The 72089-nt window shown below is 39.4% G+C and overlaps 3 protein-coding genes and 1 pseudogene across 3 annotated transcripts; 2 read left to right on the top strand and 2 right to left on the bottom strand.

Annotated features, from left to right (window-relative positions):
* The first annotated feature begins 25316 nt into the window (after nt 1–25316).
* On the top strand, nt 25317–26793 carry LOC113305115 (two-component response regulator ARR2-like). Its single transcript, XM_026554218.1, has 3 exons — nt 25317–25809; nt 25908–25984; nt 26404–26793. Exons 1-3 carry the CDS (start codon nt 25317–25319, stop codon nt 26791–26793), a joined length of 960 nt encoding a protein of 319 aa, XP_026410003.1.
* A 3744-nt stretch (nt 26794–30537) lies between these two features.
* Nucleotides 30538–31164, top strand: LOC113305114 (mavicyanin-like). The gene is made up of 2 exons (XM_026554216.1): nt 30538–30709; nt 30818–31164. Exons 1-2 carry the CDS (start codon nt 30538–30540, stop codon nt 31162–31164), a joined length of 519 nt encoding a protein of 172 aa, XP_026410001.1.
* Nucleotides 31165–31830: 666 nt separating this feature from the next.
* On the bottom strand, nt 31831–33323 carry LOC113305113 (annotated as a pseudogene).
* Nucleotides 33324–69136: 35813 nt separating this feature from the next.
* On the bottom strand, nt 69137–70790 carry LOC113305112. The gene is made up of 3 exons (XM_026554215.1): nt 70762–70790; nt 69675–70659; nt 69137–69568 (listed from the first exon to the last, which is right to left on the bottom strand). Exons 1-3 carry the CDS (start codon nt 70788–70790, stop codon nt 69137–69139), a joined length of 1446 nt encoding a protein of 481 aa, XP_026410000.1.
* Nucleotides 70791–72089: the final 1299 nt, after the last annotated feature.

Raw genomic sequence — 72089 nt, 5'->3', positions numbered from 1 at the left:
TTTTCCCCCACATCTCGGCAACACGCGCCTCGGAAGATAGTTCCATCATCCGACGAGTATAAGAATCAGAATCTTTCTCGCCAGCAACCACCGGGGCAGGATGAGGAACAAACATCAGACTCTTTTTCTTGAGCCAATCCATTATGGCATCCTCACCCTCAAACATCAGCGAGTGAGGGAAATCCTCGGAAGGTGAGTCAACCACAGACTTCCTCTTTGCTGTCATTTCCCCATCAGCACAAGTCTCGGCATCACCACGCGCAATGTGATCATCCGCGCCCTCATTCTGAACAGCAGCATTTTCCTTACCAAAATCCCCGAGAACATCCCAATCATCATTGGGGGAAAGCAAAGAAAAGCCTTCGGGAAAACCGAGGGCATCATCAAAGACTTCCCCTGCGGAATATATCCTGTCAAAGGAGAACTCTTGAGAAATGGTGGGGAAAGTTTCCGCAGCCTCACCCCCTCCGATAAATTCCGGACCACCAGGGTTATCACCAGCAGGAGCAGACATTTCCGCGGTCGGCCACCGCGGTATTATTTCCCCCATCAACACCATCACAACCCGCACCAACCTCTTCCTGGACATCAGGAGTGGAAGTATCAGTGCGTTCTTCCCCATCATACATTGCCTCATCCTCGGCAAACTCTTCGTTCACTGGACTGGTAACTTCTTCATGAACCTCAGCCTCACCCGTCACAATGGTAGAAGACTGCTTGGGCCCAATCTTTTTCTTTTTCGACACCTGCAAACCAATACACGTTCCAAAAAAAGAGTTATTTCCTCATACACAAAGTTTTATTTTCATAAAAGGAGGGGCGCGTCCAGAATCTGCAATAACCATACCTTGGTAGTATCGGCACTCTTCGGTGGAAGTATAGCACTAGAACCCTCTTCCTCGTCTCCATCAACAACGTCGAGAGCATAAGGAAAGTTCATGCCCTCGAAATTTAAACGCCAGGGACAGAAATCTCCATAACGAGAAAGAGGAGATTCACGAGGCCTGCTACTCTCAGAAGGACGCCAACCGCGCGGACCGGGAATCCAACCATACTCCCAAGGACCAAAAATTTCAATAACAGTGGCATGCCACTCATAATCATGGTCACGCTTGATCCTTTCACGAGCAGGAAAAAGTTTCCGCTGAGCCGACCCCTCGGTTCCTTGAACGTATTTCAGTTTGGCATCGCTCACCTCACTTAAGAGACGAATTTCGCCCCGAGGAGCAGCGAGGTTACGAAGACTAACACTCCACGGTTTACGGTTCCTACTATTGACATAATCCCCAAAGGAGCTGTTGAAGTTTTCAGGAGTATACCACTCCCTCTCAGCGGGATTTGGAACGTAACATGTGATCGTCGTCTCCCCCTTACTCCGCAGATAACATTGCCTCAGTGCACAGAGATAGTTCCCCGATAATTGCGACACGGAACGACTATGAGTATTGGTGGAAGAGCCTTCGCGACCAGCCAGCACATCATAATAAAAGGAATCACCAGAATTATACAACGGCAACATAAGACCCGCCTCGAAGGCTCCAACCGTAGTCAACAGATGAAACTCATCAAACTGATACTTCGAGATGAGCTCGTAAGTAATATCATCCTCAGGGGCATAGAAACGAACCTCGAAGGCTTGGAGCTCATGATTTTCCTTGAAAACTTCAAGGTCAATTTGCTTAAACGTGACTTTCTTCTTGATAACCGAAACGCTGCGTATCACCGGGACAACCTCCTCTTCTTCCACGGGATCGGACGAACCAACAAAAGCTTCGGAAGCTTTTCTTTTGAAAGGAGGATTTTTAGATGATTCAGCTCTCGGCACAACACCTTTGGAGTTCTTCCCTTTGAAAGAAAGTACTGGAGGCGGCGGCAGAGGGTTCTGCACGGGCACTATAGAACGAAAAGGGGGAATATCGAAGGTGTCACCGCGAGGAGGTGTCTGCGTACACCTGGAGTCATCACGAGGACGAGAAGGAGCACGGCTGGAAGCGTATCGATACCCGGAAGGGACCTTCGATGGATCTCCCTTCCTAGGAGGTGAAGCCTTCGTCCCAGAAGAAGACGAAACTCTATTACCGCAGGGATCCATCTGCGACAATTTAGAGAGATCTCCCCTATGTGGAGATGTATCAGACTCTCTACGCGGAGAGGATCTCGGCAGACTGGAAGCCGGAGTTTGATAAGGAAGCCGCGGACGGTCAGACATGGCTTCGAGGAGGTACAAAAAACAAGTTAGAAGCAAACACGAGGGCATCACCAAAGATCAAAAAACCACAAAATTAACAGTTCACCTCAGCATAGCCCAGAAACCCTAAAAAAAAAATCAATCAATACAATTGAAACAATGGACTCCTCGACTTGAGAAGAAGAACAGGGGCAAACTAGCATACATGCATCGAAAGATGTTCTTCATCACAAACAAGGTACAACAGCAGCAGGAAATTTACAATCAACACAATCAACACAAAATTTAAAACAACAGAAACGAAGAAAAGAAACCTTACCACCACAAACAAAATCCCAAAAGAAGACAAATGAGAGAACAAACCAGAAACAAAGAAGAAACGAGCGTGATTAATGCTAGGGCAGAGAGAATTTAATGGTTGAAGAACAAAGGATGAAGTCTGACAGGGAGAATGAAATTAATTTTTTCTCCTCTCCTTTATATACTAGAAAGAAATAGAAGGAAGTTAATGGAGGAACGGGAAAGGTTCCCATTAAATGAGCAGTTAATGCACGAGTGAGAAACGTACCCAAGTATATAGGAGAAGTTATTAGGAGAGAGGAGGAATATGTAACGTCTGTTTTCTTCAATGCTCCCACTAAACACTCAAGCCCGAAGAAAAGGGGCAAACTGTGTGTACATATTTCATCATCAAACACGTGTATGTGAGAAGACACGTGGAGATCATGCGGACCAAGTCATCAAAACATGATGACACACGCCCACAGCCAAGAAGCCCATCCCGTCGACGTCGGATCTTCGCCCGAACAAATCCAAGGGCAGAAGTTAAAGGATGTACCAAAAGCACGGTGTACTGCGGAGCACCAAATAACTCCCGAAGAGTTGCTTTATCTCATCCCCAAAATAAGCCAAGATCAACGGTGAAGAGAAGGTTGACTGACATAGACGTGACAGGGGCAGAAGACACTTGTCTGAAACGAACATGCGTCTCAACTACCCGCATTAAACACTCTGATCAGTGTACATGTCGATCAACCCGTGGAACGAACGAGGATGACTCTGCGTGATCAAGCAATGAACGAAGACCTCTGCGTGATGGACACAAAGCACAAGAAGATAAGGTTCCAACGGCTCTCAGAAACGGGTCCCACACTCTAACTCTATAAATACCCCCTCTCCTGGATGGAAAAAGAGAGGGAGGTTTAGAGAGAAGTCGAGAGAGAAGAATTGTTAGTGTAAGTTTACCTTTTAAAATTCGCAGACCTATGTAAACTCCAAAGTCATTCGACTACCTCTGTAATCATCAAATGCATAGTGAAAACGACAACCCCGTGGATGTAGGCCTTAGTGCTGAACCACGTAAATCCCAGTCTTATTTACATTTCAGCACTTTACATCCAGTTCATACTCCACGAGTATTACTTTTACACTTCGTTTCCTTTATCTTCCTCTATGTGAACGCCTCTAGTGATGATATTAGACGAGGCAATGATAAACCCGAATATTTTGAGCCAAGAAATCAATACAATCGTCTCATCAGTGCGAGCATGTGTATAGAATGCAAACATTGTTTGTGAACATATAGATGCCTTCGTGATTTACGTGTTCACATCAAGACTTGGACTAATGACTCAAACAGATAAAGTCACGTTAATTACAACACGTTATCAGCACGAATTTCTCTACGACGATTGGCATGGCGGCTGGTGATATGGAAAAGGATAATTCTCTTCAACCCTTGCATATTTCATTCAACTATTGTTGAGTAGTTTTATACTTAAATATTTATAGTGTCTAACTTTGTTTCCTATTTTGATTAGGACTTGTTAAAGAGAAAGTTGAACATCTTACCGTATCTTGTATGTGCAATTTAAGGAACATGAAGTTATACCGTATACGAAGAAATATCCAAAGGAGGTACGTATTAGCAACGACTCATATTTGTGATGTTATTCGATTTCCGAATTCAACCAAATATTTGAGTTTTGTAGCATTTTCCTATTTACCGTTTTAGCCAACCAATAGAAAGTTTCTCCGCATCCTTTTGGATAGAAAATAAAATTGCCTTTGTTGGTACACCAATAATTTTTGTGGTGTTAACAATTTTAATATCGATAGAGAAAGGAATTTTTGCATCCTGTGGGATAGCGAAATTTTAATATTCCTTTGCTATAGTAATCTTCAGAATTCAAAGTCGTTCCACCTAAAGGGTCGGAATGCGATGAAAAATGGACACCGGGTTAACATGGTTAGCCTGTCTCTATCAAGGGTCCTTGAAATGACCTTCAATTGATATCGAGACAATTTCTTTTAAGGTATAAAGAATGTGTCCATATTTCAGCTTTGATAAATTAATATTCGTCTCCGTAATTGACGAAATTGGAGATTTTTCGGTATTATGCTAGAACCTTATATGTTTCATTTTGAATGTTTTCTTATTTGTTTCACCACTGATTTTTGTGGCAAATAGTTCGGCTTGATTTTTGAGAAGATATATATGCCGTATAAAATGTCGCTGCGAGCAATAAGTAGAGCGGCATATTTTACGCCCTTATGTACTGCTGCGAGCTTTACGGCATGCATGACATGCGCCTGTCGCGTCGATGAGCTTTAAAGAGCTAGTGCTTAATTTGCATTTTGTATATGTTGTTATAGCAACAACGAGAGCTGCATGTTTTAGATGCGCCTCGTAGATATACAAACGTCAAGAAATAATGAGTGTCGCATTTCTTTAAATGATATTTAGAGTTAATATCATGTCTTCTCGTCGCCTGAGCTATTACCTAAAATCATGAATTTTATGAATTAATTTTGCAACAGTGCATTTGCAAATAAGCCTATCTTTGGAAAAGAAGGAAAATACAATTGTGGTAGGCATATTTGAATATGAGAACCACAATAGTTATCAGGTTTGAGAATCTGGTAAACCCCGTACCACCAAAAGTGGAGAAATACAGGATGGTAGCATAATGATTGGGTAAATAAGCCATCTCTGAGCCTGGTAAAGCTCTGCTATCGTTGTGAGAGACACAAAAAGTGCATCTGAAATGCCGTTTATTGTTGTTGATCTCTGTCGGTCGTCTTGGCAGGACTGGAACTGATGTTGAGATAGTGTCTATGCTCACGGAATTTATTTTACAGTTTAATATTGATTTTACATGGCAATATAAATTCTTAAAATTATTCCAGCTGGGCAGTAAACGAGAGAGGAAACTTGATCAGTTACCTCTCCTGGGTTGCGTGTTATTTTTTTTTCTGCACCCAGTTGCTCCCTTGATAGGTAGAGTAACGCGGAACTGGATGTTCTGTTGATGAGAATCCCTCCTAAGGATCAGGGGGAGAATCGTCGACGATATTGGTTAACTCCAATTGTGTCTCATCTAAATTCTCACACCGAGAAATGCCTGAGGTGTTGAAGATTACTTTGTTGCTAGATTTAGTAAGAGTACGCTTGCTTGATTCAGAATATATTAAAGTCCTTGCAAGGCCTGCCATGGAATCGCAACGATTGTTTCGTCTGAAATTATGCTTAGAAGCATAGACGAAAAACCTCTTGTATGAGGTATGCCAATCTAATCAGAGAACGTCCATATTCTCTTTGAGTGATGAGTTGATATCTCTCCTGACGAGGATCACATCCATAAAAGTTGAGTTGATATCTTTTGAGAAAGAATATCCGCATATTGAAGTTTGGTACCAATGGATTAGGATATTCTCGTACTCTAGAGAATGCTGTAAAATCGTTATTAACTGGTCGTCGATAATACTCGGAGTAGCTACTGAAATTATTGTGGATAGATATCCACCTTTTCAAAGGAATTATCGACAAAGTTCATATGATTGGCAGATATGGAGCTCAGTCCATATTGAAGTATTCTCTCATTTGTATACGCTTTCAGGACCTTAGTCCCTATGTAATGAGAGTAGTAAGGTCGCTTGTTAAGCTCCACCCCTTGAAAATGAGTTTCCACAGACAACGTCGGGTTGATAGAAGTATGGTCTGGTAGTCATAAATGACTCGACATCTCACCTGGTGGTAACTGTGTATCTATGCTCGTATAGATTTTAAATGGAACTCTTGCCTGTCAGTCGTTGATGTTGTATCATTCTAGTGATCTAGTGATGCTCTATGCATTGATGGTGAGTATTTTATGTTCTTATGTCTCTGAATGGTTTTGTTGATTCACCAAGCATTTTGAACTTATTACTCATGAACCATTGTCATGTTTTCTGTTTAAGACGTGCTACATTCCATTGTTGTTACTACTCTACCACAAAATTTGCAAATTTGATGAGAAAGTCTTCCCACCGTTTGGGGAAGGAAAGGCTATCGCCTGAAAAATGGCGTGAAGTATCCTGGTTTGCACAAAGACACCAGGATGTATCTCATCTTAATTCTTTCATCAGTGAAAGACATATAGGAGATTTGATATCTTCAGAAATTGTAAACCGAATTGCTTCCTTGAGAAGCTGTGAATGTAGTAGCAAGTGTGTCATCTAAAACACACCATAGCATGGATTAATAGTTGATTTAAAATGTTCTGCACCTCCTAAAATGAAGAACCAATCACAATTATAGTGTTCTCAAGGAGACTGTCAAATGATGATCTGATTTCTCTGAGCATAATTCTCATTATATAAGAACATCTTTGCAACGGCAATGGAACCTCAAAATAAGAAGATTTCCACAAGCCATGTGTGCAATAGGGAAATTTTTGATCCTAACACAATGATTGTTGGTGACATACTCGAAGTATCCGATGATACTTCTATACATGATGCTAATGTTGAAACACTCTCTATATTGGATGTCCTCAAATATATGATTGGATAAACTAGAAGGGAGAGATTCAAGCAGAATAACAGTTTCTCACAAAATGCATTGTTTTGGTACTGCAACCAGAACGCTCGATAATGTGAGCTACTCTTGGCCACAGGTGGGTGTTTGTAGTACCAACATCCAATAATGTAACCCTAGTGGCTACATATGGATGTTTATGCATAATGAGAAAAGCAAAAGTCAATTAATGGCACAAAGTCTCTTACAGGAACCTGAGATGGATTTCTTTGAGACATATTCCCTGTTATGGATGAAGCTACCTATTTGGTATTTGTCTGGTAGTATTTAAGGACTCGACATGCATCTAGAAGATATGGTTACTGCAGATCTATATAAAAGACTAGATACAGAAAAACTGCATACAAATTCCTGAAGGTTTGCACAAATAGAATTACCATGTCATATGCATTCACTCAATAAAGACGAAAGTGGTCAATCGCCTAAGTGAATGCTTATATTATCCAGGGATATGTGAACCATCTTATATGCTCATAAACTGTGCAGCTACTAGATTCGATTATGCAACATATATTTAATTGGAACTCCTGAAGAGTTCTCCATAGCACAAAAATACTTAAAGAAGGAGTTCGAGATAAAATTCTCGGTAAAACAAGGTCTCAATCGGTTGGTTGAGCATTGTAAATGGAAGTCCATTAATTTCGTCAACCTTAAAGGTTTAGACATGTTTAAATGGACAAGCTGCCAAATTGCATCTACGCGATCTCTTACTTTTAAGATTGATCGGCTTACATCTCAACAAAGGAGATGTATTACTCTGTGGTTTGTATTACACGAAATATGTGTAAATGGTATATTAACTGAAATATACTATAGATACCTGATATTGGGTTTGTAGTAAACATGTAAGTCTGGTTCTAACCAGCACCAATATCGAGACATTGGTCCGAAGAAAATTCCTTCGTCTTCGTGGTACCATTAAGCTGGATCTTTTGCATAACAGATCACTGGATGTCTCCTACAGAAAAAAGTTAATCGGACTGTTGAAGTTTTGATTTATGTCAGGGTCGTTGAAGCAACTAAATATTTTCCTAGCTAATAGTCTTGTAAAAGAGGAACTTGTCTATCCTCCGGGAAATTATGATTATTCAGACAAACCTAGTGGAGAATATATAAAAGGTTGGAAGAACCAGGGAATCATTAAGAAATTGCACAGAGGAAAATCAGACTGATTTTCTCAACTAAAGGAAGCTGGAGCTGCTGAAGACTTTAAAGAGTGGTTCGGAACTCTAGGCAGTACTACCAGGCATAATGATCAACCGAGAAGGCTTCTCATCAGGGGAGTAAAGCCATGAAAGACTATGGATATGGGCATACTGGACATTACGCCGTGTACTCTTTTTCCTTATTCAAAGTTTCGTCCCACTGGGTTTTTTTTTTTGTCAAGGTTTTAATGAGGCATGCGAGTCCAATGTTATCCGCAGTTCTAAATGTTGTACTCTTTTTCCTCCGTCCTGGTTTTTGTCCCTCTAGGTTTTTCCGCACAAGGTTTTGACGAGGCAACATCTGAGGATCCAACATTGTTATGAGAACTCATGTTTTCCTATGTTCAGGTTTTTGTCCCAATGGGTTTTCCTGACGAGGTTTTTAATGAGATAACAATCTTAGAATGGTGACCATAATGTAAAGAGATGTATACCCATAGACTTCCCTAGCAGAACCAGTGATTGGAGAGTCACATTATATTTTTGGTTTAGGTTTTTACCACTCACATTTTTTCCTGATAAGTTCTACACAAAGCCAAACCAGCTGCATCGACAATATTGTTGTGATCATCCAGTGTTCAGGTTTTGTCCTAAATGGTTTTCCTGACGCAGTTCCAACAATGGAAGAAAGTTCGTGACGATCATCATCACTTTGTGCTAAGTTTTCTAGCAAGATTTGACGAAGACAACATATTATTATTCTGCTCTTTGCTCGGATTTTATCCTTTTGGAGTTTTACCGGCAAACAAGGTGGCAATCTTTTTAAACGATGGATCATCTAAGGGGGGTGTTGTGTAATGTGGCTGATCCACAAGTGGACACGTCTTATGCGGGGACCATACAATCACCCAGCATAGGACAGATGTACCATAACATGGCACCCATACATTGATAGTTATCTCTATGGGGGGTGTTTATCAGATTTTGTAACTAGTATAAATAACCCTCAAGGGTCCGTACTATGTACCTTTTAAGAATAAGAAATAAAAAGGGAATTGGATTCCCGTATTGCCTTCTCATTCTTTTATTCTTTAGTAACAACTTTGTTTAGTAAGGGCACTTACCAGTCATCTTACCCCAAGGTCCCCAACATCTATATTCATTGTTCATGAGTTGTTAGTAACTCAAGACTTGGACAAATGACTCGAACAGATGAAGTCACGTTAATTACAACAGTTTTCGCTATATTTTCAATTTTTGACCAAGGCATTTAACTTTTGTCATTAAGTGGAGAATTTACATTTTTCATTACTGTGTATATAAGAATAATCAGAATCTTTGATTTCTAAGATATATAAAACTGACCACGAGTCTCCATCCAAGATTTGTCCAATCACATTCTTAATATAAACATAACATGTTGTAATTCACGATTTATTTCACAACCTTACTAACTTGGCCTTTAACGAATTTTAATTTAAAGCATGTAGAGAAATAATCACTTGCAACATTTTTTTTTTAATTACCTTAATTTGATGGCTGCAAAATTTATAAGTATAAGAGTCCGAGGAAAAAAAGGGAATCTTAAAGGAATATAAAATAAACAAGTGTGAAGTAATTACAATTGTTCTCCTTACATTTTTAATGCGGTCCGCGGGTTATAACCCCAAAGGGGTTATAACCCATCTACAAAAAACTCATCCAAACAAAAGTGATACAAAAACCTCAAATATCATAAACTGTCTAAACTACCCTCCCCTAATTCAACCCAAAAGAAACTGAAAAAGAAAATGACCCACTAATTTATTACTTTACAACCTGCGTAACGGACAAAATTTCTTAAAACCTCCGCTCCTGTTCGTTCAAAATCAATCTGTTCGTTCAAAAATCAATCTGCTCCTGTATTCGTTCAAAATCAATCTTCTCATCCCTAAGCCAAAATCGTTCAAAATCAATCTGTATTCGTCATCATCTTCTCGATTTTACCTTCTTCTCTTATTCTATGGTTGCGTACTTCAACCATTGCTACGAAATCTGACCTAATTTTTCAACCACAAATGGCGAAGAAACAAAATCAACAGGCGAAAAAGAAAGATGAAAAGCTAAAGAAAATAGCGAAACCATCTCCTAAAGGTAAGAAATCGAATTTGCTTTCAAGTTGATTTCGAGTTTGAATTCAAAAGATTATTAGGTTTCATTTGATTTATGGGTTGGTTTTCTGTTTGCTTTTAGGTTTCATTTCTTAGATTAGGTTCTATTTTCATTTGGTTACATCGTTTCTTTGGTTTAGGTTTAGGTTTCAGTTTGTTTGATGTAACCAAATGAAAACAGATTTCAATTGTTTGTATATTTGATGCAACCAGATATTTTTTTTTCCTATTTGATGAAACCATATTTCATTTGTTGTTTATTTGATGAAACCAAAGTATAATCTGTTTTTTTTTATGAAACCATTCTGGGTTTCATCATTTTACAACCAATTGGTAAATTGGTTCCACCAATTGTTAATCTGTTACATCATAATAATATGGTCTTTTTGATGAAACCATTTTTGGTTTCATCACTTTTCATTTGTTAGGTTTAGGTCTGCAAGAATGATGTAACAGATTTGCGATGAAACCAGATATCATTTTCTGTTTCTTAATGAAACCCAAAATTGGTTTCATCATTTTTAGTTATTGGTTTACTTCTAGAGTTGTTATTGGCTGTTGATTTGAATTCAAACTGTGGAGATTGGCGCTATGTTACGTAATCTTATGGTTTCATACAAGTTTCAATTATGCTTATGGTTTCATCACTTTGTTCGTGCTTATGGTTTCATCATTACAAGTTTATGTCTTATGGTTTCATCATTATTATTTATTATTCTCTTATGGTTTAATTTTGGTTTCACAATAGGTAAAAAAAAAGATAAGGAACCATACAGGTGCTCATTGCATCATTTGTGCGAGCTAGCAGTGAAAATTAAGGCGTTGATAAAAAACAAGCAACTGCATTTGAAAGCTCTTAAATCATGTCTTTTCTGGCGTTTCTTTGAGCCGTTCTATGATGGCGTAATGAACAAAGATGAGCTCATCAAAAAGACAAAAGCAGTAATAATGTTTTTAAGTACAATTGAAAACAGACTTGATGGTAAGCTCCCGTATTGTTTCAAATTAACAAGATCAAGGAAAATGATTTTGCGGACAATTCCAGAACATTTTTCTGTGACTTTTGGTTTCCAAATGGTGAATTATGTAGAAGCAGATGACATTGATGAAGAGCTGGTTAAAAAGGTTAACGTCTTTGTGGCTAATTATTTTGCTGGAAATAAAAAGACGAAAAAAACCGATATTGAAAAGCGTATGCTGAAAGCCGCAAATGATGAAACCAGAGCGGATGACTTTGTCAAGTTTTTCGTAATGTTTCTGTTGGTTTCAGTATTTGTCCCTAACAAATGTGGGCAGACTCTTGCAGCAAAGTACTTGTATATGGTGTTTGATATGAACAAGGTGTGCTGGCCGGAAGTCTTCCATGACTATGTACTTGATTCGATAATGACAAACAGAACAGACGTAGAAAATGTTGTTGGTTGTGTAATATACCCTCTGGTAAGTTAAGATTTGTTCTTTTTTTTCATAAGTTCAGTATTTTTTTTCAATATTGGTTGTTGAATAATAAGCGACTTGTTTTTAATGATTAATTTGAATATTGGTTGTTGTTTTTTTATTGCAGTATTGGTTGGCAGAGATGACAAAGATCACACAAAGAAAGCATGGGCTAGACAAGTATCCGAGGTTTGCTAGATGGAACCTTAGCAACATCTGTCAACAAGTATTGTCTAACTTCGAGAATCTTGAAGAAAAAACAGAACTTTGGTCTAAGGTAAATATTTACTTAGAAGATTTACTTTTCTGATGGAACCAATTTTGGTTTCATCAAAAATTCTAGCTGAATTTTTGTTTCTTAGATAACTTCGAGGGTTTTATTTGATATTTTTGTTAGACAATATTCGAAATCTTCGAGGATTTTATTATATTATTGCTATGAGTTCTTACCATTACTTGTTACCATTAAAAATGCTTTTCTTGGTATGTCGTCTGTTTTATTTTAAACGAATTTTGGTAAATATTTTCTTGTTCAGATTTACTTTTTTGATGAAACCAGTTTTGGATTTATCAAATTTTTTAGCTGAAACCAATTTTTCTTGTGTACTGCAGGAGAATATTGGTCACCGAAAGGGATCATTCTTGCTTCAGTATGACGAATCATAAATGCGCTTGGCTGATCCCGTAGATGAAGTGGAAATTGTTATGCCAGATGAAGAAAATGAAGTGCCGGTTAAAGTGCAAGATGAAGAAAATGTTGATGCTAGCAGTGAAGCTAACTCCTTCAAAGCCAAATACCAATTTGCACGAGCATTGATTGAAAATCTTAGGACCAATACTACATATGTTCTTTCTAAAGAAGAAGAATCACTGCTGGAAAAATATGATGCCGAGGACAGGGAACAACAACTGGTACAAAGATAGATTTGATTTTTCTTAGTAACAATTGAATTACTCGCATATATTACAATTTTCTTATACATTTCATCATTTTTTTGATGAAACCATATTTGGTTCCATCATTCTTTTGATGGAACCATATTTGGTTTCATCATTTCAAGTTAATGTTTGTTTGATGAATTGGCCAGTTCTTTTTATTCTTTCAGAAGTTTTTGATTTTTACAGCATTAGGTTTTGACACAGGAAGATGAAAAATAAAATAACTTAGGTATCTTAATATTGCAGGTTATAACAAGGGATGTTAACATGATAAATGAACAAGAATCTGAACAAGAGCAGGTCATATCTTCTTCGTCGAAGACAGTCACCGATGATGAACAAGAAGGAGATGGTACTGAGTTGACTCCAAATAATATCGAGGATATCAAGGTGGCAGAGCGGGTTGAATCTGAAATGGAGAAAGCTACTTCATCGATGCCAGTCACCAATGATGAACAAGAAGGAGAGGGTACTGAGTTGACTCCAAATACCGTTGAGGATATCAAGGTGGCAGAGCGGGTTGAATCTGAAATGAGCAAAGCTTCTTCGTCGATGCCAGTCACCAATGATGAACAAGAAGGAGAGGGTACTGAGTTGACTCCAAATACCATTGAGGATATCAAGGTGGCAGAGCGGGTGGAATCTGAAATGAGCAAAGCTTCTTCGTCGATGCCAGTCACCAATGATGAACAAGAAGGAGAGGGTACTGAGTTGACTCCAAACCGTTGAGGATATCAAGGTGCAGAGCGGGTGGCTGAAATGAGCAAAGCTTCTTCGTCGAAGCAAATTATTGAACAAGAAGAAAACGAAACTCAATTTGTAATTGATGAAGATGTTATCAGGAAAATGGAATACGAATACAATAAGAAAGGTTGTTCGTCGTCAAAGCCAAATGTTGGAAGCGTATACTACTACCCAGCTGTAAAGATGGCGAATGATTTACTTGAGTTAGAGAATGAACAACCTGGATTTGATTTAGGACTGTCGCAGTGTGACAGTCAAGAGAAAGGACAGGGAGAACTCAGTGCTGCGCAAAGGATGAGTAACATGGTTACAAGAATGAGGGAAGACAGAAGGAATTTGGTTCCACCTATCAGAATGCAGGATTACAACACCAGTGTGAAAAAAAGAAGAAAGGTTACAGCTCGTAAGTGCAAGGAGAACAAGAAGGTGCAGGAAGTACAGGGGGTGAAGTTGAAACCAGTTGATAACTTGAAGATCTTGAAAGTACTCAACAGAAATGAGAAACCCCTCGTGACCACTTTTTTCAGAAAGAACAATGAAAGGTAATTGGGAAATAACTGATGTAACCAAGACTGGTTTCATCAAAATTTTGTTCCAAGTTATGCATTGTTTCTCCTTTTTTTATCCATCATTGACTAGCTTTTAAAAAATAAAATTAACAGGTCAACGGCGTGGGAGCATTTAAATCTTCAATTACATATATCGGGGAAGATGATGGATAATTTGATGAGAGAGGGTGACGTCGCAGGAGACATTATAGAGTTCTACATTTTGAAGCTGCAAAACAACATCAAAAAAAATGAGTTGAAACAAGATGGTTCTCCAAAGTACCAGAGAGCTGTGTTTATAAGCACATTTGCCTATGTAAGTTTACTCCGAAATTCTTTAATGTAAATTTTTTGGCATAAAAAATAGTTGTGGAAAACAAAAAATGATGTTGTTTATATGGTTAATTTTGATGGAACAAAGTTTGGTTTCATCAAACTTGCATGTCTGTAACTAATTAAGGAGCTTTTATCTGGTATTTTGTTTCAGACATGTCACTCATTAGGAAAGAAATGTGGTGCTGTAATAGAAGGCTTCATCGACAAAATGGATTATAGCGTGCGGTTTTTGTTCGTTCCGTTGCTGACATCACTTGGAGATGTAAACCATTGGACATTGCTTTCTTTTGATTTTGAAACCGGGGAATTTTATCACTACAACTCCTTGGCTTCCACGGGAGAGGAATGCAGAAAAAGTGCTGAAAGCATGAAACAACGTATAGTATCAGCATTTGCACAGCACGACGCAAAGCTCCCCTGTGATCAGCAGGCAAGTCAGCCAACAACATACTCTTTGCACAACCCTACATGTTGTGAACAAATAGGGTAAGTTATGTTTGGAAGTTTATAGTTCACATATGCATATGCTTGAAATCATTACATCACTTGTAACCGAATGCTTTACATATAGATACTAATATCAGAACACTCTCAGCTAGTCACTTTGTAACAATTGAGACATTGTTTTGGTTTTTCAGGAACGATTGTGGCCTGCATGTTTGCTATTACATGAAGAGCCTCTTGAAAGGAAACATGTCTACAGATGATATACGAGAAAAGGTGCATAATATGAGACCAAAGTTGGCGTTGAAGATACTCCTTGACAATATAGAATAATACTCGCATGTCGTGCCCGTCCTATTGAACATTCAGTTTTAGTTGAATTTTAAATTACTTTTGAAATGGTTATTGTAATGATGATACTCCTTGACATACAGTTCTCCTTGCAGATTCAAGTTTTAGTTGAAGTTTAAAGTACTTGTGAAATGGTTACAGTTTATATAAAAAACGATTTCGTGCTATTTCAGTTGTATTTCCTTAAAAGCTTATGTCTACAGAAATATGATGTCTCATTTTTATAAAAACTATCCATAAATGATGTGTCATATATTTGCGGCACCAATAAACAGTAGACAAAACATCATCTACTGTGTTGTCAAAAAATATAGAAGAAAAAGTGACAGTAAAACAATGGTTCCACCAAAATAAGATGAAACCCTTTCTGGTTTCATCAAAAAAATGATGAAACCCTTTCTGGTTTCATCAAAAAATGATGAAACCTGATTCGGTTACACCAAACTATAAAGGCCTGTAAAAATTCTGAAAAACTTAAACTTAATCAAACTTATTATTCTTAGACAAAATATAAAATGAAAACACCTGCAGCATATTAACTTCTAAAACAAAAATATGAAATAGTAAATGAAACACATATTGTAGTCTAGCAAACGAAACTAAGAGTAAAATTCGATGACTTGCAGGAACCACATATTGTAGTCTAGTCGAAATGACTACAAGTTCTCATGAAATCTGACGAGAAGGGCATGTCCGTTTATTATGGGTGGTCAAAACCTTGCAGGAACCACAGGTTCTCATCTTCTTATTGGCAACTGAACCTGTATTAGGAATCCTCTTCTTCTTCGATGGACGTCCTGGTTGTGGTCCATTATTCGGACCAAAAACCATCGATTTCGGCGACACTGTCACGGGCTTTTCGACTGTGGGAACAGGATTGATTGCATGTTTATACGATTCTCGGTAGAACTTTACTGTAAAGTAGTGCTCAACATAATTGTAAGGATCTTCTCCATTCACCATGATGCAACGGACAGCATGGGCACACGGGAAACCGTCAATACGCCAACGGTTGCAAGAACATGTTCTTCTTTTCAAATCGACAGTCTGTGTTAATGAAGCATGAACTTCAAACACATATTCCGACGACTTGGTGACTTGGTAGTTACATCCATGCATCTTGTTGTCGTGGAGTAGAGCTTCATATTCTGGACATAGAGTTTGACGCCATTTCATTAAGTTAGCAGAGTCCTCGCGACGTTTACACATTTGGTCCATTAGCTTCACCCTGATCTCATCAACCATGATGGCTATAGGCTTCTCTCTCTCTTCAACGACCGAACCATTGAAACTCTCAGCAATATTTGAACACAACCTACCATATCGTCGACCCTTGAAGAAAAAACTTGCCCATTTATCAAGAGGAGCTCTACTTAGATAGTCTTGTAACTTCTGATTTTGAACCTTCCTCAACTTATCCCAATTCTCTGAAAATTCTTTATGAGTAGAAGCATACGCACATTTCTTAAACAGTCCCAATACATATTTGTTATAAACTTTGCAACTCTTTGGTAAGCATGTATTGATATTGCATTCCATATGCCAGTAGCACCAACCATGAAAAGCCTCAGGAAAAACAATAGGAATTTGTGTTACCAATCCAATACCTCGATCACTCACAAAAGTAAGCTTTGGTCGCAAAGGAGAAAGGACTTTCTTCAAATTATCCAAAAACCATTTCCAGTTCGCTTCATTCTCCGATGAAACCACACCATAAGCAAGAGGGAAGATTTCTGTAACATGAACAGAAAGCATAACACAAGCATAAGATGCGATGAAAACCAAACATAAAAAGATGAAACCAACATAAAAAAATGATGAAACCAACATAAAAAATGATAAAAACCTTACCATCATTTCCGGTTAGACCTGTTGCTGCCATCATATGACCAAGGTACTTGCTTTTCAAGTGAGCCGCATCAACGAATAATACAGGACGACAGAAATTGAATCCACGACTACAAGCTTCAAAACAGATAAACATCCTCTGAAATTATGGTCCCTTCTTCAACTTCCAAAACCACGTGAGAACCAGGATTGGTTTCAATCAACTTGTTTTTATACCAGTTCAAGAACATAAAAGATTTCTCGTTCTCTCCCCATGAAGTATTCAGTGCATGCTTCTTACCTGCGTATGCATAATAAACTAATGTCAAAGCCGAAGTCTCTCGTAAAAGATTCCATAATATGCTTAGTTTTCTTATTAGGATCCTGTTTAATTTCATCAATAATCAAGCTACTAACTAGTTTCTTCGATATCCGTGGCATGTTAACAAATCCACCAACACAAGTATGATGATTATTTAGTTCCTTGATAATAAAAGGACTTCCTACAACACCATCAACACAGCATATAAATGCCAGTCACATTTCTCCTCTTTGTTCTTATTAGCACAACGTGCACCAATCCTCAACTTCTCATTCCTATATACCATGTATTCATAACCAGCTGCTGCGTGATACTTCTGTAAATCACAACGAACTTGTTCAACACCTCCCGGAAACAACTGTTCAACTCCTTGAAAAAGATGTAACCAGTGAGCAGACTTCAACGGTTCCTTAATTTTATCTGGAACATCATAATCAATCCGTGGCTTCTCAAAAGGTATAATTCCAGAACTTTGTGGCTGGTCATCAAAAGCTATAATTCCTGAACTTATTGAACCAGAACTCTCAGCTTTGTGACTTACGAGTAACTCCATAATCCCTTCTTTATTATACATACTAAATAGAGCCAAACATTGAAGATCAAAATCAGAATGAATGACCTTTTGCTGATCATCAACCATGTGAAAAATTTCCATAGAAGGAGGAGAGAATTCACACCAACTTGAGCATATACTAGTCTTCAAATTAGCAAAAGACTCTTGGAGGCCAATACGAAGAGTTAAACAATCTTCTTTGTGACATACAAGTGCGAGAACAGAATCCATAATCTACAGAACAAAATGATGAAACCAAAAACAGTTTCACCAGATGTGAATATCAACAACAATTTTTCTTTTTTGAAAAACAGTTCCAAAGAGATGGAATCCTTCATAAGAACATCAACACAAACATAAAAAATCATATGCTAACATCAATTCAGTTTATTCGACAAGAGTGACTAGCAAATTCACACAAACAAAATCAAAAATTTCCATAGAAGGAGGAGAGAATTCACACCAACTTGAGCATATACTAGTCTTCAAATTAGCAAAAGACTCTTGGAGGCCAATACGAAGAGTTAAACAATCTTCTTTGTGACATACAAGTGCGAGAACAAAATCCATAATCTACAGAACAAAATGATGAAACCAAAAACAGTTTCACCAGATGTGAATATCAACAACAATTTTTTTTTTTGAAAAACAGTTCCAAAGAGATGGAATCCTTCATAAGAACATCAACACAAACATAAAAAATCATATGCTAACATCAATTCAGTTTATTCGACAAGAGTGACTAGCAAATTCACACAAACAAAATCAAAAATCAACACAAAAAAGAGAATTGAATACCTGAAAAGTTGATTGATTCCTTGAATACGAAGATGATCAACACGAAGTTGATTGATTGTTCAGCTGGATTCTTCAATTCGAGATTCAATTTCAACTTGAAAAGCGGAAATATGATTTCATCTAAACTGAATTGCAACCAGATCTCGAATAAAACAACTATGTTTATCTTCTCTTTTCGAATAAACAACCGAATTTGATTCTTCTACGTATCTCGAATAAACATATCTCAAAACTTGTAGTTTCTCTTCCGGTTCTTCAATCAAACCTAAAATTGCTCTCTCAATCTTTGAATTGAAATTGAGAGAAGACGATGACGAATCTTTGAATTTAAACGAGATATGGAACTGAAAAAAACGAAGAAAACTAGGAAAGAAGAATCGTAATTAGACTAGTATCTGATTTGTTTGGATTCAGAGAGAACAAATATTGTTTTTACTGTTTTCTTTCGCCAAACTTTCCTTTGAAAAATGTTTTTATATACGGAAGGTCAGTTTTGGAATTTAGAAATCAAATAAAAACTAAATTTCAAAAATTTTATTTGAATTGGGGTTTTTGTCCCAGTTTTGTTTGAAACGGTTTTTATTTGTTAAAAATAATATGACCGGTTTTTTCTTATCACTAGTTTGTTCACCTAGGGGTTTTGTCACTAGTTTTGTTTTTAATGACCAGCTCTTTTTTCCTTAAAGAATGGTGGGTCATGTTAACTTGCATACGCTTATACAAACTTACCTAGGGATTGGAAAGTGGTTATTAAAAGGAATAATGACTTAGCTTTCTCTATAACTGAGATTTGTGTTCCAACCGTACCCTTAGGTTCACAACCTCGACATCTTCTCCCCTAATTTCGCTCTTATTTCCTAAGGATCTGTTTGGGAGTTCGGAAATGGGATAACATACCCTGGAAAAGTTTATCTTAATTTAATTTATGATAACCTTCTTAATGATAGTTTTAATGATGTTTGTCTAAAATTCTATCACATCTTGGGGTAGATTAATTTGTGTTTGTTTGACTACATAAATAGGTTAATATAAATAATTATTTCTTAGCCAAATACTTATTTCAAAGGAAAATAACTGTCTAACCCAGGTGAGGATACATGTATCCCAGGTATTTGGAAGAATACCTTAACCTCACTTTTTTAGCTTCCTAAAATCAAGGAAGTTTTAGTAATCCTTATCCAGAATTGGAATTGCAGTGAGACAAACACATTTTAATAGTTTTTTTACTGGATAACCCAACCTAGGATGGGATATTCAGGATACTAAACACGACCTAAGTTTATCTCACGGTATCCTTCGTCGTCTCCATTATACAATGGAATCTTAATTGGGCCGACCGAGTGAAGCGAGGAGGGCCCTGTATATGGTGACTTTGTGACATTTTTTTCCAAATGGATTTTTTTTTTCAATTGGATAAAAAAGATTGATTTTGGTGTAACTAGGGCTGTTCATGGTCGGTTTTGGTTCGGTTTCTAGCCAAACCAAAATCGAAACCAGTACTATTGGTTTCTAAAAATTTAAACCAAACCAATACATTAACCATTAGTTCGGTTTCCAAATGGTTCCAGTTGGTTTCGGTTTGTCCCAGTGGTTTTTGGTTAACCAATAATTATGTCAAACCAAAAAAAAAACACAAATTTACAGATAAAAAAATCGTAGTTGCCGATAGTATTGGTTTACACAAATTTACAGACAAAAAAAAATATATCAAGAATAGTTAAAGCTTACTCTAATTCTAGAGATCAAAAGAAGATATATAATATATCTTAATTTAGTTATTGACAAATAAAAAAGAAGGAAGACGGGAAGAAAAAAGTCGAGTAGCAGCAGCTGTAGTTGGGGGTGGAGAAGGGAGGCGACTGAGAGAAGGAGAAAGAGAAAGAGGGAGAGTATCATAATGAAATATTAGATTTAGGGTTTCTATTTATCCTTTAAATCAATGGGTAGAATCTAATACTTATAAATCGACGTCAGAAACTAAGTTTAAAAATTAATCGGTTTTCCAATGATTTTTGGTTCGGTTTTAGAGGTCAAACGAAACCAAAACCAACACTATCGATTTCCCACTTTCTACAGTAAATGGTTCGGTTTGGTTTCTTTCTAATTGATCTGGTTTGGTCCAGTTCCAGCGAAAAACCGAAACCATGTTCAGCCCCAGGTGTAACCAAAAAGGATGTTGGAGTAATTGTTTTAGAATAGAATCGAGTTAGACGTCCTAGGGTCGAATCCCGGCACCTCCAAAAGTTTTAGATTTTTCTTTTCATTTCTTTCCTCTTCTTCCTCTTCTATGAATGGATGGTTACCATATATTATCAAAATCAGGGTTTAGAACCATCTGTTTAGATCATTGGCACCACACCTATGTCGACAACACCAACACCCACAACCACAGTAGTGTCGCCGCAATCTCTACCACCGCCACCATCTCTACCTTTACAGTAACACCACCTCTAACGTCAAAACCTCCATCAGGAGCACATCACTGACAGATCCACACCAACGACACCACCAGCACCACAAATCGACTTTGACACCACCAGCACCATGAATCGACTTTCCTCAACTTTTTTCAGTTCATCAAATCGAGCATATCACAGCTCAAATTGAGCTAATAAAAATGAAATTTTTGTTCAATTTCTTACATAAACAACGCTTGGTAGCGACGTATTAAAAAAAAAGAGCAAATTCTATCAATTGCAGTAGCAGAGAAGAAAATTGGAGAGTTACAGAAAACCGGACGAAGAAGACGAAGTTTCGGATATGGGCTTTCCTAATCCGACCTGTTGATCATATCCGACCTACATTTACACCGTTTGTTTTCCAGAAGGAAAAAAAGAAAGAAGCTGAATATTACGAGATCAATTCATGTTCATGAAAAAAAAAAAAAAAAACAAACCCATAGCTTGAACACTAAACAACATCACAAGTCTATTTCAGAAATTCTGAAGTTGAATCCGACTTATCTTTTAAAATCACCACCCTCCACCACTTCGAGTGCCACCACCAGCCACCAACAGCAAATCGTTTTTCATTTTCTGAATCTCCAAAATTTTTAATTTTCATGATCTTAATCAATCAATATTCATACAAATATTTGGTAACCAACATCCAGATCTACTAATTTTTCTTAGTAACTACTCACATACTAATATTTAGTTGCGGAGAAATATAGAAGAATGGAGGAGATTAGGCCTATGAGGGGGTTCCTTCGATTTCACAGAGAAAAATAAGAATCTTTGCATGGGGCACACGTGTTTTGGCATATGTATACAGTAGATGTGTTTTGACTTTGTGCTTTGGTATGTCATGCTACTGCCTACTATGTTTTGCATAAAACCTTTTTTTCTTTTTTTAATGAACGTTTGCATACAAATGAAGATGCAAGTTGGATGCACGTATTTTTTAAGGTCAGAGCTAATTCAACAATGATCCACGATCGTGTTATTTTGTAATTTTTATGTCTATTTACGTAGACATTATATTAGTGGAGGAATTAAATTGTCATTACAAGTTTACGAGTGTTATTATGGCGGAATTAAATTGTAACTTTAAAATTTAGTTTTGCGTCAATTTTTCAATGTGATAGCGGTCATCTAGTTATTCCCTTGTTAGTTATCTTCTTCTCCACTTTTATTTCATGCATCTTGTTAGTTATCTTATCCATTTCTATCTCATGCATCCTTCATCTCAACTTAGAGCAAGGGCTATGGGTAGTGTCATCCTTTCAAATGAAAGAGTGCACTACCAATTTGAGCAAATTAGGCTCTCCTATGGATATGTATCAACCCATTTTCCTCCCAAATCCTTCCACACACTCGTTCAGGAGAACGAGTAGTTGGAAGTTTCACACTAGACGGGGGATTATCCCCGTAAGAAAAAATAACAACAATGTTTTTTTTTCTTTACGGGGGACAGTCTCCCGTTTATATTTTTTTTCTTTACGGGTGACTGTCCCCCGTTTCATGAATTTTTAAGATAAAAATGGGAGACTATCTCCCGTTTGGTATTTGAATTTTGTTCCCCCAATGGCTACATTTGAGCCTATAAAACCAACCCATAAAACTCTTTTCTCTTCATTCCACTTCAACTCCAACTCAATTGCATTCTACTCTGTTTTAGTTTTGAAGTTCTCTTCTTCTCTTTATCCAAGTCTTCTTCATCAACACCGACCCCTTCAACCCAAAAAGCTCAAAAAACTCGTAGGAAACAACAAATTAAATTTACTACGCAGGAAGATGTAGCTCTTTGCGAAGCAATATAGCAATAACGGGTGATGGTAGTGTTGGTGTGCATCAAGGAAAAACCAAATATTGGGATCGTATTATTCCATTATTTATCGAGAAAATGAAAGGTAACCCAAATGATAGAGACAAAACTAGTTTAGAAAACCGAATATATGCTATAAAGAAAGACATTAAGCTATTTGTCGCCGTTCTTGTAAAATTATTTCGAGGAGGACGAATAAGTGGTTACGGAGCCGAGCACACGATAAGTATTTTTGTTTCGTACGTATTGCTCGTTATGTTTGTAGAAATGAATACTCATATGATAAGTTTACATTGTAGATGATACATGGTCGGTGTGACTTCCACAAGCTATATGAGAGACCCTTCATCCTTGATGAGTGCTACGAGTTATACAAGAATGAACCCGGTTACGATTACACCAAGTATGATGAAGTACCCCCGGGACCCCCACCACCCGTGGTCCAAGTTGTTGATGATGATGGTGCCGAGGGTGTCGATGGTGTCCAACGTGTCGATGGTGTTGAGGAGGAAGAGACGGGAGTCGATTGTAATACAAAACAAACGAGTGACGCTCAAGGGGAAAAAGAAAGGGGACCCGGGAAGAAAGCTCTTCAAGCTCAAAAACAAGCAAAATATCAAAGTGGTACTCCAAGTGATTCCATTGAATCTAACTTTAGTGAAACCAATGAGAGAATGTTAAGTTATTTGAAAGATCAAGAAGAACAACTAAATCGGATTGCTCATCGTTTTTGAAGATTATAGTGAAGGAGAAGATGAAAAAATCATGAAAATGTTGAAGAAGAATGAAAACATCCAGATGAATTGCTCCTGATATCGACTTCCTACACAAACAGACCGTCCCCCGTTTGGATTTTTTTTCTTTTAGACGGGGGACAAGATTTCTTTTTATTTCTTACGGGAGAATGTCCCCGTAAAGTTTCAAAGAAACTTTTAAACGGGGGACGGTCCCCCGTCTAGTCCTTCTTTTATATTTGCCCAAAGTGGCCATACTCCTTCATATGGACGAGTGGTCGTTCATATGGGCGAGTTAGTCTCCAAATGGGGACTACCCATAGTCTTTGCTCTTAGTAAAAAAAAAAGATGCCTGCCCTTCATCCCTATTTAACTGTACTGTACCAACCTTAATCTATGTTTGAGGAAAAAAATTCAACTATCTCAAAAAACTCTAATGTGATTTCATCTTCATCTACTCTTAATTCAATTGATAAAAATAATCTTCCACCCAAATAGGGTATATATTCGGATTTTAAGTTCGGGTTTGGCATTTCACGGATGTGAAATTTCGTCAAAATTGCAAGCTTAAAATATCAAAAAATTAGGATTTACAAACTTGTTATTATCATTCTACTTAAAGATCGTTTAGCTTAGTTAGATTGTGGAGGAAAATCTAAAAATCAGATTAACGATAGAAAAGTGACGAAAAGATAAAGAGTTGGAGAGAGAAATAAAACTTACGGACCGAGAGAGGAAGAAGAACATAATCTAAGGGTATTTGCATAAATAATCGGATCTTTATTAGAGTAATTAGTTTAATATGAAATTTTATTTTTCCGGTGAAAATAGTTATAAAATCCATAATATTATGGACAGTCAATAAATGTTTATCCTATATACGAGTATATAGGATAATAGAACCCAAAAAAGATAAAGTAAACGACTAATTCACTTTTCAAAAAAAAGAAATGGATTATTTTGCAATTATTGTTTTAATTTTGGGATTTCAAATTTCAAAAAGAAGTAAAATAAGGAACAACAAAATTGTATAGAAAGATCTTAAGGTACATTGAATCCTCAGCGATTTGACTATTGATTAGTAATCAAAATCACAATCCTTCAAAAGATTTCAGTTTAATGCTAGCCAATTAATAGGAGATCATTCTAGTGTCCATTACTCCCTATATTTACATAGTTCCCAAATTCTCAACAAGTAGGTAGTTCCCTTATTAGTAGGTAGTTCCCTTGTTAGCTCTTTTTTTTTTTTTTTGCTGCATAACCATTATGCAATTTTTATAACGGTGCTTATATTAAACACTAAATTTGTATTTACTTTCAGTGACCGGTGTTGGAGGGGGATTTGAAGCTTTAAAAATGCTTAGAGAGAAGAAGCCAGGTTATTTTGATCTTGTAATAAGTGATGTACATATGCCAAAAATGAGTGGATTTCAGCTACTTCAGTGCATATTGCAGGAATTCGTCACTCTTCCTGTGTTTCGTGAGTTCAATTAAAAAAGTTTATTTCTAATTCGATTCATATTTCAACGTCTCCTTTTAGGATCATAAATTACATGGTGCAATTTTTGTTATCATATAATATATGCATATGACTGTAAAACATATACTGTATAAATCTATAATGGAAAATGATTTTATTATGCGTGTGTCATATATATATATATATATATACAGTGATGTCCGGTGATAATGAACGTGAAATGGTGACAAGAGGAATCCAAAATGGTGCTGCATTTTATCTGACCAAGCCTTTGACTTATTCTGACATTGAGAAGTTATGGCAACATGTTTTTACAAGAAAGATGGAAACCAAAATCATGAAACAAACAGAAATTCGTGGACAAGATTCGCTGCAACAACAAAAACAAAGGATTAGTAGCATTGATGGATCATCTTCTAAATCTAATGATCAAGAACATAGGCCAGATTCGTTGCGTCGCCAAAATCAAAAGATTAGTAACATTGGTGTATCATCATCTAAAGCTAATGGCCAAGAAACACTACTCAAGCCACACGAATTAATTACTAGGAAAGAACCTCTTGACGATCCGCTGAGCGATGATGAAACGAGTCGCCTTCCTCAAATTCCAAAGAACGGCAAAGGGGTTGTGTGGAAGGGAAAATTACAAAATCTCTTCCTGCAAGCTGTTGAATACATGGGGGTTACGCGTAAGATCATAACTATAATCTATTTCTTGGAATATTTTAACTCTTTACGCTCTTGAAACGTTTTTACTTCATGTAGTTCTTGGATTTTGATGAATTAGATGCTGAGCCAAAGAAGATACAGGAATACATGAAAGTTCCAGGGTTAACTCGAAAGAACATTGCAAGCCACCTTCAGGTTTATTTCTGACTAATCATACCATACTGTGTACTCCCTTTTCGTCCGGATTTAGTTACACTTTTCACGAATATTAAGAAATAGATAGAGAACAATTTTTTTTTCAAAAATATCCTTAGCTATAATTAACTATTTGGAAAATTAATGATTCCTATTGGGAACAAACACATGTTTCTAAACTAGGAACTGATTATTACGTAGGAATAAATAAGGAAAAAGTAGGGGGGAAAATCAATTTTATCAACTAAATCCGGACAAGATTAAATACAATTTTATCAACTAAATCCGCACGTAGGGAATATAAATTAAGAAAAATAAATCATATAAAATGGATTGATACAGTTCTTGTAAATTTTAACGCAGTTTTATGCATTTTCTATTTGGTATCTTTAACAAATTTATAGTTTTCATTTATGCAGAAGCACAGGTTCAAAGATCGAGTGGAAAAAAGAACAGAGCCAAGTACTAGAGCACCATCAAATGTACAACCTCAGAATCCTCAAGAAACATCTCAATATTCATTTTCATCATTCCAAGCAGAGTCAAGAGACGGTAGCTTTCAGGGTTTTAATGCGCCATCATCGTTATTTCCCACAAACAACAATCAAAGGTTATTGGCACCAACACATCAACCATGGCTTGCTCGTAGTACTTCTATTGAGAATGAACAATCTATTAATCCGCAAAACATCGCTGCTATCAGTCATTGCAACACGACCAATTGTTGCGACAAATTTATGTCCGAACTCAACTTCAACGTAAGAGAGTATTTAGTGGATGGTTATACTGATGATGGTGACACCATTTAACTAGAACAAGCTGGTTAGCTATGCCTGGAGTGAAAAGTTGTATGCTTGTACCAATTGTTGCGACAAATTTATGTCCGAACTCAACTTCAATGTAAGAGAGTATTTAGTGGATGGTTATACTGATGATTGTGACACCATTTAACTAGAACAAGCTGGTTAGCTATGCCTGGAGTGAAAAGTTGTATGCTTGTACCAATTACCGTGGATTAGGAGTCGATCTTCTATCTTTTACGCCATGTTGTATTTGTAGATTTAGCTACTATTCTTTATAGTTAATTCTTATTCATCAATATCATCCACGGTGAAACATACGATGTTGTTTTCCGTGGTATGGAATTGAAACCTTTTATCAATCTATATGAATAATTTGTATTTTAGAATTGTAGTTGAAATATTTTAATGGGTTGTTTGGGTGAATATTATGATTACAATTTATCGTTTTATTCTAAATTTTCATCATTCTGGAGCGAATAACGGTAACAAGGACGCAGGGACGGAACTAGGATTTGGAACTAGGAACGGCTTGGAAAAAATTTATGCATGTTCGGGGTAGCTTTTAACAATGTTAACTTAGTTTGCATTAAAATTGGCTAAGTTCCACTACCTATTTTTTAAAAAAAATCCAAATTTGGGGGTGGCTTAAGCCAGCCCAAGATTGGCTATTGATCCGCCACTGCAAGGACGGCATATTCCAGTTATAATTGGTGCATGGAGGTCGATGGCGCAAGAAATTATATGCTTGTTTTGATGATGGATCTCGCTATGAATTCAGTTTTGGAGAAGCTAGCCAGTTAAATTCGTGGTAATTGAATATTTGTTCTTATTTTTGATGGACTTTACAAATATTCTTATCACACAATAAATATGTCGTTTTCTATCTCCAAGCCCATCAGGAGTCCAATAAGAATTTTATTTCTTCCAAATTTGCCATATATCTATTGTTTTTATCTATCCCTACTTATTTCTTCTTCTTCTTCATTTAGCAGCGAAACATCATCTCCATTGCTCCACCACCACCAGGAGCATCTTCATCGTCACCACCTCTGCAAATTCTCATACCTTCCCGCCGACAATCGAGATGTATCAGCAACATATGAAACCTTCTTCTTCTTCTTCTATAATCGTTTTTTAAAATCATATCCAAAGAAAACGAGATCCGATTTTTTAGGTTTTGAAATCAAGTTTTGAGCAACGTCTGCGAACGATTTGGTGGTTCGATTCGACTAAGAAAAGGGGATCTGAGAGCTGCTACAATAAAATTGATTTCGAGAAGGTTATGGTGTGTGAATCAATAGGATATGTTGGAGATAATGAACTTGTTGTTGCTGAGAAGTAATGGGTGTGTTCGAATCTGAAGCTGCTGATGCTTCTAATGGATTGTGATTAAAATGAATAGATGAATATGTAGGAATTACAGGGAATATAGAATTATGAAGAGAGAAGTAATAATGATAATGGTAGCGATGGTGGTGGTTCTGGTGGCGGCGGTGGTGGTGGTTCGAATTGGTGTTGAAGCTTCATCGAAGACAGTGGCAGTGGCTGCTATGGATTATAAATGGTGGTTGATGGTTCTGTTGGTGGTTACTGCAATGAAGGAGATGAAGCTTTGTTGTTTATGAAGCTATAGGTGATGATAAATTGGTGTTGTTTATATGTTTTTATGGGATCAATTGTTGTTGTTGACCCAATTTTTTATGGGATCAACTACGGTCGTTGATCCATTTATGGCATCAACTCTTGTTGTTGACCAACTACGGTTGTTGATCCATTTATTGGATCAACTCTTGTTGTTGACCCTTTCAACTCCTATTGATGACAATATTTCCTTGGATAAGTATAATCATGCTTGTATTTTAAATCATGTAATTTTTTTCCAGTGTTGTACTTCTGGTGCAATGGTAGCATGACTGACTCCATGTCAGATGATGCGTGTTCAATTCACGCCAAGTTCACTCCATTTGCATGAATCAACTTGCATTGTTGATCCAATTTAGGGATCAACTACCATTGTTGATCCCCTAAATTGGATCAAATTCTACTATTGATCCCTTTTTTTTTGGATCAACTACCATTGTTGATTCCCTAAATTGGATCAACTTCTACTGTTGGTTCTATTTTTATTTGGATCAACTACTGTTGTTGATACAAAAATATATGAACCAATGGTGGTGGCGGCGGCGGTGACGGTGGTGGTGGAGACGACGAACTAGTGGTGGTGGAGGACTGGTGTTGTAATGGTGGTGGTGGCGGTTGGTAGGTGGTGGAATGGTAGTAGAATGTTTGTTGCGGTTGTGCTAGTGGTGGTGGTGAAGTGGTATAGGAAGAAATTTGTTGCATTTTGAAATAAAGAAAAATATCATATGAGTGAGGGTATTAAGGGAATCTAATTTTAAATAGATAAGGTTATTAAAAAGTAGGGACATATTTATCGTTGTATAAGGATATATTTATTGGATGTCAAAAGTAGGGACATATAAATAATATACCTATTAAATTCAAAATCCGAATAATGTGGTATTTGCTTTTCCAATACATTCTGGTTTTTATTTGTTGATTTTAGCTGCTAATTTTAGTAGTTAGTTTCTGAACGTATTTTTTTTTCTGGCTAAATTGGGGCCTATACCACTTAATTGGGGTCTATAGCTAGCTGATAAAAAAAGGTCACTAGAAATCACTTCACACCATCCCTTATCAAAATAATTACCAAACTACCTATTTTACCACTGATTAATTAGCACTAATGTTAGAGAGTTCATCAAAACATCAACTAATTACACAGAATCGGTTTATGTTCATTCACTTGTAAACCAATTCTGGATTGGTGTTTAGAATTACCAGAGGACATCCATAGTGGGTTGATGGAGATTTACTTTCTTCTTGGTTGGATCGAAGATCGTCGGAGTAGAGGATGAAAAAAAAAATTGATTAGGGTTTTGAGAATTTGGAAAGTTTATGATAGAAATGGAAAGATTTTTTAGGTTTAATTTTTTTTGATTTTGGATTTACTGAAAATAGAAAGATTAGTATTTATATGAGTGAGTTTTAGAAATCAATGTGAGGATAAATTAGTATTTTTTATAAGGTTTGGGTGTCTAGAATAATTTGGAATGTGAGAAGGAAAAACCTATAGGCCCCAATTAAGTGGTCTAAACCCAATAACTCCAGTTTTTTATTTTTTTTGTTATCTTAATTTGCAGGCATTTTACTTATCCACGTGGTTTGTGTTTGGCAAGAATATGTAATCAGTTGAATTTAGGGTACTTGCACTTCGGCTAAATTTATTGGTGGTCATTGGAAAGATGTATGCGTATTTTGGTGCACTTTATATGTCCATATGCGAACGCCCTGGCCCTACCTGACAACAACTCCGGAGGCCCTTTGAATGGTTTCTAACCCGTTATTATGGCCCGTAAATGGGTTTAAAAAGGACTTCTTTTGGTTTCTCCACTTATCGTATGAATCAGAATGGTCTATGGAAACAAATTCCTTACAAGAAAAAACAGAATGATTCTTAAAATTTTAAAAGCACGAAGGGATCTGAATATCATACGGTTGCGGAAACAACTTCCATGTAAAAATCAGAATGGTTTATTGAAACACGAAGGGATTTGAACGCCATAAAAAACCTATAAATAGATGACCCTTGTAAGCTTAGCCTCCCACAAACATACACATCAACGCTTCTCTGTTTTCCTCTGCCTCCTCTCATCAAGTCTTGCTCAATTTCATCAACTAAGCTAAGATATGGGTTTCAGTAGCAAAGCTTTGGTTTTCTTCCTAGTAGCTATGATGGCAGCAGCTTCGTCAATGGCTGCAACTTATAGAGTTGGTGATACTGCTGGATGGTCAATCATGGGAGATGTCGATTACAATGAGTGGGCTTCTTCCATGACATTTTATGCCGGAGACATCCTTCGTAAGTTTCTTCTTTTCAGTTTTTGTGTCGTTTATTATCTGTTAAATCTTAGCTAGTTTTTCTATTTCATTTTTTCTTAATGTTGTATATGTTTATTGTTCGTCTTAGGTTTCATCTACAGGCCTGATCTCAACAATGTCTTACAAGTGACATCTTCGGACTATGAATCGTGTACTGTAACATCTCCACTAGCCACCTACCTGACAGGGGACGACTTTATTCCAATCTTGGGGGATGATGATCACTACTATTTCATCTGTAGTGAACCTGGTCACTGTGAATTTGGCCAGAAGGTTGACATTCAAGTTGCTTCCGAAGTTCCAGATGTTTCACCACCTCCACCACCAACTTCAACTCCACCTCCACCCTCTAAATCTTCTTCGTCGTATCTTCTCTCTAGCAGTGTTCTTGTCGGTTTAGTTGGTGCCGCAGCTTATCTTATTTCTACGCAGTAGTTTTTCTTATAAGTCTTGTTGAGCTTAAATTCTTTAAAACTATTTACACTAGGGATTTGTATAGTTTTTGTCAATTTGGCAATCATGGTATGGTATGCTTGATTTGTAAGAACCTCAATCTGATTAGGATTATAATGGAGTTCATTAATGTTTTATTGAATTGCAAGTTTTAGTAATCTTATGTGCTTTTCTGAACCAAATCAATCTAACAGATACAGATGCATATATGATGAGAAACTTATGAATGGAATTTTGAGTCAAACTCTCTCGGCACCAAAAAGTTTATGCAGTAATATTTACAAAATCTAAGAAATTCCAAATAGCAGAATTATACTAGGACACGATTACTAAGATGAATTATTGGGAAAGCTAATGATTCGTCCTTGAGATTTCTTAGAGTGATCTCTAGAGCTACTTCATCACCAAAAACCTCATATAATGTAGGGTCTAGTGCTGCAACCTTATAATGTTGGTGATGATTTTGGTTGGACATGGTTTATACCACTACCATAACTGGACTACTTCAAAAACTTTAATGAATTCCCAAACAATTTTACAAACTAAATGAATATACAGAAGAAATTTATGAAAAAAAGTAGAAAATCAACCACCATTTTCCCTTATTTGATGGGAGATTGAGTGTCTTAGTTAACTGGCAGCTTATTCTCACTTCCCGGTGGCAAAGTTGGTAGCGTATGACCAAGCATTGTTGTTCACCGGGTCGGCAAGGTGGTCTGCGAGGTTCTCTAACGGACCTTTCCCAGTCACAATAGCCTGAACGAAGAACCCAAACATGGAGAACATAGCGAGGCGACCATTTACCTTTAGCTCTGCAAATGCCTCTGGGTCCTCCGCAAGGCCTAATGGATCGAATCTTCCACCTGGATAAAGTGGATTGACAACCTCACCTAGTGGACCACCGGCAACTCTGTAGCCCTCCACAACGCTCATAAGAATGACTTGAGTGGCCCATATAGCCAGATGCTCTGTGCATGAACCAAGCTGGAATTGCCCAAGTAGTCTAGTCTTCACTGAAGATCTGAGATCCGGCTTTGAACCAAACTGCTTCACCAAATTTGACTCCATTTCTGGAAAGGAATTCTGGGAAGACACATCCCAAAGCGCCGAGCATCGCCCACCTTGAATGGATCACCTCAAGTTCGCGGTTCTTTGCAAAGGTCTCTGGGTCAGCTGATAGTCCAGCAGTGTCCCAACCATAGTCACCAGCAAATTCACCAGTTAGGTAAGAAGGCGACTCACCAGAAAAGGGACCGAGGTACTTGACACGGTCTGGACCGTACCATGGACTTCCAGAAGAAGCAGTAGGCTTCTTTGCGGATGTCTTCCTCATGGAGATCTTGCTGTTCCCGCTGGATCTAACATGGGTTGGGAATTCTGACTGTGGGTTTAGAGTAACAGCTTTGCCTGCAAGTGGTGGAGAAGAGAGAGCCATGGTTGCCTTTAATATGTTCTCTTTGTACTTGGATTGAAAATGAAAGATTAAATGAAGATGGTTGCCATGAATTGGATAGGGACAGTACTGACTGATACAGTGGATAAAAATCAGGCGAGACAAAAAAAAAAAAAAAATGTTGACCGGACAGTAGCATAACACACACATTCGGTGTGCTAGGGCTAGCCCCCCCTTTGTTGCAGGCGCAGGCTAACCTCTCGATCCCACAGCCACAGATCCTGTATGCTTGGGTCGATGTCAGGATGGCTAATGTTCAAGTTTAAATAATGAACTCATGTCTACTTTGTTTGCGATGTGGGACTAAAAGTCTTCTGAGAAAAGGAACTTGGTTTCCCTCCTTGAGGCCTGAGGTCATGAACTCGATTCCTGGCGGAACCATAAATAATGCTGAGTGTAGAGACACAATAGAAAGAAATCCGTCGATTTTCGATTTTAAAATCACAGTATAAAGGGGGTAATGTTGGCTGATGACTGTCAAACAAATTGCTAGGGAAAGTGGATCGGGGTTGCAGATGCCGTTTGAAATACAATTAGGGTTTTTGGAGTGAATTTTGAGCTTCAATATCAGGTAAAAAACAACCCCTTTTCTTTTCTTTCCTTCAAAGATGCTCTCAGTTTCCCATAACAAAAGTTCATCATCAGCAGCATCAGTTATAGGCAACAATAGTGATCTTTTAACAGGCATTCTATATTGTTTACCAGTGAAATCGTTGTGTGCATTCAACACTGTATCAATACAATGGCTATCTCTAATATCTGATCGATGCTTTGAAAGAAACTATTACCTCCGGAGCTTTAGTCTTTCTATATCAAAACAATGACTCCTTGTGCGGACCATTTTATAAAACACAAATGCCTGTTCTTTGCAACCATCTCTTACTCTCCTCTTCCATTTCCATCCAGCCAATAATTTTTCTGTATGTTCATGGTTTAAGATTCAATCATAAAATAGAAGATCATAATCTGCTAGATAACATGATTAATCATATGATGAGATTGAATTGTTATTACTGATTAATGCAAAAAAAAGAATGTTGGGCATAATGGTGATGCAGCAGCACTGTTCGAGAAAATGCCCCGTAGTAGTATGTTAATTTGATTCAGTTGCAAATGAAGAAGATAATTTTGGATTTGATACATGGGAATTGGAGCAGTCATGGACACTTTTTCAAAATTTGGGCAACGTGAACTTGGCTTAAGGACATGGTGATGCTGTGGTGGTGATAAAGAGAGAGCTACAAGAGTCGATAACATAAACATCTTCAGACTATAGATTGTGTGCTGCAACTCTAATCATGGGGGATGATGATCACTACTATTTCATCTGTGGTGTCCCTAATGACTGCATTTCGGGACAGAAGGTTGACATTCAAGTTGCTAAATCTACAGGACGCACTGCAACTTATCTTTCTATCTTTTATGCAGTGCTTATAAGTCTTGTCATGGTTTTAATTCTTCATGACTTTTTACAGTAAGGATTTTACAGTTTTTCCAACTCAGTGATTATAGTATGTGATTGATTTGTAAGAAACTTCAACAATTTGATTAGGATTTTTATTAAATTTATTATCTTTTCTGAAACAAATCAATCTAACATACAAAACAGATGCATATACAATGGAAAAAGATAGGAATGGATATTTCAGTTATCTCTCACGGTACCAAAATGTTTATGCAGGATGCTACAAAATTAAAAAATTAATAGCTGAATCATATAACAGAAATTCTAATATACACATCACTTATAACACTAGGTAATCTCCTAGAAAGTTGATGAAACTTTAAGAGCCAAAGTAGAAAAGAAAACCGTAGTGGCTAACTATAATTTTCTATATCAACTGCGTCTGCGAAAGATTAAACATTTGGGCTTGTCATAGTATTTCCATGAGTGATCAAAGCTCAAAAAGTCAAATTAATACTGTTTTCCTTGCAATTTCAGTAATGTGTCTCCTAAATTCCATAGTGTTTTCCACTACTTCACCAATTCCATCAGAATACAATTGTAGCCTGCAGACTAAACAGAACTCACTTATAAAATTCAAAGTTCAACTTGAAACCCCGCTAACTTTCATTCTCGTCAAACGCAAAGCTCGGAATAACAGTATCATTAACTACATATGTTGAATGAAACACAAACTAGATGTTGGGCATCTGCTAAACTCCTATCACCTTTTATGTTTATGGCTGAGTTCTCTAATCTGTGATCGACGAAAATAGGGATTACTTGCCATGCAGAGCACTTTTATCGTCTTTTGGAATAGCTACGTATAAAATACCTAAGTTGATCCTCTCATCCCACCTCTTTTACTCTCTTTTGCAGTGAGAAATAAGTCGAGTATTCCCCCAAACACGTCGTAGACCTCCGGTATAAAATCCGTAATTGATATCATCCAATTTGTGTGTGACAGAGTCGGCCTTTGTAATAATGTGTTGACAGGGAGAGATATTCTATGTATCCAATGTTAGCCAAGATAGAGAAATATTCCCTGATTTTTTAGCATTACTAGGATGGGTCACGTGAGAGGCAAGGAATACATTATAAATCGTGTGAACAGTTTGAGAGGATCTAAGGATGAGATATATCTTTCCATTTTTCGGTCAAATATTTCATGTGAAGACCGAATTCTTGCATGTAGGTCCCCTTGTTGAGCTTGTGAAGCTCAGGGGAGCTTATCCACGTCTTTGGATATGCATGCATGATTCAGACCCAATTTGCTGGACGTGAGCATGATTGAGAAGCTAAAAAAGAGGCTTGTGCCTTAGGCAGTGGCGGAACCAGCCATTCATGTAGAGGGGCGCTAAAAAAATTTTTTTTTATAAATATAATGAAGTTTAGTGGGCTAAATACTAAATAATGGTGGGCTAAATCCTAAATATATGATAAAACTAAGGGTGAAAATGTGATTATTTTGATTTTAGGGGGCTAGAGTCAGGGTTAGTCAACCCTTGGCTCCGCCCCTGGCCTTAGGTGAGTCTTGTGCTTAAATCTCATGCTTGTACGAGACTCTTTGGATCAGTTGATTCAGCTCTTTGTCAAGAATCCGGCTGAGGAATATCACACGAGATTAAGTCTCTTCAAAGTTAGATGGGACGTGTTCGAGAGAGAGAGAGTCTTGCACGCATAATAATATTTCCATGAGACCTTGGATGACTTGTTTTTGACCCGTAAATGCGAGATAGGATAGGAGTCAGACACGACTGTATCTGTATTATGGGCCGACATGACCAGTGTATCCCGAAAAGATGTTCTAAGAGTCTGTCATAGAGCCCGAGACTGAATAATCGACATGACCAGTTGTATTCTGAAAGGATGTTCTAAGAGTCTGTCATAGATACGGAGACCAAATAACTAGGGTATCTCGCGGGAATTACCAAAAAAGTCTCAATAAGTCGATTGGGGCCTAAAATAAACATGACAAGTTGTTATCTCGCGAGGATGTACACGGAATCAATCTCTAAGCTCTAATAAGTGCGAGTCTTACGGGAGATAGGATATATGCGCTCATACTCATAAGTCGATCATATACGATTTGACCCATAATAGGAATCATGGCTTCACGGTCAGCGTGTCTCGCGAGGACGTATGCTAAAAATCATGGCTTTGAGTGGCCAAGGGCTGAGTATCTCTCTTGAGAATTGAGTTTTGTCCCATGAGGGATGAATTTGTTTTCTGACAACGAGGATGAAGCTATGGCTGAGCTTCTCCTTTGGGGACGAGGGCTATGCTTAGGATGATCTTGTCTTTTAGAAATGAGGGATGATCAAATAGGGCTAAGCTTGTCTATTGGCAATGAGAGCTGATCTTCATCTCCAGAACTCCCTTTTTCCGCATTAGTCTTTGAACGTCTTTGATTTTGGTTTTGGTTTTGCTGAACCTCAAAAATGATTATTTTCCCCTTAGTTATAAATGTCGTAGAAATAACAACTAGCCTCTAACTATAAATTTTTTTTTTCCCCTGATCCAATTTTCCTGAAATAACCATTTTATTGTTCGTCGAATTTCACCGTCTACACTTATGACAAGATCAAAATATCTTGATTTCTCTCTGAGCATTTTTAAAACTCCAAATCCTTCTCGAACACCAGTAACTAAAATTAGAAACAATAATAATAAAATTAGCATATATATAAACATTTGTTTCACTGGTACATACAATCTGAAAGCTCAAGGGAGCTACTAATAGATAAGAATTTGGAAATTATGTGCAATCTACTATGGGCATGAGAATCTTATTGGGCATCTCGAAGGAATATTGTGATTTTGAGCATTTATATATTTGTTACTAATCAATGTAAAGTCATTAGCTCACAAAGGCTTCAATGAAAATTACGAGTTTGTTACTTTATTATTTTTTAAATCCCAGGTTCCAAAATTGTCAAGTTTGATTATTGTCCTATTGAGAATATTAAATTCAGTTTTCTTTTTTGGTAAATGAGTTGACCGTTTTCTTTTAGCATACTTGAAAAATAAATTATCATTCTTAAGGGAAATAAATCTAATAATTAAAACTTCAAGAGGACAAAATTTATTCAATAATTGTTTTTTCTATATCTCTTTAATTTTCATTTCTCATAAAATGACCATATAATGAAGGAAATTAAACAATCTTGTATTTCATAACATTAATGGAGAAAAATATATTCTTACTGTTAGAACATTGGTCGGTTGAACCCACCAAGTGTTGGTATGTCATTTTGGTTATCATATTTTAGTTCCAACACTCGAAGCTGTTTGATTTGAAAAACTAGAATCAACTTCCTTAGGTTAGATTAGGAACATAGATATGGTGAGGCTCTCTTTTGTTACTGTTTGAGGGTGAAAACAATTTCTACTGATTTTGGTAATTTCGAGTGTGTGGGTGAGAAACGAGTCTAAACCCTAAACAATATACTGCAAGGGAGTACTTTGATTCGAGAGATCAATCTGTATAAATACGGCCTAAACGAAGAAATGGACGTTCCAGACTTGCTTCTGTCACAAAGTGAAGGAGAAGGGTTGGTCTAGGGAGGGAAGCGAAGAGAGTGTTGAGACCAAAATAGTTGATTCGGGAAGAATAGTTGTTTGACGACTTGTATCAGAAAGTGGAAAGCTAACAGATGGGAAAGCTAACAAGTGATTTTTGAGTGTTGTATTCTCCTGACCGAAAACTTGTTTTTTGGTGGAAATATGTGAGACTTATTTATACAAGTCGCAACGAAACATACCTTGGTCTCGTAAGAAGTGGAAACGGTTGAGTAAATGGAAGAAAGCGGTAACGGGTAACGCCTGGAATTGATGTTTCCATAATGAAGGAAACGTTTCACCATTACTTCTTGTATTTACTAACCGCCTCACTCTTATGACACTTTCTTGTAATGGGCGTAGTGCACGCCGCACGCTGTAAACCGCCAGACCAATACCCTGATGAGCATCCCCAAGTTTGTGACATGTTTTGATGTCTCGAGTGTTTTGTGTAGCATGTTGCTATTGTTTGGCAAGTTGAGCTTGGAAGGCTTGCCGGCTCGGTGGTGACCTTCGACGGTCGAGATTTTGCATCTTGAGAGGAAGGTTAGCCGTTGATTGTGGATACCTTCCGTTGGTAGCCAGTGGTGTGGCCACAGTGCTGACATGGATTGTGCATGCTCTTGGCGTGGCTAATTAGGGTTTAGTGCCGTGACCATAGAATTGGCATAGCTAAGTGTGCGTCGTATCCAAAGAGTTGGCAGTGTAGCCAAAGGTTTCCATAAGTCGTTTGGTTTAGTAGCGAGCTTGTACGGCTGAGATTTGCATCTCAGAAGGAAGGATATCCGTTGATTGTTGCAACCTTCCTTTTGGTAGCCAGCGACATGGAGGCATGGACGGCATGGCTTTGGCGTGGCCAAATTAGGGCTCTGGCACTGTGGCCAAATTAGGGTTTTGGAACCATGGCCAAGAGTTGGCACCGTAGCCAAGAGATTTCCACAAGTCGTTTGGTGGCAAGTTTTTACGGCCGAGATTTCCATCTCAGAGGGAAGGGTAGCCGTTGATTGTTTCAACCCTACGTTTGGCAGCCAGCGGCATGGAGGAATGGTCAGCATGGCTTTGGCGTGGCCAAATTAGGGTTTTGGAACCGTGGCCAAGAGTTGGCACCATAGCCAAGAGATTTCCACAAGTCGTTTGGTGGCAAGTTTGTACGGCCGAGATTTCCATCTCAGAGGGAAGGGTAGCCGTCGATTGTTTCAACCCTACGTTTGGCAGCCAGCGGCATGGAGGCATGGCCGGCATGGCTTTGGCGTGGCCAAATTAGGGCTTTGGCATCGTGGCCAAATTAGGGTTTTGGAACCGTGGCCAAGAGTTGGAACCATAGCCAAGAGATTGCCACTAGTCGTTTGGTGGCAAGTTTGTACGGCTGAGATTTGCATCTCAGAGGGAAGGGTAGCCGTTGATTGTTGCAACCCTCCGTTTGGCAGCCAGCGGCATGGAGGCATGGCCGGCGTGGCTTTGGCATGGTTTAGGTGCGGCCTAGCTAGGATTTTGGCATAGTTTTAGGAGCGACCAAAATTAGGGTTTTGGCATAGTTTAGGCGCGACAAAAATCAGGGCTTGGCATTGGGCCAAAATTTGCCACATGTTTGGTTGCGAACTTGGATGGCTGAGATTTGCATCTCAGAAGGAAGGGTGGTCATTGATTGTTACAACCCTTCGTTTGGAAGCCAGCGGCATGGAGGCATGGCCGGCGTGGCTTTGGCATGGTTTAGGCGCGACCAAGCTAGGATTTTGGCATAGTTTTAGGCGCGGCCAAAATTAGAGTCTTGGCATAGTTTAGGCGCGGCCAAAATTAGGGTTTGCAATTGGGCGAAAAGTTTCCACGCGTTTGGTGGCGAATTTGGACGGCTGAGATTTGTATCTCAGAAGGAATGATGGCCGTTGATTGTTGGAACCCTTTGTTTGGCAACCAGCGGCATGGAGGCATGGCCGACATGGCTTTGGTGCGAAGGTGTGGCTGACATGGTTGGTATGCCTTTGGTGCGGAGATATGGATGGCATGGCATGCCATTGGCACGGTGGTGCGGCTGGCATGGTTGGCAAGCCTTTGGCGTGGAAATGTGGCTGGCATGGCATGCCATTGTCACGGTGGTGTGGCTGGGATGGTTGGCATGCCTTTGGCGCGGAGATGTGGCTGGCATGGCATGCCATTGGAACGGTGGTGCAGCTGGCATGGTTGGTATGCCTTTGGCGCGGAGATGTGGCTGGCATGGCATGCCATTGGCACGGTGGTGCGACTGGCATGGTTGGCATGCCTTTGGCGCGGAGATGTGGCTGACATGACATTCCATTGGCACGGTGGTGCGACTGGCATGGTTGGCATGCCTTTGGCGCGGAGATGTGGATGGCATGGCATGCCATTGGAACGGTGGCGCAGCTGGCATGGTTGGCATGCCTTTGGTGCAGAGATGTGGCTGGCATGACATGCCATTGGCACGGTGGTGCGGCTGGCATGGTTGGCATGCCTTTGGCGCGGAGATGTGGCTGGCATGGCATGCCATTGGCACGGTGGTGCGGCTGGCATGGTTGGCATGCCTCTGGCGCGGATATATGGATGGCATGGCATGCCATTGGCACGGTGGTGCGGCTGGCATGGTTGGCATGCCTCTGGCGCGGGTATATGTCTATTAGGGTTTAGAGTGTCAAAACCATAGTTTAAAATATGTGGCACACGTGATTGGAAAGTTTGTCTAGCATGCGCGGTTGGCATGTGCAGAGATGATGCAGTCAGTACCGAGGGCTCTGCCGTGGAGCATGGCATATAAAAAAGGTACCCAGTAATTTTACGTAGACATGTTGAATGGTTCAATAAATGTACTGGTGGCGACATTATTACTCAAGTGTGACGTTATTGTTTGACTAAGGTTTTACGATTTTAACCCTAAGATAAAACCCACCATCAACATTAAGTCCCTTGCTTAGTTCGGAACAGGGGAATTGTTGCGAGGTAAGCATAAGATGGTGACAGACAAGGACAAAATCGAAATGGCAAGTCATGAAAAGATGGTCAGCAAGATCCGTCTAACCTGTTGGATAGGTAAGGAGAATTCTTGATTCTTGTGTTGGTGGCTTTGCATAGAATCTACTCGTGGTGCTGCTAGCTAGGCCGCAGAGTGGTAGTGGTGGTTGTTGTCCGGGATGAAAACAGTTGGCATCAGCTTGGCTAGGCTGTGGAACGCGGAGTTGTTGGCGTTGCTGGCTTGGCTTGGCAAGCCGTTGACATGGGGTGGCTTAAAACTGAGACGCTGGCGTTGGTCGGATTGGAATGGAGTCATTAGCGTTGGATCGGCTTGGGATGAGCGCTGGCTTGGCACAGTGCTGTCTTGGCATGGCGCGGGCTGTTGGCTGTGCATGGCACGGACTGTTGTCGTCTCTTGCAGGCCCGGTTGCCTCTTTCCATGCGTGGCTCAGATAGGAAATCCTTTCCTTATTCATATCCCAAAGTATCACGTCCATATGAAAGGTGTTAGCTCCCCTCCTCATGTTATACTTCCAGTTTCGCTTCCAAGTTCCGGGGCTGGAAGTAGAAAAGAAGCGATAACGCAGGCCATCGTGTTCCAAACACGTACTTCTATGTTTTTTTTATCAAACCCTAATTGACTCGCATAGACAGATATCTTTTCCAGCCGATATCACGCTTAATTCATGACTAGTAGAAAGTTTTCCTTTTTCGGATTTCATCGCTCTGCTGAATATAAGAGGCAATCTTGAATCCTTCATTCTTACAGATCGTCTTGAAATCACGTCTATCCTCTTTACAGGTATCGTCTGCAAAGGTGTTCCCTACTGAGATGCCGGCACCAGGGGTATTGGAGGTGTTCCTCATCGACTCTGGATGTCGCGACTCCCGTGGTAGCCGCTCTGTTTGGGTCTTGAGAAAGACAAGTACCTCTCTCTGAGTCAAAACCATGTCCGTCTGGGCTCTAGCAAGAACCTCCTGTCTTTCCATCAAATCAGCGATGGTGACATGGGGTCGGCTTCCTCTGTATCTTACGGTTTCTCGTCCTGATGGCGAAGTAACTGGAGGCGTCATACTCGACGAAACATTAAGGGCGGTAGCAGCAGCTCTGGCCATGGTGACTGGTGGTGTAACACCTGAAGGAGCGCTTTCCGTGCTGTTGGGATTAGCAGGCTGCATATATACATTAGGGGCAGAAGCGGCTCTGGCTATGGTGATTGGTGGTGTAACACCTGGAGGAGCGCTTTCCGTGCTGCTGGGACTAGTAGGTGACATATTGATGTCACAGGAAGGAGTGTCAGTACCAGGGACGGGTTCCGTGCTGGTGTTCTCATGGATTGTTGCTGACTCGGATCTGAGTTCTACCATGTTGAAATTGGAATAGAAAGGTGAAACTGGAAATTGGAAATCAATATTGCAACCGAGAGATTGATCTCCTACTGTGGTCGTCAATTTTTTTGAGGGTGAAAACAGTTTCTGCTGATATTGGTAATTTCGAGTGTGTGGGTGAGAAACGAGTCTAAACCCTAAAAAATGTATCGCAAGGGAACTGGAGCATCTAAAGAGACTCTTAAAAAAATTGACAGGATCATACATTTTACCGATCAAAAAAAAAATTGACAGGATCATACAATTGGAATTTCAACGTCGTTGTGATAATGATGATGAAAAAGCGGGGGTCTAACACCCAATATTTCGCTTAGCAATCTGTATGGACTAATTCCGAAATACTTTCTAGAGAATCAACTAGACAGTCAGACTCAATCTAGGTAAAAGTATCTCAAGGAGTTAATATCTCTCTCTTCTTTTGATTTACTCGAGCTAATAGAAATCAGCGAGTCTTTAATCAAACACAAGGAATAACTTGGATGGTACCAAAGACCAATATCCAAGGATCAATCAATGACAATCAACAACCAAAGGTTGTATTACTCTAATTGATGATCTAACGCACAACCTGTATTATTTCAATTATAAAGATAACACAATATAATGCGGAAACTGAAATAACACAGACACCAGAAATTCTGTTAACGAGGAAACCGCAAATGCAGAAAAACCCCAGGACCTAGTCCATATTGAACACACACTGTATTAATCCTCTCCAGACACTAGCCTACTCCAAGCTAACTTCAGAATGGACTGTAGTTGAACCCCAATCAATCTCCCACTGATCCAAGGTATAGTTGTACTCCCTACGCCTCTGATCCTAACAGGAAACTGTGCACTTGATTCCCTTAGCTGATCTCACCCATAACTAAGAGTTGCTACGACCCAAAATCATAGGCTTTGACAATAAACAAATCTTTCTCACACAGACAAGTCTATCAAAGGATCAATCTGTCTCCCAGAGAAAAACCCTAAAGTTTTTGTTCCGTCTTTTGATAATAATCAGGGTGAACAGGAACAAATTGATAATCCGGTCTTATATTCCCAAAGAACATCCTAGATAGATCAATCACCTCACAACAATCTTAATCTTATGGTAGCGAAACAAGATGTTGCGGAATCACAAACAATGAGACGAAGATGTTTGTGACTACTTTTTATATCTTGCCTATCGGAGATATTAATCTCAACCCAATCAATTTGATTGTACTCGTACGATAGAAGATGCAAGATCGGATCACACAACTATGATAAAAGTAGTATCGGTATGGCTTCACAATCCCAATGAAGTCTTTAAGTCGTTAACCTGGTTTTAGAAGAAGAAAACCAAAGGTTAAAGGAGAAACGACTCTAGCACGCAAACTAGTATCACACGTGAAGTGTGGGGATTAGTTTTGCAGAGTTGCTAGATGTCCCCTTATATAGTCTTTCAAATCAGGGTTTCGCCTTGGTCACAAAGCAAACAATATCCACCGTTAGATGAAAACCTGATTTAGATTTAAGCTAATATTTCTCAACCGTTAGATCGAAAAATTAGCTTGTTATACACAAATGAAATGTACGCTTCTAGGTTTGTTAACCGTACCCAAACGTGTACATTGTTGGTTCAACAATAGTTAACCAAAAGGTTAGGCATATGAGAATTTCATACCAACCATATTCTTCTTCACCATAACTAGTTCAAGTGACTCAAATGAACTAGTTAGAGAGTTTTTCAATTGCAAGGAAATCTTATGTACTACACAAGACACAATTGAAGCAAAGATGATTTGATTCACTTGAATAGGTTCATGAACTTTATATCCACGGTTTGCAATTTGCATTCCTTAGTCTTTATAAGTTTAAGTTCATAAATCATCTTCGGATATATAACCTTCTTAAGTTCGCACACTAGGTTCGCGGACTTAAGCAACCGAGCAGAGTTTACAAACTCCAGCAGAAAATCTCGGCAAAGACTTTCGCCGGTTCGCGGACTGGTACTCACGTAACAAGTTTGTCAACTCCAACAGAATTTCTCGGGATGAGAAGTTCGGCAGTTCGCGGACTGAGTTCGCGGACTTGGAAATAATCCATTCTTCCTGTTTCTCTTGATCAACAAAGTTAGCAAACTTTGGTTCAAGGAATAGGACTTATGCACATATGTGTTTCCACAACAATACTTATGTCCATCATTGGTTATGTAATCTAAACTTTCATTCCAACCATTGAAACATTCTTAGAGGACGTTATATAATTGTTACACCATTTCTCGTCAAAGCAATTTTCAAGGTGATTGAAACATATCATGTCTTTCGTCACTAGGTAAAGATAAATATGGTCGAAGTGAAACGCTTACCAACACATATTTCGAGATATAGATAGGCGAGGTATACTCGGCTCGAAATACCAAATGTGTATAATCTAAGTCTATATATAACATACGACTTTTTGTCTCAAGAAGTATGAGATAGAGTAGATAGACTTTTGAGTGACAGATAAGTTCAAGTCTTCACATACCTTTTTGTCGAGAAGTTCCACCGGTTCCTTGAGTAGTTCTTCTTCTTGTATGATGAATCTACATGAAGTCCTTGAGCTCAACTACACTTTCTATCCTAGTCCGAGACTTAGCTATAGTAGACTAGAAATCAAGACTTATAGTTTTAATCACTAACATTTACAAACATGTTTGAGATAGCAACGCATGCGAGTTCGACTGAGAAATGCTCTAACAATCTCCCCCTTTGTCAATTATAGTGACCTATTCCACATGTCTAATCTTCAACATCCTCGAAATCTTCGTCACTTCCAAGTACTCCAATGATCCCAAAGGTTGTAAGTTTAGCATCACCGTTGTTGAATATCCGTAGCTATAACAGTGAGAAAGCATCGGTCTCGATCATTGTTATACAGTGTCATAGTATTATTACACAGTGTCAAAGTCCAATTGTCTCACAACTTCAACAATAATACTATGGTGATATGTATCACTCCCTCTTAGTCAATACTCCATCTCACATGGAAACCACTCCCCTTTACACAATGATCCGAAAATCATATGTATTTGTAGTGTGATCTACATATTAATTCTCCCCCTTTTTGTCAATAAAATTGGCAAAGGTACAAGAACGGGATCATAATGAAATTTCCGTAAGAGACAGTTCATGACTAAAAGAAAATACATACCATCTAATTTAGATGCAATCATATAGCCAAAGCTAGTAGCATTCATCAAGGAGTTTAAAGATACAAGATAACCCCTTTAAAATTCCACAGCCGCACACCCCTTAAGATATGACCATTAAGCACAAGTTCAAAATAACTCTTCCCCATTTGATATCATTCCCAAGGGAACAACAAGAGCGACCTTAATTTCAAAAGAAAAGAAGGATTTTTATTGGACACTAAAATCCATGAGAATGATTTTCTATATCCAAAAACTCAATCAAATTAATCACAAGTAAACCCATGATTAATTTAACCGGAATATGCAATCCAATTAAACACAAATGTGATCAACTTAATTGATTGTGCTCGATATAAGAGAACTTACAGAGCATACGACTAACATACCCATTAGAAAAGGAATAGGATAGTCGGTCATATACTCAACATAAGAGGAATTTTACGGAGTATGAAAATACTCAACTAGATTAATTACAAGAGAACCCATAATTAATCTAATTGGAATACACAATCAAACTAATTACAAAAGTAATCAATTTAATTGTCATTTTTTTTGCTTGACATAAAAAGACTTATGGAGCAATAACTAAATAACCAAACAAGATGATTAATTTAGTTCAAGAATGCTCAACATAAAGTACCTTACGGAACAAACAACAAAGCTAATCAAAAATTAATCAACTTGGTTGTATCGTGCTCAACATAAGGCACATTACGGAGCCTCACATTATTACATAAAATATGGATCAGTGAAGATTAATACTGTGGAATACACAAGGATTCATTCTATCTTCCATCACTATTTGCATAACGATTTTTAATAGACATAATCCTTGAACACAAAAGATTTTAACCTATCTTCCATCAAAGAATTTACAATATAGGCTTAACTTTTGTATATGTCAAAAGTCTATTCATCCTTAAATCAATACATGAATACCGATCATGAACGACTTTACTTTTGACAAAATATGGGACAACATAGTTCACGGACGTAAACACCAATATCCCATAACAAATTGCAATACAACAAATCATAAAGATTAAATACTGCAAACCATCATCCTCCAAATATTTTTAGAATTTAATATCAATAAACCTAAAAAACCAAGAAGATGAAAAATATAATAGCTATGTGTAGTCATAATCATTGCTATTCAAGCACTAGTTATTCTTCCAACTAAACCAAAAGAAGACATACTAGGCAACATAAATAAAACTCAGTTTTTTAATAAACAAAGAAACTAAGCCTTGTCATCAACTAGAGATCGAACATGGACGAGTTCATCAGTTGCCTTCTTTAGTTTATCTTTCAGAAAAACAAGATTTCTTGTTGCAATCCCGGGATGTTCTCGTACTACTTCAAAGTCTTGAAGAAGATTTTCTACCAGTTGTGAAGACATCTGAACCGGTAGGTTGTTTTCATGATCAACTGCATGAAAGCATGTTATGGAGACATCAATCAACTCACTGGTTTTGCCGTACTCGACTTCAACAATCTTTTTGCTTTCATCCATTGTGCACAAAAGAAAATTCAATAGAATCTTCTGACCTTATGAAACCCAATATTTATAAGGTATTCCAAAAAAAAAAACCTAGGAACCATGGAGTTCGTGTGGGTCCGGTACGTGTGCTTGCGGTCAAAACACATGTGACACCAAGGAAAAAGGAGAAGCAAAGAAGACCAAGAGAGTGTTGTCAAGCGGTAGACACTTAGTGAAGGGATGAAGAAAAATATAGAGAAACTTGAAGCAACAACTTAATACACTCCTGCTAGCTTTCTCAAAATGAGCATCTTGAGAACAAAGAGCATCCTTCTTTGTTAAAAGAAGGATGCAACCTTATGCAGTCATGGTGTACTAAGATGAGCATCTTTCTCATCAATATTCACTTTTTCTTTTCCTTTATCAAGGATATTCATAGAGACATTACTTGTCATAGATGAAGAAGTTTTATCAAGAAAAAGGTTAGAAGTACCTGAATCAACTGTTTTCCATGTTTTCTTGATGCTCCGTTTGAGTCTGTTTACACTGATTTTTAGATCTGAGACTCGATTGTTGATATGTAAGAAGTCTGGAGCGGAAGTCTTGGATTTGCATATTTCTTCAGGGAGAGATGAGGAACTCAACTTTTCTTTCTTTCTCCTATGCCTTTTTCTTCTTGCAGGGTCAGTCACCTTTTTGCCACCCTTCCTTCTTCCATTGTAGGCATTTTTTGTTTTGAACATACAATTATCATAGTACATTCCTTGAGTGTTTAGAATTCCTTTTCCAACAATGTGTGAAACCAGTTTAATGATTTATTTAGACATCCAAGTAATAATGTTATGAAGCTTTTCATTCCTCAACCGATAACGACATCTTCGCTCAGAATGTCCTTTATTCCCGCAATAATAGCAGTTAAAGGAATTATTTTTAACCGTTCTCTTTTGAGCAGATTTAGAAGGAGCATAATTCTTGTTTTTGGGACCATTGCAAGATACTAAAGGTTTTTCACATGGAGAATTATCACTAGCTTTAACAAAGTTGATCTTACTACTTTTTGAAGCGTCTATTCCTTTATAGCCCAGACCATGTGTATCACGGTGTTCTTTACATGCTCCAAGCATAGAAGATAATTTTGTAGAGCTAGAATTGAATCTACTAAGACTCTCTTCCAGTGATTTTACTTTGTTAAGAGCAGCTGCAAGCTCAGTCTCCAAGGATTTTTCTTTGGCGAGAAGACTGCGCTCTTTGTCGCTAAAACGTTTTTGTTGAGAGTCATATCTTGCTTCAGTTTCTACAAGTCTTTCTTTCAACACGAAGAGATTTCGAAAAAGATTAGCACATTCATATTTTTATGTGCATACATCTTCTTCGTGATCTTTAACGATAGATTGTAAGAGTTTATATCCACCATCATATCCTTTAAAGAGTTTTCTCAATTTTCTGTTTTCTTGACAAAGAGCAGCCATGTATTTACTCAAGCAGGTTGTTGACTTCTTTTCTTTCAAGGCACGATAAAACATCTTGATATATTGAGAAACTTCCTCATCAATACTTTTTCCTTCTTCTGAATCACTATCATCTGAAAGATCATCCAACTGTTCCTCAAGAGATTTTTTCCAGTCGAAAGCAGATTCAGTCAATGGACAAGTCTTTGAGTTTTTCTCAGAAGTTTCAACCCTTTGAGACTCACGTGAGTAGCTCTGAACTAGTGTTGCGTTATCACAGATGTACTTATCGTCCATAGAGTCAATTCATTACAAACGCAGACTTGTAAGGTCTTAAATGTGTTTGCCTGCTCTGATACCAATTGAAAAAGCGGGGTTCTAACAACACCACCCAATATTTTGCTTAGCAATCTGTATGGACTAACTCAGAAATACTTTCTAGAGAATCAACTAGACAGTCAGACTCAATCTAGGTAAAAGTGTCTCAAGGAGTTAATATCTCTCTCTTGTTTTGATTTACTCCAGCTAATAGAAATAAGCGAGTCTTTAATCAAACACAAGGAATAACTTGGATGGTACCAAAGACCAATATCCAAGGATAAATCAATGACAATCAACAACCAAAGGTTGGATTACTCTAATTGATGATCTAACACACAACCTGTATTACTTCAATTATAAAGATAAAACAATATATTGTGGAAACTGAAATAACACAGACACCAGAAATTTTGTTAACGATGAAACCGAAAATGCAGAAAAACCCCGGGACCTAGTCCATATTGAACACACACTGTATTAAGCCTCTACAGACACTACTAGCCTACTCCAAGCTAACTTAGGACTGGACTGTAGTTGAACCCCAACCATTCTACCACTGATCCAAGGTACAATTCTACTCCCTATGCCTCTGATCCCAGCAGGATAATGCGCACTTGATTCCCTTAGCTGATCTCACCCACAACTAAAAGTTGCTATGACCCAAAATCGCAGGCTTTGACAATAAACAAATCTGTCTTACACACACGAGTCTATCAAAGGATCAATCTGTATCCTAGAGAAAAACCCTAAAGTTTTTGTTCCGTCTTTTGATAATAATCAAGATGAACAGGAACCAATTGATAATCCGGTCTTATATTCCCGAAGAACAGCCTAGTGTTTGAGGGTGAAAACAGTTTCTGCTGGTTTCAGTAATTTCGTGTAATGTGGGTGAGAAAAAAATCTAAAACCTAAACAATGTACTGCAAGGGAGTACTTTAGATTCGAGAGATCAATCTGTACAAGTCCGGCCTAAACCAAGAAATGGCCGTTGCAGACTTGTTTCGGTCACAAAGTGGAGGCGAAGGATTGGTTTTGGGGAGGGAAGCGAAGAGAGTGTTGAGACCATAATAGTTGATTCTGGAAGAGTAGTTGTTTTGTGACTTGTATCAGAAAGTGGGAAGCTAACATATGGGAAAGCTAGCAAACATTTTCTGAGTGTTGTATGCTCCTGACCAGAACTTGTTGTTCGGTAGAAATAGGTAATGCCTATTTATACAAGTCGAAGTGAAACGTAATCTGGTCTCATTAAGAAATGGAAAACGGGTGAGTAAATGGGATGAGGTGGTAACCGGTAACGCTTGGAGTTGATGTTCCATAAAAGAAAGCGTTTCACTATTACTCCCTGTATTTACTAACCGCCTCATCCTTATGACGCTTTCTTATAACGGGCGTAGTGTACGCCGCACGTTGTAAACCGCCAAACCAATACCCAATGAGCATTCCCCAGTTTGTAACATGCGTTGATGTCTCGAGTGTTTTCGTGGAAAACATGTAGCACGTTGTTGTTGTCTGGAAAGTTGATCTTGGGAGACTTGCCGGATCGGTGGTGACCTTCGACGGTCGAGATTTTGCATCTTAAGAGGAAAGGTAGCCGTTGATTATTGCAACCCTTCGTTTGGTATCCAGTGGAATGAAAGCATGAAAATATGGCTTTAATATGGCCTAGTTTAGGCGCGGAAAAAAGTTAGGGCCAAAGGTTTCCATGCGTTAGTTGGTAACCTTAGACGGCTAAGATCTACACCTTAGATGAAAAAGTGGTCGTTGATTGTTGCAGGCCTTCGTTTTGGTAGCCCTATAGGGAAGCCCAGAATAATATGGCGCGGAAAGGTGGTTGGCATGCCATTGGCACATGTGGCATGGCATACCTTGGCGCGGTTTGGCGTGGCCAAAACTAGGGTTTTGGGCCAAAGGTTACCGTGCGTTGTCTGGCGACCTTGGACGGCTAGGATTTGCATCTAGGATTGAATGGTGGCCGTTGATCATCGCACGCCTTCGTTTTGGTAACCGCATAGTGAAGGCCGACATGGTATGGCGCGCAAATTTGGTTGGCATGCCATTGGCACATGTGGCATGGCATGCCTTGGCGCGGTTTGGCCTGGCCAGAACTAGGGTTTTAGGCCAAAGGTTGCCATGCGTTGTTTGGCGACCTTGGACGGCTAGGATTTGCATCCAGGATGGAATGGTGTCCCTTGATCGTCGCACGCCTTCGTTTTGGTAGCCCATGGGGAAGGCCGACATGGTGGGGCCAAGGCCAATGGCGCGGATGTTTTGGCGTAGCGAGGCCAAGAGTTTGGTATAGACGGCTTGGCATGATGGGGCCAAGGGTTTGGCATGCCATTGGTGATGAGATATTTGATTATTTTTGTAGTAATTTAAGATTCGAACTCTAAGACTTGTGAAGATTAAATTTAAAGGTTTAGTGAAAATAATAGACAAAAGCGAGAGTTACTGGGACTAGGAGTTCATGGAATTCATAACATAAGGCTTAATTATTTATTCTCAACAATTATCGCTCAATAATTAAAACAACATGGACTCTTATTTTTTCCAAGGTAGACTCTCAAAATATTAGTTATAAATCGTAATCATGGGACATCAAACATTTTAAGCAAGTATGACCCATCAAATAAAATGATATATCTAATTAATTCAAATCATAATTCTATTTTAATTAGTGCAAAAGTCAAATAGAGAATAAAATAAGTTCATCCAAGTATGAAGTTCGGCTTCCTCCGTCGACCCAGTGTCGGGGTTTAGCTTCTCATGATGAAAACACACTCAAAAATATAATTCATAGCTCAAATGGTGTTTTTATTAAAGAAAACTAATAATACAATGAATCTGCAACGCTGGAAGATCGTTACAAAAGTCACTGTTACAAGAGCTGTTGCAAATTCAAATTAAACGTACCAAACTGACTGTTACGAGTACTGTTTATAAACGACGGTTCTCTGCGACAGTCAGTGGACGTCAACTGTTTTCTTCTTCTTCTTCTTCTCCTCTGCAGCAGCAGATAAGTTGCTCTGCGACTCTCGCTTTTTCTCCCCAAACACTCGATGCCCCTCTCTGACTCCTAGGAATCATTTATATACCCAACAGTCAAGAAATAGTTTTAATAAATGCTCATAATCTCCTCAGTAATGACATTAAAATTGGGAATATTTTCTTTATTCTCACGCGATTCTGAGTTGTTTGATTTATCCCCAAAACTTCCATCCGACAGAAAAATCCTAAGAGAATATCCTCTCTTCAATCCTAACTTCCTATTATAACTCAGAGAATCAAATCAATTACACCCGATAATATCTTCCTTGCCCTGTTTGGATAACTACCGAAAATAACCGAGTTTGCTTCTTCAAAACACGTAAAAGACATGTGTACATAGTGAGCATATAATATTTGTTCAAATCCCATGAAAATATGCAATAATATCTTCCCAAAAATACAGCCATACTCCAAAAATATCTCACGGGCACGTGCATTAACCTGTTTTTCTTCCAACTCCACATAACCTCCTGATTCTTCGAGTTTAGACAACTTGCTATCCCAAGCCTGTTTAACCAAAAAGAAGATACCCATTCAATTTCAGCCATTAAGTCTCACTCGAATACCTCCAAAAGACAAACCCTAATTTTGCCACCATTTTTCCCGCCAAAATTGAATATTCAAACAAAGAAGAAGGTCTTCCCTTATCCTGAGTGTTGGAGTGTGAATAGCAATAGGTGCTGATTAGTAAAGAAGGTTCCCATTAGTAATTGAGTGCCCCTTAACCAACAATGAGATTCCGAATAACAAATGCCCTCCGGGGTGCTTTTAACAACTTTTCGAGCAACATTATCAAAAAGAGCTTATTCCCTTCAAAAGACTTAAAACAAGTTTATTAGCCATAAAATGAGGCCTAGCTAATGTAATTATGGGTGAAAACGTGTCGCACTTTCGTGCTCATCAATTGGTGCAGGGTGCGGCTAGCATGGTTGAGGCCAAGGCAAGGTGCAGTTTGCTTGGCATGGTGGGGCCAAGGGTTTGGCATGCCATTGGCGCATGGTGCGGATAGCATGGTTGGCATGCCTTGCGCGTAGACGTGGCTGACATGGTTTGCCATTGGCACAGTGATGCGGCTGGCAAGGTTGGCATGCCTTGGCGCGGAGATGTGGCTGGCATGGTTTTCCATTGGCACAGTGGTGCGGATGGCATGGTTGGCATGCCTTGGCGCGGAGATGTGGCTGGCATGGATTTCCATTGGCACAGTGGTGCGGCTGGCATGGTTGGAATGCCTTTGCACGGAGATGTGGATTGCATGGTTTTCCATTGGCACAGTGGTGCGGTTGGCATGCCTTGGCGCGGAGATGTGGCCGGCATGGTTTTCCATTGGCACAGTGGTGCGGCTAGCATGGTTGGCATACCTTGGCGCGGAGATGTGGCCGGCATGGTTTGACATTGGCACAGTGGCGCGGCTGGCATGGTTGGCATTCCTTGGCACGAAGATGTGGCTGGCATGGTTTGTCATTGGCACAGTGGTGCGGCTGGCATGGTTGGCATGCCTTGGCGCGGTAGCATGAGAATTAGGATTTGTCCTAGATGATGTCGGTCAATGTTAAGTGTTCTGCCGTGGAACATGACACATAAAAAAAAGGTACCCTGGTAATTCTTACATAGGCATGCTGATCGATTCAATAAATGTACTAATGGTCATAGTGACGTCATGTCAGATGTGCGGTTTTATGATTTTAACCCTAAGTTAAAAACCACCATCAATATTAAGTCCCCTGCTTAGCTCGGAACGGGAGTATCGTTGCGAGGTAAGCATAAGATGGTGACTGGCTAGGAAAAAAGTCGAAACAACAAGGTATGAAAATATTTTCAGGAAGGTCCGACTTACCTTTTTCGAGAGGTAAAGAGAGTTTGTGCTTCCCGTATTGACGGCATTGCATAAATTGTACTGGTGGTGCAGACCGTGGAGTGGTGAGATGAAAAATCGTCGGCTTAGTCTGGCCATGCATCACCTTGACTGGATTAGGGAACGCGGAGGCGCTGGATTAGCGAGTTTTCGATTTTGGTGCGGCTTGAGAGGAGCTGCTGGCGTTGGTCGTCTTGGAATGGGATCCGCAGGCATTGGTCGGCTTGGAATGGGAGTCGCAGGCGTTGGTCGGCTTGGAATGGGAGCCGCAGGCGTTGGTCGGCTTGGAATGGCAGTCGCAGGCATTGGTCAGCTTGGAATGGGAGCCGCAGGCGTTGGTCGTCTTGGAATGGGAGCCGCAGGCGTTGGTCAGCTTGGAACGGAAGCCGTCAGCATTGGTCATCTTGAAATGGAGCTGCTTGCGTTTATCGGCTTGGATTGGAGCTATCTTGAGTTCCTTGGAATGATGACGACTGGCTTCAGTTCCGTGGAAGGATGATGACCGGATTCAGTTTCATGGCATGATGGCAACTTTGTCTGAATTAGGGTTTGGCATGCCGAAACCCTAATTAGCGCCCTTTACTAGAATCGCTGTAGAATTCTCGTACGAACTCGGATTTTGACGGTCCGCCCCTCCATTCTGAACAGAAAAGAATTTCCTATCTTCCCTTAAGGGAATATTTAGGTTTTGAGCTCGTTCGGGAGGTGAAAACAGCTCGACAGTAAAATTCAGTAAGAATTGCGGGCCCGTGGAATTATGACAACTTGCTTTAGTTCCGTGGGAAGATGATGACTTGCTTTGGGAAGATAACAGCTTGCTTCAGTTCCCTGAGAAGGTGACGAATGGCTTCGGGAAGATAACAACTTGCTTCAGTTCCCTGGGAAGGTGACGACAGGCTTCGGGAACGTAACAACTTGCTTCAGATTTTAGCATGTTGCAACTCTATTTAGCGCCTCTTACTCGAATCGCTGTAAAATTATTGTACGAACTCGGATTTTGACGGTCCGCCCCTCCATTCTAAACGGAAAAGAATTTCCTATCTCTTCACGCAGGAATATTTAGGTTTTGAGCTCGTTCGGTAGGCGAAAACATCTCGAAAGTAAAATTCAAGAGGGATGTTGTGGGCCCGAGGTGGCATAGTCGCGCCCAGTCATCCGTTTCATGGAGCAAGAAGGAATATTTATTTTGTTCAAACTCTAGAAACTCCATCTGCATGAAAATAGATATTGACTTTCTTCTGTTTTCTGTTGCTCGTCCGGATCCGTGCTTTCGTCTGCAGTGTCTCTCCAGTGGATTCTAAAATTTATCAAACTCCATTGCATTCTTGGGACGGATGGATGTGGTTTCGTTTTTGGTCCATCATTTATTTTAGGTTGTTCAGTGCATGGACCCTCTGATCGCGATGACAGTATGTTGTGGATGCTTGTATTGGTCGAAATCTTCCGGAGACACTAGATGAAATAGATGAGTTGGGAGACGTTCCGTTGGCAATGTTCTACTATCAAATCTTCAAGGACTTGGTTACAAGTGGCATCCTTCGAACCATCTTCCGAATCTTGGACTATCGTGTGGAATGGGATGTGGTGAGCAGTCCCCAGTTATGCTTCTATTAGATCTGATGGCTTGGCCGAATATGTGAATGTATCTTTGTGGTGTGCATTTGGAGTCTTCGGTGCACATGTACGGCTTCATATTGAGAAATTCCTGCTGCTCGTAAAACTTCGACAGTGATGATGATGAAATCAAAAATAACCTAGTTGAGGGGAGTGAAAGCGTCCCATCTTGGTAGTTCCCATGTGTAGCCTACTTTCATTGCATCGCTTTGAATCCACGTCCACGGGATTTGATATAAGCTTATCGTACTCTTTTGGATGTGACGCTGGGGTGATCAGAATATCACATGATGAAATATCATGGATAGTGAAGTGGTAGGAATGAGATAGTTATGTTGTTTATCATGGCTCCCTCTGTTTCTTCAAGAAAATGTTTCGGCCGTGTCTCTGGAGTTATCTCATGAGTCTTTGATGGTCATCGGGATGGAATGCGATGAGCAGTCCCCAGTCGCATTTTCTTCAGTTTCTGAAGTTGTTTTCCTCTGAGCAGGATTGGGATCCTCCGCGTCCTTGTAAAGTGTTGAAGGCGTCTTCTGGACAGATAGGTGATGATTTTATTGCGCTGCATCCTTGAAGAGTAGATGACCTTGTTGTGGCTATGACCTTTTGGTTGAACGTGTCTTCTGAGCTTTGACAGTGAAGGGATTCCGTGTACATCCTCAGTCCCCAAGTATGGTTTACATGTTTCCATCTTGTATGGTCAGTGGGTTGACCATGATAAATACATCACCATCGTGCGTTCGTACTGGTGATTTTGTTACTTCTTCCACGTGGAACTTAAAATATGGAGGAGTACAGGTTACTTTTGTAGTGATTACTGCTGTGGTGAAGCTCTGGATGGTATCAAAAAATGAGCGGCAACAGTTCTTGGTAGCAGATGTAATCAGAAGAGACTACATTGTCGTGGAAACAAAGTAGGTTGGATGGAATTGTATGGGCATCCATGGAAGTAAAAGGATTGGCTGGACGCATAAGCGAGCAAACTGTCCATGATCACGAGTTTTGGTGAGATGGATCAAAAGGCGGTCATGAATACGAAGGTTGGATAGTTGTGATCATGATCCCTGACATGGGGAGCGTGATGGTACGACCCTTATTAGGAGGAAACGGCGTTAAAGCAGCGTCGGCTCTTGGAAAGGATGTTGAAACTTAAGGAGCCAAACGATGAAGCTTCGGGCTTCAGATTTTGGAGCAGCTTATGGAGAGAACGCTGAAGCGGAGCGGCTGCTTGAGCGAGCGTTGAAGCAAAGTGGCTGTCAGAGCGAACGTTAAAGAGGAGCCTCTGCTGGAGGACGTTGAAGGTAAGCGGCTGTTGGAGCGAACGTTGAAGCGAAGCGGCTACGTTAATCAGCGTGCTGTCAAACTGGACACCCTTCAAGCGAATAATGGTTAGGAGTCCCCAGTTTCATCTATCAATCGTACTTTCCAGGAGAGGTTGGGGTTTAGGAACGACTTCTCTGGTTGGAAACAGCTGCTTCCCTGATGCAGTGCGGTTGAGGGATGCGAATATATCTTGACGTTGCGCCTACAAAATCTCACATAAGTGTTTCATCATAAACTGCACGATTTTGTGGGCAAAGTCCCCGGAAATTATGCAGCTCCTGACAGGAAGAGAGTCTTTGTGAACTCAAGGGGGTTGCTGATTTTCTTTGCTTCGATTTTGGAGAAGTCGTTCCTGATTTTTACGTGTGATGAAATTAGATTGTTGATTCCCTTCTACTGGGCGTTCAAAGGGAAACGCTGGAAGGATGCAAGCTGTTGGAGCTGGAAAGTTGCAAGTTGTTAGCGCTAGAAGAATGCAAGCTGCTGGCGCTGGAAAGATGCAAGTTGTTAGCGCTCGAAGGATGCAAGCTGATGGCGCTGGAAAGATGCAAGTTGTTAGCGCTGGAGGGATGAAAGCTTCTGGCGCTGGAAAGATGCGAGATGTTAGCGCTGGATTGGCTTGGATTTGGTATGGTGCGGACTGTTGTCTGGGGATGGCGCAAACTGTTGGCTTGGCGTGGCACGGACTTGTTCTTGTGAGCCCAGTCGCCTCTTTCCATACGTAGATCAAATAGGAAATCATTTCCTTATTCAAATTCCAAAAGTGTTATGCGTATGAAAGGGGTTGGCTCTCCTTTTTATATCGTATCTTTGTTCTCACGTCCTGGTGTTTAGCGGTAGAAATAAAGTGGGCAAGCGTATTCCATCTATGTAATCCAGCGTTTCTCTTTCAATTTATTTTCTTGTTTTGGGGAAAATCCTAGCCATAGGTATGCCTTCCATGAATCTGTAGAAATATTGTTCTTCTCTTCACATATCACTGTAGTAGCGTCAGCTACCTCATGAATAGTAATTGGTAATCGTTATTATGCAAAGTAGGTACGTACGGGTAGGTGACTGATTCCACGAGGAACTGGGCGTTAGGGTTTCTCTGAGATCCAAAAGTTGCAGGACAAGGTGACCGAAGGTCCTTCTGCGGACGTGGTCAAACAACAAGAAGCGGAGGTCGAAAGGCTGTCCAAAGAGTTGGAGCTGAAACAGGCGGTCCTCCAAATGGCGAAGGACTCCTTCTTCGAGAAGAGAAAAACACCGCTGAATGGCTTCCTTTGAATGCACTTTTCTCTTCTGAAATTCTTCTGTTTCGTTTTTTTTTTTTGAAAGGAAAATGAAACACCTGGCTTTATGGTTTTGATTTTCTGGATTTTTGGTTGATAGACAAGTGTTACCTATGAGGGTTTTGGATTATTATTTGAGATGAACTATTTTAGGATGATGTCGTTTTTGGTTATGATTGTAGGTGACACAAACATCCCAGGGAAGATATGGAACCGTGAACGTTGTATGTCGGTAGATGACATGGGACAAAACATAACATGGCTATCGGTTTTATCGTTCCCATGAAAACTTGAAATAGTAAACCATGTATTTTTTTCTAGGCAAGACTTACTCGGTTTTTTGGATCTGATAACGAAAAATGAGTCAGGTGCAAGTCCGAGTTTTGTGAGAAGCACCGCAATCGTGAAAAATCCCCAGTCGTCCCTGAGTCACTTGATAATAAAGTAGTCAATCCCCGGGCGGATCGTTTGCTTTTAACCTCTGGGAAGTCCCCAGTCGCCCCTTGCCGTGTCATGACTGGTAATCGGGTCGTCTGGTAACTGAGTCGTCGATCCCTGAGCGGATCGTATCGGACCGTCTGGTAGCTGAGTTGTCGATCCCTGAGCCGATCGTTTGCCTCTACCGTCCTGACGTCTGGGTCGAAGTATGAGATCGAGGATTGAAAATTGACAATCTAATCGAAAGACCAATCTCCCACTGTGGTCGCCAATTGTTTGAGGGTGAAAACAGTTTCTACTGGTTTCGGTAATTTCGTGTGATGTGGGTGAGAAACAAATATAAACCCTAAACAATGTACTGCAAGGGAGTACTTTAGATTCGAGAGATCAATCTTTGCAAGTCCGGCCTAAACCAATAAATGGTCGTTCCAGACTTGCTTCGGTCACAAAGTGGAGGAGAAGGATTGGTTTTGAGGAGGGAAGCGAAGAGAGTGTTGAGACCAGAATAGTTGATTCTGGAAGAGTAGTTGTTTTGTGACTTGTATCATAAAGTGGGAAGCTAACAGTTGGAAGGATAGCAAACGTTTTCTGAGTGTTGTATGCTCCTGACCAGAACTTGTTGTTCGGTGGAAATAGGTAATGCCTATTTATACAAGTCAAAGTGAAACATACTCTGTTTTCATTAAGAAATGGAAAACGGGTGAGTAAATGGGAGGAGGTGGTAACCGGTAACGCTTGGAATTGATGTTCCATAAAAGAAAGTGTTTCACCAATACTCCCTGTATTTACTAACCGCCTCATCCTTATGACACTTTCTTATAACGGGCGTAGTGTACACCGCATGTTGTAAACCGCCAAACCAATACCCAATGAGCATCCCCCAGTTTGTGACATGCGTTGATGTCTCGAGTGTTTTCGTGGAAAACATGTAGCACGTTGTTGTTGTCTGGAAAGTTGAGCTTGGGAGACTTTCCGGCTCGGTGGTGACCTTCGACGGTCGAGATTTTGCAACTTAAGTGGAAAGGTAGTCGTTGATTATTGCAACCCTTCGTTTGGTATCCAGTGGCATGAAAGCATGATCAGTATGGCTTTAACATGGCCTAGTTTAGGTGTGTCAAAATTTAGGGAAAAAGGTTGCCATGTGTTAGATGGTAACCTTTGACGATTAAGATCTGCACCTTAGATGAAAAAGTGGTCGTTGATTGTCTTCGTTTTGGTAGTCGCATAGGGAAGGCCGACATGGTATGGCACGGAAAGGTGGTTGGAATTCCATTGGAACATGTATCATGACATGCCTTGGCTCGGTTTGGCGCGGACAAAACTAGGGTTTTGGGCCAAAGGTTACCATGCGTTGTCTGGCGACCTTGGACAGCTAGGATTTGCATCAAGGATTGAAGAGTGGTCTTTGATCGTCGCACGCCTTCGTTTTGGTAGCCGCATAGGTAAGGCCGGGATGGTATGGCGCGGCAAGGTGGTTGGCATGCCATTGGCACATGTGGCATGCCATGCCTTGGCGCGGTTTGGCGTAGCCAAAACTAGGGTTTTGGGACAAAGGTTACCATGCGTTGTCTGGCGACCTTGGACGGCTAGGATTTGCATCTAGGATTGAAAGGTGTTCGTTGATCGTCGCACGTCTTTGTTTTGGTAACCTTATAGGGAATGATGGCATGGTATGGCGCGACAAGGTGGTTTTCATGCCATTGGCACATGTGGCATGGCATGCCTTGGCTTGGTTTGGCGTGGCCAAAACTAGGGTTTTAGGCCAAAGGTTACCATGCGTTGTTTGGCGACCTTGGACGGCTAGGATTTGCATCCAGGATGGAAGGGTGGTCGTTGATCGTCGCACGCCTTCGTTTTGGTAACCGCATTGGGAAGGACGGCATGGTATGGCGCGGCAAGGTGGTTGGCATGCCATTGTCACATGTGGCATGACATGCCTTGGCGCGGTTTGGTGTGTCCAAAACTAGGGTTTTGGGCCAAAGGTTACCGTGTGTTGTCTGGCGACCTTGGACGGCTAGGATTTACATCTAGGATTGAAGGGTGGTCGTTGGTCATCGCACGCCTTCGTTTTGGTAGCCTCATAGGGAAGGCCGGCATGGTATGGCGCGGCAAGGTGGTTGGCATGCCATTGGCACGGCATGCCTTGGCGCGGTTTGGCGTGGACAAAACTAGGGTTTTGGGCCAAAGGTTACCATCGTTGTCTGGCGACCTTGGACGGCTAGGATTTGCATCTAGGATTGAAGGGTGGCCATTGATCGTCGCACGCCTTCGTTTTGGTAACCGCATAGGGAAGGTCGGCATGGTATGGCGCGGCAAGGTGGTTGGCATGCCATTGGCACATGTGGCATGGCATGCCTTGGCGTGGCCAAAACTAGGGTTTTGGGCCAAAGGTTACCATGCGTTGTTTGGAGACCTTGTACGGCTAGGATTTGCATCCAGGATGGAAGGGTGGCCTTTGATCGTTGCACCCTTCGTTTTGTTAGCCTCATGGGGAAGCCTGCATGGTGGGGCCAAAGCCAATAGCGCGGATGGCTTGGCATAGTGGGGCCAAGGGTTTGGTACGGACGTCTTGGCATGGTGGGGCCAAGGCAAGGTGCGGTTGGCTTGGCATGGTAGGGCCAAGGGTTTGGCATGCCATTGGCGCATGTTGCGACTAGCATGGTTGGGGCCAAGGCAAGGCGCGGTTGGCTTGGCATGGTAGGGCCAAGGGTTTGGCATGCCATTGGAGCATGGTGCGGCTAGCATGGTTGGGGCCAAGGCAAGGTGCGGTTGGATTGGCATGGTGGGGAAAAGTGTTTGGAATTCCATTGGCGCATGGTGCAGCTAGCATGGTTGGCATGCCTTGGCGTGGTAAACGTGGCTGGCATGGTTTGCCATTGGCAGAGTGATGCGGATGGCATGGTTGGCATGCCTTGGCGCGGAGATGTGGCTGGCATGGTTGGCATGCCTTGGCGCGGATATGTGGCTGGCATGGTTTTCCATTGGAACAGTGGTGCGGCTGGCATGGTTGGCATGCCTTTGCGCGAGATGTGGATGGCATGGTTTTCCATTGGCACAGTGGTGTGGTGGCACAGTTGGCATGCCTTGGCGTGGAGATGTGGCAGGCATGGTTTGCCATTGGCACAATGGTGCGGCTGGCATGCCTTGGCGCGGATATGTGGCCGGCATGGTTCTCCATTGGAACAGTGGTGCGGCTGGCATGGTTGGCATGACTTGGAGAGGAGATGTGGCCGACATGGTTTTCCATTGGCACAGTGGTGTCGCTGGCATGGTTGGCATGCCTTGGCGCGGAGATGTGGCTGCCATGGTTTGCCATTGGCACAGTGGTGCGGCTGGCATGGTTGGCATGCCTTTGCGCGGAGATGTGGTTGGCATGGTTTTCCATTGGCACAGTGGTGCGGCTGGCATGGTTGGCATGCCTTGGCACGGTAGCATGAGAATTAGGGTTTGGCATAGATGATGTCGGTCAATGTTAAGGGTTCTTCCGTGAAACATGACACATAAAAAAAGGTACCCTGGTAATTGTTACATAGGCATGCTGATCGATTCAATAAATGTGCTAATGGTCATAGTGACGTCATCCCAGATGTGCGGTTTTACGATTTTAACCCTAAGCTAAAAACCACCATCAACACCTAGATAAATCAATCACCTCACGACAATCTTAATCGTATGGTAGGGAAACAAGATGTTGCGGAATCACAAACAATGAGACGAAGACGTTTGTGGCTACTTTTTATATCTTGCCTATCTGATATATTAATCTCAATCCAATCAATTTGATTGTACTCATACGATAGAAGATGCAAGATCAGATCACACAACTACGATAAAAGTAGCATCGGTCCGGCTTCACAATCCCAATGAAGTCTTTCAGTCCTAAACCTGGTTTTAAAAGAAAAAACCAAAGGTTAAAGGAGAAATGACTCTATCCCTCAAACTAGTATCACACGTGAAGTGTGGGGATTAGTTTTACAGAGTTGCTAGATGTCCCATTATACAGTCTTTCAAATCAGGGTTTCGCCTAGGTCAAAAAGCAAACAACATCCACTGTTAGATGAAAACCTGATTTACATTCAAGCTAATATTTCTCAAACGTTAGATCGAAAACTTAGCTTGTTATACAAAAATGAAATGTACGCTTCTAGGTTTGTTAACCGTACCCAAACGTGTAAATTGTTGGTTCAACAATAGTTAACCAAAAGGTTAGCCATATGAGCATTTCATACCAACCATATTATTCTTCACCATAACTAGTTCAAGTGACTCAAATGAACTAGTTATATAGTTGTTCAATTGCAAGGAAATCTTATGTACTACACAATACACAATTGAAGCAAAGATGATTTGATTCACTTGAATCGGTTCATGAACTTTATAGCCACGATTTGCAATTTTCATTCCTTAGTCTTTATAAGTTTAAGTTCAGAAATCATCTTCAGATATATATAACCTTATTAAGTTTGTACACTAGGTTCGCGGACTTAAGCAACCGGGCAGAGTTTACAAACTCCAGCAGAAAATCTTGGAAAAGACTTTCGCCGGTTCGCGGACTAGGTTCGCGGACTGGTACTCACGTAATAAGTTTGTCAACTCCAACAGAATTTCTCGGGATGAGAAGTTCGGCAGTTCGCGGACTGAGTTCGCGGACTTGGAAATAATCCATTCTTCCTGTTTCTCTTGATCAACAAAGTTAGCAAACTTTGGTTCAAGGAATAGGACTTATGCACATATGTGTTTCCACAACAATACTTATGTCCATCATTGGTTATATAATCTAAACTATCATTCCAACCATTGAAACATTCTTAGAGGACGTTATATAGTTGTTACACCGTATCTCATCAAAGCAATTTTCAAGGTGATTGAAACATATCATGTCTTTAGTCACTAGGTAAAGATAAACATGGTCGAAGAGAAACGCTTACCAACACATATTTGGAGATATAGGTAGGCAAAGTATACTCGGCTCGAAATACCAAATGTGTATAATCTAATTCTATATATAGCATACGACTTTTTGTCTCAATAAGTAGGAGATAGAGTAGATAGAATTTTGAGTAACAAACAAGTTCAAGTCTTCAAATACCTTTTTGTCGAGAAGTTCCACCGGTTCCTTGAGTAGTTTTTCTTCTTGTATGATGAATCGCCATGAAGTCCTTGATCTCAACTATACTTTCTATCCTAGTCCGAGATTTAGCTATAGTAGACTAGAAATCAAGATTTATAGTTTTGATCACTAACATTGACAAACATGCTTGAGATAGCAAAGCATGCGAGTTCGACCGAGCAATGCTCTAACAGATGATTTTGAAGAAGATTCTGATTTCGATGACGAGGATGTTGAAGAGATTGATAATGAAACCAAATTGATTAAAATCGTGGAAGACCCAATTGATCTTGCTAAAGATTATAATGATGCTGAAATTTTGGTTGAAGCAGAAATTAAAATTTCTAAGAAGACCACGATATACTTGAGGTAAATAAATCACTGAATTTTAAGAAAATTTGGGATCTTGAACAAGGTTTGTCTAATCCTTTGCAAAATTATATATCTATTGTCCTTTTACTCTAATCGAAGTAGATTATAAAAGAGTTGTTAACCCAGCTTTTAGGAAAATACCTCACCTAGGATTGGAGTTGTGCGCATCCAAAGCTTTAACGGATTATTTTGTTTCTAAGTATCCACCACTTGATGTGTTTCTATCATTGTGCAGGTTTTCCGAAAGGAACCTAATGAAGTTTCCACATTATATGTTCTCTATAAACTTCTGAGTGTAAAAAGGACTAAGTATGGGAGAAACTTACACCATATAATAGTTTCACTAGTACTCTATTCCACTAATATTTGTGTGAAGATGTTATTGGATCTACCGGTTGTTATTTGGGAGGATCCCCAGATTTTCAGATTGTTGGTGTACGGACGATAACAATAAAGTCGTGTTGACAACGTTAAACCAAGCGCTAAATGGGAGGCAACCCATCGGTTTTGTATCTCTATCCCTTTTGTTTTCGTTTGATTTTTATATGTTTTTATAGTTTGCATATCATACCTTGCATTCCCATCTTAAATTCTTACAAATTCCTATATCTATAATGAAAGTTTTGATGGAAAGCTATTTTCGTCAGTTGCTAAAACAGCTCCCGAGACTTCATTTGGAATCCTATTTGAGTTTTTGACCCCAACATCTAAAAAGGACAGACCCATATTTCCTTTCCAAAAAGAAAATCTGAATTCAAAGTCTGTTAAGTTGGACCGGTTGTCCTGGAGATCTGAGTTTTGGTATTTTCCATAACTTTTTCAGACTGAGCGTCTCTCAGTACGTAGGCTATAACTGTCAGACCATTAATTGAAACATTGTGCCCTTTTTACATATTTTAGAAAAGACGTAGGCGAACAGCTTTAGTTAAGGAAGTTTTGCCAAATTCCTTACTGGATTGTACATTTTTCAAGTTTTCCAGGCTGTTGCGTCAGAAATCAGAAACTTCGGTTTTTGAACATTAAGGACAATGTAGAGTTTAAGTGTGGGGGTAGTTAAGCATGTATACTAGTATTAGTATTCTCTTTTTCATGATATTTTCAGTATTTTATATACTTAAAAAAAAAGAACTAGAACTCTATAATTTTTCTTGGCCTTTTGAAACTTCATCTATTTGAGGTTTTTGAGCTAACTAGGATGACACCAAATTTTCCTTCCAGGATGATAATTTCGATTATTTGGGCTATAGAATTTATTATCATACCCGAGAAAACATAGTTTCTAGAAATAGCATGATAGTCTTTGAAAACATCAAGACAAGAACTTGTGCATGCATTACTCGTAAGTCGTATTCTATCAATATTGAATCACCTTCTTTTTACTTTTGCAATATATGTTTCTCTAAGTGATTTGGTGGGACTCTAGTACTGCCATGGATGTTATCGCGAGGAAAAATCGTTGATTGAGATAGCCCCAAAGATACTGAAAACCGATCAAATTAGTTGGTTATATGTATTAGTTTATGGTGAAGATTTCATCCTAAGAAACAATGTTTTACATTTTTTTTAAAGGAAGTAAGTTCGTGAACTTGTTTCATGAATTGAAAGGGAAATCAATAGGTATATTGATCCTAAGTAATTACCATTAGATGGTATGATCGATCCTTGTAATTGGTGTGACCGATCCTAGTAATTGGTGTGACCGATCACAAGAGATTGTGTAATCGATCCATGTAATTGGTGTAACCAATCCTAGTGACTGGTATGACCGATCACAAGTAGGCACCAAAAAAAAAATCAGGCTTGATTACCACATTACTACTATTTGTAGCAAATCCAAAAGATTTGAGGTGGTATTCGACACTTGATGGCAGCAGTGTGTGTTCTCCCTGTCTCCGTCGCCTAAACAAGCGTGGAATGCAGGATTTATGGGAACTATCATGAGTATGTCGTTGGATCCAAAAGTTCCATATTTGTCAAGTTGTCGATAAATTGAGCGAAACTACATCATTATTATTACGAATCCGAATCAAAAGGATTTGATGTGGGCATACGTGAATGAAACCTATCATCATTATTTAGCAAGTCAAAAAGACTATTAATGAAGTTCTCGACACTTGGATAGCAGTATGTGTGAAACTTTGTCCATGTCTTTGTGGCCTAAACAAGCGTGGAACGCAGGATCCAAGGCAACTATCACATACTTGCTGAAAAGAACATGCGCTTAGATAGTATCACTACGGGAAAAATATACATCTACAACTGGAGATTTACAACACTTCGATATACATCGTAGAAAGTCCTATGTTTTACAACTGGTTTCAAAGGAAGAGTTTTCGTATATCATCACTACCAACGCTTAGGAACAAGGGGTTGCGCTAAGAAAACAAACGACAACTCCTTTAGCAAAAATGTTGTGACGAAATTTAGGTATAACAACTTTGTTTCGTAAGTGTAGTGACTTAGCCTATCACAATTCTCACAAGTGTTGTTGAAGAACACAAAAATATGATAATGAAAAATACGTTAAAGGGGAGATTCGAACATGAACCTAATGCATGGATGTATAGCTCATCAACCATCCTTACAGTTCACAAGTTTGGGTTTTTTTTTTTTAATAGAAACGTATAACGACACTTATAAGTGTTGTTGAAGTTAAAATATAGAATGTGGGAAAAATTAGGTTTGGGGGATTCGACCCTGAGCCTCCTATATGGAAGTCTACACCACTAACCATACCTACACTATCACAAGTTCTGTAAAGTTGGTGGTTCTTTAATATACTATTATGACAACCCTTCATAAGCGTTGTAAAACAAAATATAATGCTCAAAGCCGACTGAGCCGCAAAGAGAGCGAAGCATTCTCTGTAACCATATACATTCTTCTCTGTAAATAATCACATACATTCTATAAGACCACCCTCTTTAAGAAAAGCATGCAAATGGGGAATTATGGCAAAAGTATACCATCAAACAAACAAATATTCTGAAAAACATTACCATCTCCAAACCGATATTCACACACAAATGATGATAACAAAAGCATCCCTGAATTACCAACAATAGAACATAGAGTTTGATAAGTGATAAATACACAAGCCAATACAGAACTACACACTCAGCTGTAGCAAGAAACTTGAGAATAACAGGAAACTCATACAGAACTACACACTCAGCTGTAGCAAGAAACTTGAGAATAGCAGTTGAAGTAGATTACTGAGAAGGCAAATAACACCAAATATTGCTAAAGTAAGAATACAATACCGTAAAAATAATAAACTACTAATCTAACTTGTGAACTTCTTTTTCTTCTTCTTCTTTGTCGGAACCACTATGGTATATTCCCCATCTTCTCTTAAGTAACTCTCGTTCTCGTCATCCATTTGGAAACCAAGAGTTGAAGTATACACTGGTTGGAAATTTGTGTCATGCTTTTCATTGTATTCCTCTAATTCATGGAAACCCCTGGGCGGTGGTTTCACCATCACATACCAGTTAGATGTATTTGACTCTCGAGAATAGAAAACTTGTCGCGCTTGCTCTGCTAAAATGAATGGATCGTTACAGTATTGGTTCTTATGCTGCTTTAAATTGACTAATGTAAAGCCATCTTCTACCTTCACACCAAAATTGGTGTGAGCCCAATCACATTTGAATATTGGAATTTGAAACATATGATTGTAGTCCAACAATAGAATTTCTTCTAAAACACCGTAGAACCCACTAGTTTCTGACAATCCTGCAACTAAGATTGTTGATTCAATTGAAACTCAACTGTTTTGTGTGACTCTCTTAACATCCTTCGTAATAAACCTAGTGTTATTGATAAGCAAGCCTTTATATGATATGCAGTTTTCCAACGGCCCATATGACAACCATTCTACCGTGTGTGATATTGGCATCCCTTGTTCAATTTGCATCTTAACCTACAAATGTATAATCTCATGACATAAGAATATAACTAAATTTGTTATCTAAGCATAAGAAGTTAGATTTATATGATGGTGTGCCGAACATGGATTGTTCCATGTGATAGAATGAAACAAAATCACACGCATTTGTGTTTGTAGTTTTCCACAGCAGCAAAATGTCCAAGTGTTTAAACTATACTAAGATGCATAATCTGACTAAGAGTGGACTAAACATACCTTTTGTTGAAACCAATCTGCAAATGTGTCAGACTGTATGGAATTGAGTTGGTCTTCACTAGTAATTGCCCCCCAGAGGAGATTTTAACTCGTCCATATGCATTCTAAGACAAAATTAAAATTAGAAAATGAAGTATTAATTGACAGACCATTTTAATAAACGTGAACATCATACTTACATCATATATGGGTCAATTTCGGGTGTGTTAAAAAGCACATATCTGTGAGCTATCTTTAACTTCTCACTATCCATACGCACTTGGACACCTTTAGAAAGAGGACGTGCTGCCGGTGTGGAACCATTTTGAGTGTTTTCGTTACGCCTTTGCTCTACTCCTGTTTCAGCTGCTTGGGCCTTACGAATATCAAAATACCTAACACACTCCATTCCAAGATAACACTCGGCTATACAAGCTTCAGGTTGTGCATAATTCTTTACATATTCTTTGAATGTCTTCATATACCTAGGAAAGTCGAGTATGCAACAGTTACTAGTTAATTAAATATTAGTATCTCTAAGATACAAAGGGCATAACTTTCTACACGAAACCAAAAAACAGAAGTAATATAAATTAAATTGGCATACCTTTCAAATGGATACATCCAACGATATTGTACAGGTCCACATAATCGCACTTCTCGAGCTAGGTGAATTGTCAAGTGCATCATGACATCAAAAAGTGACGGAGGGAAGTACCTCTCCAACATACACAAAGTCTCAGCAACTTCTACTTCAAGTTCTATTAATCTATGGAGATCAACTGCCCTTTGGCATATTTCGTGAAAATAAGAACATAACCTGAAAATTGCCTCCCTTGGCCCTACAGGTAAAAGTCCTTGCAAAGCAACGGGTAATATTTGTTGCATAAGAACATGGTAATCATGAGCCTTAAGAACACCTAAGCAACCATCTTTTGAGAAATGCTTTCTAAGATCAGAACTAAAACCATATGGAACCTTTAAATTTCTCATCCTATTATACAATATAGCCTTTTCCTTGTCATTTAAACAGTATGGTGCTGGTGGAAGGATCGTTTTTCCATTTATCTCTACTGGATGTAATTCTGGTCTTATTCCCATACTCTTCAGATCATTGCGGGACTTTAGACCGTCTTTTGTTTTGGACTTTATATTCAATATGGTACCAATAATACTCTCGCAAACATTTTTTTCTGTATGCATAACATCAATATTGTGCCGTAGTAATAAATCCTAGGAAGATGGAAAAACCCAACATTAGTAATTAATTCTATAAAGAAATAAAAGATCAGACATTTAATCTATGGAAAAACCCAACATTGATAATGTGAAGTTTAGAGGCTAACATGGTGCAAAGCAGAAGAACCCATAGCCAAATATTAACAAGTAAGTTTGAAGTTATGGAACTAACCTTCCAGTAAGGCAAGTCGAAGAATATTGACCGTTTGTTAAACACCCGAAGTTCAGTTTCATCATCATTTGCACCAGAAATAGCCGCATCAGCAACAACATCCCTTTTCCGCTTCCCACATTTAGAATTACCCACATTTGCACTTGCTGCCGCACTACTCTTGCCCTTATTCTTCTTTTTGCTCTTTCTTTTTCCTTATCTCCTCCTCGTTCTTCTCCGCTTTCCCAAAATCATTTGTAATACTATTCTGACATTCAAGTGCCGCAGCACCAGACATAACAGGTGGCTTTTCCTTCCTCTCAATCTCTCCATTAAACCAATCTTTTTTCTGCCGAAGAGGATGATTATGACGAAGAAATCTCCTATGATTCAAGTAGACAGTTTTACGACTAAATGCCAACCAGTTTGAAAGTGTATTTTCACCGCAAAGAGGACAGGCTGCCTTCCCTTTATACGTACATCCAGATAAATTACCATATGCAGGGAAATCGTTTATTGTCCACATTAATAACGCCTTCAAGTTAAAATCTGTTTTAGTAAACGAATCATATACCTGCACCCCTTTCTCCCACAACTCAAAAAGATCATCAATCAAGGGCTGCAAGTATACATCAATGTCATTACCCGGTTTTTTTTCCTGGAATCAGCATGCTCAGAATTATGTTGTCACCTTGCATACACAACTGAGGGGGCAAATTATTAACCACGAGCATCACTGGCCAACAACTGTGGGCTGCGGAAAGATCACCAAATGGATTAAATCCATCAGCAGCAAGCCCAAGACGCAAATTACGGGGATCTGAAGCAAACTCGGGATACTTTTTGTCTATGTGCTTCCAAGCCAAAGAATCTGTTGGATGACGCATCTTCCCATCCTTACTCTTGTTCGTCGCGTGCCATATCAACTGCTCAGCCAGTGCTGCTGATTGAAACAATCTTCTCAATCTCGGCACAATGGGGAAGTACCTAAGCACCTTCACCGGTATCTTCTTTTGCGGCTTGTCTATCATTTCAGCATCGTCCATGTTAGATGTGTCTTCCTTCCACCTAGAATAATGACATTTAGGACACTCGTCTGCATCTTTCAAATCTTTTCTAAACAAACAACAATCATTAATACAAGCATGTATTTTCTGGTAAGTCAATTGATAAGATTTCAGCAGCTTTTTCACTTCATATGTTGAGCAAGGAAGACAATGATCTGGCGGCAACAAGGAACCGATTGTCTTGAGAAGTTCGTCAAAAGATTTCCTAGATAAACCATTTACTGTCTTGTGCCTATACAATTCAACAGTGATGGATAACTTTGTGTGTGTTTTACAATTAGGATATAACGGTGTGTCCGCCTCTTCCACATGGTTTTCCAAACCCTCATCTTGCACAGGTTCATGTCCCTGATCGATATGTGCATCAGCTTCAACAGCAGCATCTATATGATATGATCCCCTTGTTGCTCCCTCTTGGTGTACATCAGTAGAAGTGTGTATAGTCTCCCCGTGAAAAACCCACTCAGTGTATGTAGGATCCCAACCTCGTTTCAGTAAGTGAAGATGCACTTCTTGCGGAGGAAGTGGGAAAGTGAGATTCTTACAATCAACACAAGGACAACTGAATTCAGAAGGATTTCCAAGTCTCTGACAAACGGTATCTATGAAATTCTTCAAGGCCTCCTGATATGGAAGATCACCCCTACATGAAAGAACGACGAAATAATTAATCACGGAATAACACAATAAAAGAGGGAAAACCAATGTAAAGAATGTAATATTCTACAGTGAACAACATACTAACCTTGGCCAATGAACCCAATCTTTATTCATAATTTTGAATGACTTGAATCTGCAAATCTGTTCAGTTCTTCAATCCAGTTAAAAAAAACCTTTCAATTTCCCTTCTCAACCAACACTGGAGCCACTTCTTTGGTTGGAATGTTGAATTTATTAAGGATTAATGGCACCTGGCGCAATCAAAATATGATAACCAGCATAAGTAACCACAACGGATTAACAAATCATAAGATATTTACATATACAAAAAAAAGATTGGAGCAGTAATTCTCTCATATTATCTGGGTGGTAACTTCTTAAATTACATTGATGCAATGATGCATCATTTATTTCATTGATACACGAATCACTGGCCGTATGTAAATTATATTTAAACTTTTTTCTAATGGGGTGCAACCGGCAGGTCCATATCATACCGCATACTTCAATGAAAACCACACATTGATATCTATAACATACATGTGCATCAAACATGTAAGCAAAACAATTGATATCTATAATACACAAATGGAGCAATTGAAAACTCTCTAGAATCATGAAACCTCTTTTCTTCATTACTGTCATGCAAATAAGAAAAGAACAAAAACCTAATTCAAATTTTAATGCAAAAAAGTAACTGAAAAAAACCTACTTCAAAAATCAAAAAAACAATATACCCTAATTGAGCTTTGGTTACAGATCGATCTTCAAATTCGGGAAATTGGTGGAGGTGGTTAGTCGAGATATGGGTTACAGATCGATCTTCAACATTGTATGGTGATGATGAAGTTGGTGAAGTAATCTCCTGAGATCGATGAAGTTAAAAACGATGGTAATGAACGGAGCTGTTGGAGTCGTTGACGATGAAGTTGCCAGTGGTTTGAGTGATGGAGGTGCTGCTGTACCGAAGTGGTTTGAGTGATGGTGGTTTGAGTAATGGTGGTTTGAGGTGAAGTTTCTCCGTCGAACACACTGGGGAGATGCAGTTGAGGGAAAAAAAGAAAAGGATGAGGAAGGAATAGATATGAGAATGATGTTAAACAAAAAAAAAATTAACGCTGTAATGAAATAGAATTAAAAATTAAATGAATGGGTGGTTATGATGTGATGATATACATAGAATATTCCAAAGGAATATTCCCAGTATATGGTTAGATTCATCGTTCTTATGAAGTCTCTGAGTTAGAGTAGTCCACTCACCGCCAGGTTTCGATCTCGGAGCCATGTTATGTCTCGAAGTTGCCAAAACCGATCATGTTTAAGGGTTGGAGGAATATTATGAAAGCATCTTACCTATGAATCGATAGATTCATCGTTCTTATGAAGTCTCCGAGTTAGAGTAGTCCACTCACC

Source organism: Papaver somniferum, chromosome 8, assembly GCF_003573695.1.
Source record: "Papaver somniferum cultivar HN1 chromosome 8, ASM357369v1, whole genome shotgun sequence".
Classification (NCBI taxonomy): Eukaryota; Viridiplantae; Streptophyta; class Magnoliopsida; order Ranunculales; family Papaveraceae; genus Papaver; species Papaver somniferum.
This window is presented reverse-complemented; position numbering and strand designations above follow the sequence as displayed.

Coding starts and splice junctions, on each gene's coding strand:
- LOC113305114 (XM_026554216.1), top strand. CDS start 30,538: ATGGGTTTCAGTAGCAAAGCTTTGGTTTTCTTCCTAGTAGCTATGATG. Junction 30,710..30,817: donor TTATGCCGGAGACATCCTTC/GTAAGTTTCTTC, acceptor TGTTCGTCTTAG/GTTTCATCTACAGGCCTGAT.
- LOC113305115 (XM_026554218.1), top strand. CDS start 25,317: ATGTCCGGTGATAATGAACGTGAAATGGTGACAAGAGGAATCCAAAAT. Junction 25,810..25,907: donor TGAATACATGGGGGTTACGC/GTAAGATCATAA, acceptor TTGATGAATTAG/ATGCTGAGCCAAAGAAGATA. Junction 25,985..26,403: donor ACATTGCAAGCCACCTTCAG/GTTTATTTCTGA, acceptor TCATTTATGCAG/AAGCACAGGTTCAAAGATCG.
- LOC113305112 (XM_026554215.1), bottom strand. CDS start 70,790: ATGAATAAAGATTGGGTTCATTGGCCAAG. Junction 70,660..70,761: donor GATTGGGTTCATTGGCCAAG/GTTAGTATGTTG, acceptor TCTTTCATGTAG/GGGTGATCTTCCATATCAGG. Junction 69,569..69,674: donor GTTGGCCAGTGATGCTCGTG/GTTAATAATTTG, acceptor GTATACTTGCAG/CCCTTGATTGATGATCTTTT.